Source organism: Anser anser, assembly GCF_964211835.1.
Source record: "Anser anser genome assembly, chromosome: 1".
In the NCBI taxonomy this organism is placed as follows: Eukaryota; Metazoa; Chordata; class Aves; order Anseriformes; family Anatidae; genus Anser; species Anser anser.
The window spans coordinates 118592855-118663705 of record NC_139720.1 but is presented as its reverse complement, the minus strand read 5'-3'; the positions used below and the strand labels follow the sequence as shown (position 1 = coordinate 118663705).

The 70851-nt window shown below is 42.9% G+C and overlaps 2 protein-coding genes and 1 long non-coding RNA gene across 17 annotated transcripts in view; 2 read left to right on the top strand and 1 right to left on the bottom strand.

Moving 5' to 3' along the window:
- The window catches only part of KDM6A (lysine demethylase 6A), a 155555-nt gene extending 128969 nt beyond the window's left edge, over positions 1 to 26586 (top strand). For 8 of the 15 annotated variants that reach the window (XM_083837717.1, XM_083837725.1, XM_083837726.1 and 5 more), the window contains 12 exons: positions 3080 to 3209; positions 4736 to 4841; positions 5695 to 5900; positions 8283 to 8347; positions 8466 to 8540; positions 10355 to 10503; positions 11721 to 11835; positions 13684 to 13871; positions 15127 to 15268; positions 20439 to 20565; positions 21473 to 21643; positions 21905 to 26586. In XM_083837717.1, the coding sequence (XP_083693843.1) occupies positions 3080 to 3209; positions 4736 to 4841; positions 5695 to 5900; positions 8283 to 8347; positions 8466 to 8540; positions 10355 to 10503; positions 11721 to 11835; positions 13684 to 13871; positions 15127 to 15268; positions 20439 to 20565; positions 21473 to 21643; positions 21905 to 21961 (1531 nt within the window). In that variant the 3' untranslated portion in view covers positions 21962 to 26586. The remainder of the gene's footprint in view (positions 1 to 3079; positions 3210 to 4735; positions 4842 to 5694; positions 5901 to 8282; positions 8348 to 8465; positions 8541 to 10354; positions 10504 to 11720; positions 11836 to 13683; positions 13872 to 15126; positions 15269 to 20438; positions 20566 to 21472; positions 21644 to 21904) is intronic. The other 7 variants (XM_083837718.1, XM_083837722.1, XM_083837720.1 and 4 more) reach the window with 2 other exon arrangements.
- Positions 26587 to 40718: 14132 nt separating this feature from the next.
- Positions 40719 to 56443, bottom strand: DIPK2B (divergent protein kinase domain 2B). The gene is made up of 5 exons (XM_083833102.1): positions 56065 to 56443; positions 52040 to 52304; positions 47714 to 47887; positions 45997 to 46285; positions 40719 to 44809 (listed from the first exon to the last, which is right to left on the bottom strand). The coding sequence occupies exons 1-5, from the start codon at positions 56289 to 56291 to the stop codon at positions 44469 to 44471; spliced, it is 1296 nt and encodes a 431-aa protein (XP_083689228.1). The 5' UTR covers positions 56292 to 56443; the 3' UTR covers positions 40719 to 44468.
- A 188-nt stretch (positions 56444 to 56631) lies between these two features.
- On the top strand, positions 56632 to 70213 carry LOC310898308. Its single transcript, XR_014583186.1, has 3 exons — positions 56632 to 58924; positions 59008 to 68136; positions 68983 to 70213. It is a non-coding gene; the product is annotated as an uncharacterized lncRNA (long non-coding RNA).
- Positions 70214 to 70851: the final 638 nt, after the last annotated feature.

Here is a 70851-nt window from a genome sequence, read left to right as displayed (position 1 = left end):
AACCTGGCAATTTGAGTTTGGTCCATGGGGTGAAGCAGTTACACGAGTTGTTGCTTTTTCCTGTCAAGCAAATGGGAGCGAGCTGGGAGCTGCAGCTTGGGCTCTGGGCAGTGCTGTGGTCAGTCACAGCCCTGCCTCTCCCCTTGTCTCGGCCAGGCCGACAGCTTCTCTGGGCTTCCGTGGGACTGAGGGGGATTCTGCAGCCCCTGCAGCCTGTGAAAAGCCAGTTTGAGTGAATGATGAATGAAACCTGTCCTTCTAGTCACTCCTCCATCATGGCATTGTAGGCGACTACCTGGACATATATTTTCTTAGGGCCTGAATCAGGCTTGGTTTTAATTTAGCATTGCATCTGCTGCCTCTTTCAGCCCGTATGAAATCCTGTCACAAAAATAAGCTCTTGTGACAGAGAGGTGTGAGATTTTCCTTACAGTTGCTGTGGTCAAAAGGACCTTTCACTGGACTGGCTGCAGTTCTGTGTTTTCGTTGCTGGAGATAGTCAGTGAATAGCCAGACTATTTCCTTTCAGGTGCCACTCTCAAGTCTTACTTAGTATTTCTGGGGAGGTTTGTTTGTTTGTTTTAATAATTTCCATCACTCTTTTTTGCACACTGTGGATAATGCTTTAATAGTTCTCTTGTATTGCTATTAATAGTAAGTTACTGTTATTGATGGTCAAAAAAAGAAGAGTGAAACTGGTCTGCTAAAGACAACTTTAAAGATTCTGCCCATCTGCTTCCTGTGTCCCTTGAATTACAGGTGTTTTCCTGTCTCGGCTTTTTTTCTTTGGCCCTTTTCCTCTTGAAATTTCCATACAGGGTTTCAGTAACTTAATAGGAAACTTCAGAGTCACTTGCTGTAGCATTAGCTTCAAGTGTTGATTTTGAGATACCTCTGTTCATCTGATTTTTTTCTCTGTACTACTGTCTGGTTTCTTCTGTATCTCGTTTGCCTTTCCAAATGTGTAATTTCCCTAAGCATACAGCAGTTTTTCCTATCTCCCCTGCCCCCTTCTTCCCTGAAGACCCCACGTACCCTGGCTTTATTGAGTTTTTGCTCTGGGCTGATTACCTTATTGTGCCTCCAGAAGCTTAAATCACACCAGTGATTTGAGCACTCTCATTTTTCTTCGGGTTTGGTCTTCCTCACATCAGAAAGTTCCCGAGAACTGTTGTTCAATTTAAACTGATTTTTTTTTCATAGTTCTGTTGGATTTTAATGCTATGGATTTGCTTTTCCTGGTTTTATTGTTTAGTTTGATAACACAAAGATTAAAGAACAGATTTAGAAGCAACTAGTTACTCTAGTTTAACCTTGTGCATATATTTTTGATTCTCAGACTCACACAGCCGTGGTCGATAAGTTTCTTTGGGTAGAGGTGATTTTATATCGCCATGTTTCTAAGTTGTTTTCTGGGTGATTATTTTTGGTGGGGAGGCAGGAGCATCTTTGCAAGAACTACCTCAGACATCAGGCATAGGTCAGTGAGTTTTTATCAAGCTGGATGATGCTTCATCAGAGCGTCCGCATTGCTCTTGCAGTTTCTTTGAGGTTGCAGTCTATTTTGGCACTGGACTCACCTAGCACAAGGAATAAGCTGTGTTTGGTACTTTGATAGGCATGTTTTGGAGACTGTTGTTAAGTCTGTGTCTATATTGCTCTGATCTTCTGTCAGAGGATAGAAGTGTATAGGATATAAATCTGGCAGAAGTTTTGAATTGTTGCTTGTCACGATGAGCACCAGTTTCTCGGGATGCTCATCTTTGCTGCAGCCTGAAGTGGGTGAGATGTTTGCTCTTTTTCTTTTCAGTGTTTGTTGTAACAGTCAGTCTGTTCTGGTCTTAAGCCCGAAGTCCAACAGCCATTGTTTTTGATAGCTTGATTTGAAATCATACATGCCAGCATTAACCTCTAGGATGTTTCTCAGTGCTATTATCATGGTTTCTATGTTTGTGACAAGCTTTATTGCGAGGAGTTTCATCTAATGCTGCGTCAGCTGTGTTTTCTGATGAAGAACCTTCATTACCAGAACAATGTTTTTGTAGCCAGTGAGTTTTATGAGGATAAATGACTAAATTATGCATTAGAAATACCCTATTTTGTGAGGCGTTGGGAGGTGGCAAGAACAGTAGCTAGCAAATCAAGTGAGGTTGGAAGAAGGATTTGAATATTAGCTAGTTGGAAGAATTTTAAAATAGTTCAGTCATTTTTAACAAAACAAAAAACAACAACAACAAAAAGGGATGACTTAGTTAATGAATTCCTGGTGATACTAACTGAAAGTTGTGTGTTCTGTTCTTAGTCTACATTCATTTGCAGCACCCGAAGTCATTCATTATAGAAGTTAATGTGCATAGAGGGGGCTATCCATGTCTAAAAACCCACAGAGAAAGGTTAGCAGTTATACCAAGTAAGGTCCTGATTCACATACAAGTACAGCTGTTGAAACGGCAACTTAACCAGGTTTTTTCCTGTGTCGCTCAAGCAATAAGATGAAGTAACAGTGGTTCCTTCTGGCTTCAAAATGTGTAAATCAGGGAGGGGTAGGTAGGTGGTTGTTTAATTTGGTGTTGTTAGTCTTCTGTATTTGTTGTTGGGTGTTTTGTTTTATTTTGGGGGGGGGCTCCAGTAGTGTTTTGTGACTCCAGCAGTGTAAGGCTGAGGCGTTATCATTTCACTGCTCTGTCACAGTGCTATGTACAGTATTAGCAGACTGCGTTATCTCAGTTGCTGTGAATTCTGCATCCTCTGGCGAGTGTCAGCCTTGTGTGAGGTTCTTCTGCTTCTAGTTGAAACCTGCTTTCTGTGTTAGGTTTAGTCAAGTGAGTTATGTTTTTATTTAAATTGGCTTTATTTTTAACTAATAGTGATGATGCTGCAGATCTGGATGCGAAATGGGAATGATATTGAATAACATCAATTTACACAGTGAGAATTCTTGATTAATATATATATGAGCTTTATTTGCATCTTGAATTAGTTTCTCCTTATATGTCAATATTTTGCAGAAGAGATGACACTAATGTGTTTTTATTGTATTTACCAAGTATTGACAGAGGCAGCTCTTCTTTCCTTTTAGGAATCTGGGTAAAAATGGCTTATCTAACAGTAGTATTCTATTGGATAAATGCCCACCTCCACGACCACCGCCTCCACCATACCCTCCCTTGCCAAAGGACAAGCTGAATCCACCTACACCTAGTATTTATGTAAGTAAACCTGATGGTAGAAGTACACTGCTGACTGTCTTTTTTAATTACTTAGATACACTGCTCTCCCAACTAGTATATAAGCAGTAAAAATGCTAAACTTAAAGAGAATTTTGAGACGAGGTTTGACTATTAAAATACTTGTAAATTAAGAATTTCAGCAGATCAGTGAAGAAGGGGAAAAACAATTTCAAAAATTTGGGGGTTATGTTTTAATACTTAAAATATTGGTGGAATAAGCAAAATGGTTCAGCAGATACAAAGCACAATATTTAAGATGAACTTTTTTTGCAAGTGACAGTTTAAGTGATGAATGATCAAATAATTAAACTGAACTTTCTGAACAGTCTACTTCAAAATATAGTAAGGAAAATTAACAAGTGTTAAGGTGGTGAGAACAAGAAAATGTCATAATTAGGAAAAGACAAATTTTTTAATAGAATAGTTCAGTTGGAAGGGGCCTACAAAAAACACCTTTTAGGTAGGTAGGGTTTTTTTTTATGCAACCATTTAAACTTCTGTTCTGGAAACAAAGTTCTGTAATAGCTTGATGAAGAATTGTAGCCAACTTCCTTGATAATGGAAGAGTAAATTATAGTATATCCATACAGCTAATATAAAAACCTCAGGCTGGCTTTACTCAGATGAACTTCAGGACCAGCAGCACTTGGCAGCTTAGTGTGATACTATACAAGCAGTCAGCCTACGCATTAGGTTAGGATGGAAGCAATAGTGCCGTGTTCAAAGTGTTGCACCTGAATTAATCTACCCAATTAAGAGTCCATCAGAGCTTCATCAGGTCTGTGCAAAGCTGGTAAATCCCCATGTTGCAGCATACTGGATAGATGTGCCAACATGGATCCCAGTATTTGGGAAATCTGTATTGTGGTTTTTTTTTATTGAAAGAGATGTCTTCAGCATCTATGCAGTCCCTGTTTACAGTGTCATCGGTATTTTGGTCACAGTCTGTAGGATTTTAAAAGGTTCATAGCAATTAAAAATAAAAGTCAGGGGAAGCTATAGCATAAAATTGAAGTCATAGGTGCACAAAAGCATAGGAAAATCAAATCTATTTTTCTAGTTAACATGAGATATACTCAGAGAGTGCTCTTTTTAATTATACTGTTTCTCATGTGTGTTATCTGTAGGATTAGCTTTTTTGACTTCTGAAAAGAATGTTAGTATATTATCTTGCTCTTCAGAGAATTCTGCAGGTTTAGAGAATTTACAGGGCTACTGTCAGGTAAAGAAATAAACTGCAGGAAACCTGAGTTGCAAAAGCTGAAGCAACCTGGGAATAATTCATGCCAAGAAATAAATTACAATAATGAATTAATTTCAGAAGGAGTGAACTCAGTTATAACATGGAAATGGTTGTATGGTGTTGCTGTTCAATCCCCCCAGTGCAGGGAAATGGTTAAAATTCCTGTCTTCTTTTTGTTGTTTCTCATTTTTTATTACTCTTTCTTATTTTACAAACAAGGAGTCTAAATTCATCTGACATATATTCCATTATAATTTTACAGTTGGAAAATAAACGAGATGCTTTCTTTCCACCTTTACATCAGTTTTGTACAAATCCAAACAACCCTGTTACTGTAATACGTGGCCTTGCTGGAGCGCTTAAATTAGGTAACTTTACTTTGGTTTCTTTTTCTTTGAAAAATGTATGTATTAAAAAAAAAAAAGTTTAAAGCTTCTCAGTTCTTTAAAGTGGATTTTTTTTATAATACTGTATTAGTTTTGTATTTCAATTAATGAAGGTAATATATTGTCACTTAGCTCACCACTGTTTCTAACCTAGATCATCTCTGAAAAAAATTCCAGCAGAGTTTGTTGATCATGGAGAGGAACTGAGCCGTGGGCATGGGGGCTTACAGATAGTCTTTTTTCTTATGGAAACTATGACCATGTGTCTTTGTGCTTAGATTTAGTGATCTCACTGTGTACAGATTTAGAGCTTAGTGATATGGTTTAGTGGAAGACTAGTTAGTGTTAGGTCAGAGGTTGGACTAGATGATCTTGGAGGTCTCTTCCAACCTAGATGATTCTGTGATTCTATGCCTCAGTAAATATTTTGAACTTCGTAGCTAGAAAAACTGTCATTGCTAGTAGGAAGTGTGTTACATAATGGAAGTACATTCATAGAGCTCTAGTTGTCTGAAAAATATTTCATTGGTAATAGATTTACCCATGTTTACAGATTTTTCTTGGAATATACATCTTACAGATGCTGGAATATAGCTCATACTATAGTAGCTGCCAAGTTTTTTCTAGGCTTTTACTGTTGTGCAGAAAAGCTTTTTGAGCATTATCAAAAGTGTTAATTTTTAAGATATAGGTGGGCTGTATTCTGAAGGCTGAGGGAAAAATATATACGTTTTAGATTAATCCTTTAGATAATGTTAAGTATTAATATCTTATATTCTTTGAACTTTTTGTAATATTTTATCTATCATTTGTGAATTCTATTCTTATTTATTAGATTTAGGACTCTTCTCTACTAAGACATTGGTAGAAGCAAATAATGAACACATAGTAGAAGTGAGGACACAACTACTGCAGCCAGCAGATGAAAACTGGGACCCCACTGGAACAAAGAAAATATGGCGTTGTGAAAGCAGTAGATCTCATACAACAATTGCTAAATATGCACAGTACCAGGCCTCTTCGTTCCAGGAGTCGTTAAGGGTGAGTCCATTGTTCAAGTTAGAACATACGAACTGTGTACTAACTCTGGAACCAAATTGTGTTAGTAATGGCTGTTGGGGAAAAAATGCAGTAGTTCCAAGGAAATAGAGGCATTCCCATCAGCATGAAGAGCACAAATAAATTTACAAAATCCATTCTGAATGAAGAGTCAAACAGTATTCAGGGTATTTGTTCCTCGCAGGTCCTTAATGTAGACTTAATTTTCTTAATGTAAAGCTCCTAGCTGTTATATATTTTAAAAGCTTGTTACCTTTAAGCTTTCATATAGTGATGTTAAAATTCATATTAAAACATGTAGAAGTTCAGATAGTTTTCTTATTTGTATTGCTTCTAATTTCATACATGCTTTGAAATGATATTTCTTCCTTCTTTGTAGCATGCTTAATTAATCTATGCTCATACTTTTCTTTCAGCGTAATGGTTTAAAATACTATATTAATGTTTCCCCCCCTCAAAGTGACTGCTTTCCATATTTGTTACAGCTGAGTTCCAAACATAACATTTTCTGTTTAGTTTAGAAGTTGACATACATTATACTTTATTGGTACTAACTTTCAATATTTTTGTTGAAGTAGTGAGCGCATCCTTGGAATTAGCTATGGGCATTCATCTAAGGCGTATGTTATTGAGTGTTGTGAAAAGATTAGGGTAAAGTGAAACAAAAAGAAAAGGTATTATTGACTGGTTGTTGATTAGATAATTGGGAAAACGTAGGGAATCAGTTGTTGGTTGCAGTTTTCACTGCTGTTATGCTAAAACAACAATGGTTTCATAAAGGGAAAAAGAGAAATTATCAATTTAAATTTCATGCATTAGAGGAAAGGATTAGAAGCAAAGAAAGGAATCTGTGGTTGGAGAAAAGAAAAAGCAAGGTAGTTTTGATTCTGAGTGAGACTGGTATAGAATGAGGAAAAGACACAGGAATAATACTGGGAGGTGGGGAGCACTGAAATCATTAAGAGTGTGTGGATAGGCCTAGCTTGGGACATGAATGGGATTTTTCTTGAAGATTTGCACCAGCGTTGTATTCTTGAGCATCAGTTCAGAGGGACTGGAGAACATGACATAAATATAATGTTACAGAAAAGCACATTTAATAAAGTACGTGATTGGTTATGTATGAGCTTGTCAACAGGAAAGTCTCAGCTTTGATTTTGCACCAAGAAGCAACTGCAGTATTTTCTGGTGTTATGGTGGTGGTTGTTTATTTTTTCTGTTACAAATTGGGGGTAAAAATGTAGCATGTAAAATAATTTTCATAATGACAATTTTTCATTTTTCCTTTGGAAATCAAAATGACATTGTTCTAAGTGCATGTGCTTCTTTTGCCTAACACCACTTTGTCCTGTCCTTAGGTGACTTTTGTAGTGTTCAAATGAAAGCCATGTTTCTTCTTTCTACTGACACAATCACGTTGGCTTGCCTTAAGTGACCTTCTTTTTTTTCCCTCTAACAACTATTACATTGCTTTTCTAACATGTCTTTCAGTATTTCATAAATCCATCATCACTAGGTTCCTTTTTGTTTCTCTTTGTCCTTCATTCAAAGGATGAATAAATAAGACTTTCTCAGGTACGTAGGGCACTTTGAGACTTAACAACAGTCCCATTCAGAGACAAAGATCTTTGGATAGCATCCAGGCAGTTCTTTCCTACTTTTCATCTTACTCTTTCACCTTCTTTGTCTGTCTAGTTGTGAAAAAAGAAGGTTTTAGAATAGGATTTTGAGCCCACTCTGCTAAAAAGATAAAATTACGTCATTTAATATTAGTTAGACTTTTTCCAGTAGTCATGGTCCTAGTACTGCAGTGCTAAAATAGCAGATGGCTATTAAAAATTCAAAAGACTTTGTATAATGGATATTATAAAATGAATTTTATAAATATTAGTCATCCTAGTTTCATGTCAGGAGACCTGCTTGATTTTGAAGGTAGATAAATGTTCTTGTCTAAAAAGTTAGCACTATTCATTTAGATTGGTTTCCTTTTCACCTGCATAATGAAGCAAACTAAAACATTAATTTGCCGCTCTAATATAGGCTAACAGAAATATTTACAGTGTAGAAACTTCTTGTCGTCCTGGCCTGAACTTGACTGAATTTTTAGTCAAGAAGAATTTTTTTCAATGTCTTTTGACTAACAACTGTTTTTTATATATTTTAACAGTAATGCTCATATAATATTCCAGATACAGATATTTTAAAGATTATACGACCATCTTGAAACAAACGTACTTAAGTCTGTTAGCAGGCTATCACTTCATACCTTTATATGCCTGTATTTTATATATACACTTATTTTATATTTAAATGTTATTATCATTTATTTAAATTATTAAACATTTTCACAATTGTATTTTATAGGAGGAAAACGAGAAAAAGAGTCACCACAAGGACCACTCAGATAATGAATCCACATCTTCAGATAAGTAAGTGTGGTATTAATATAATAATTCTATAGCTTGTTTTATTTTTTGTTTTGTTTTGTTTGTTTGTTTTTATCAATTCTCACTTTCACATTCACTGTTACTTTTTTTATATTTACAGCTCTGGGAGGAGGAGAAGAGGACCTTTTAAAACAATCAAGTTTGGGACCAACATTGACCTGTCAGATGACAAAAAGTAAGTCTGATTGCAGTTTCTTTTGCTCACAGTGGTATTCCACAGTGTGATACTCCTGGAAAACTAATGCATTCTTCTCAGAGGTCAGTTGGTTTGTTGATAAACCCAGTTCCAGTTGCAAGCCCCATTACCGCATTTAAATTGTTACCTTTAATATTTAAAAAGTTGTTATGAATCTGTCTCGCCTTAAAATCTTTTTTCAAATTTTTCTTTCCAGGATCTTTATTTTTTCAGTAAAGAACTTTAAGCGTCCATCAGTTGCTGTTCTTTCTAGTAATCCTTCTAATACATTCCTGTGTTCCATTCTGATGTTTTAAATTGTTTTCCTCCCTTCTCCTCCATCCCCATTTGTTCCTACGCTCATCCTTTTGGTTTCTATTTTTTGTTAGCTCTTGCTTCACTATCCAGGAACAGAGTTCAGTATGGGTAGCAAAAAACAGACTGAGGCATACATGTAGATAAGCCATGATACTCACCCAGAATTAAACACATACACACACATAAAGGGGAGGGGTGGAAACACAGAGTATTCTTTAGACTAGAGATATCTTTGTGAAGCCAAGAAGTGGAGGAAAGTAGCACAGAAAAACTTGAGAATGTATCAGAAATACCCTTTTCTGATAGAAAAAAAAGATAGATAAAAAAAGAAAGTACTTTTTTCTTCAATCTCAACTTGGAAATGTAAGGAAACATATACTGTTACATATAGGCTGTCAGTCCCACCAGCTGCAGTAGAAAAATTCTGATGTACTTCAGTTATTATAGCAGGAGAAAATGTTATAGTGTTGGAAACTGAGGAATAAGGCCTGCTTAAGATGCTGATAGGTTTTTTGTGGCATCTTCTCTGGAATATCAGTGTGTATACAGATGCGTGTTTAGAGATTGTTATGAAATTTTAAATATTGTTTTTTTTCCTAAAGTATTTTTTTCCTAAAGTATTGGTTTTTTTTCCCATCTATAGGTAAAAAATTGTTGCCAATAAACTAACCCTCAGAGCAATGCTTTGGGTGAGAGACTTTAATCTAAGCATGACTAACCTGAGGCTCATAGAAATTGGATTTTGATACTTTAAATAGTTCTTAAAGGATCACAGACAGATGCCAGATCATCTGACCTGCAGTCTCAGCTTTTGCTCCAAAAATTATCTTTCCCCCTCAACTAGCCAGTCATACGTGTGATTTTATTTGGAAATATTTTGGAATCAAAAGAGTAACACAGATGCCTGGGTGACATTACTGAGCTCCACACTTAAGTTTGGAGATTTTTGTGGTTGAAGATACGTTTTCACTAACACAAATACTCAGTTCCGTAGCACGTGCATACAGTTAACTTTATTCTTGGTCACAGCAATAGTGTTTGCAAGTTAAGGTGTGTTCAGACAGTCTTCCTAGCAAATGTCATGTCATCATTATCATTTGGATCTTGAAAGTATGGTTAACACAGTTCCTGACTGGGTTAGAGTACGGGGAGAGCAAACCTATGTGTTCTCTTGGAAAAGATATACACCAAGGTGTAAATTGCAAGGAGGGTTTTCCAGCAGTATAGCAACCGACTGGATAACTACAAGATTGAGTTAGGTCATCAGGTCTTCTAGTTCACAGTTAAATAAAAATTGCCATCTAAATTTCTGTAGCTATCGAGTAAGGTTATTGCATTCTGTAAACTTCCTTCTTTAAAGACGGTAAGTTACACAGCAGAAGGTTGTCTCCTCCTTCATCTCTTACACTAATAATTTTTAAAAAATATTTGTCTTTCCCAAACACTTAGAAGAGTTTTAGGGATTCACAGTTTGTCAATTTGCTATTTTGCTGCAGGTGGAAGTTGCAACTCCATGAACTGACAAAACTTCCTGCTTTTGTACGTGTGGTATCAGCAGGAAATCTTCTAAGCCATGTTGGTCATACCATCCTGGGCATGAACACAGTGCAGTTGTACATGAAGGTTCCAGGAAGCAGAACACCAGGTGAGTATAATCTTTGCATGGAAAAACAACAACAGAAACAAACAAACAAACAAAAAAAAACAGGTTCTACTCTTGTGGTGTTAACTGCACTGCAAATTTTTCTTACTTTATAGCAATTGTGAACAAGATAAAATAGCACACATTCAGAATTTTTTAGTTTCTCATTTAACTTAGTTCTGCATGTACAAAGCACTAAATTTCCATGTAGTGAAAGTTTATGGATTTCTGCAATGCTTGGTGATTGTACTTTTTAAATTCTCGACTGCCTTGAGAATAAGACTGTAGTGAATAGTGTTGTGGTGGGGCACTGTTGTGGGTTAACCCCCGGAGGCCTTTAAGCACCACGCATCCTGTTGCTCACTCCCCTCCCAGTTGGATGGGGAAGTGAATCACAAAGGTTAAAGTGCAAAAGCTCTTGGGTAGAGATAAAGACAGTTTAATAGGTCAAGCAAAAGCTGCGCACACAAGCAAAGCAAAATAAGGAATTCATTCACTACTTCCCATTGGCAGGCAGATGCTTAGCCAAAATTAACTCAGACCCAGCCAAAACCAGTACAGGCACTGGACTGAGACTTGTGGGATCTGGACTAAATTTCAGAATCTCTTTGCGCTGAAGTACTTCTTTAGATAATTCCATTACGGATTATGGTTCAGTTTTCCAGCTGTCAAAAGAAGATAAAATTCTGGCATTTCTACATTGATTTTGAAAGCTCTTTGGGAAAGATTTTCTTGCCACTTGTCTATGCAGTGCCTGAAGTCATGGAGTTTTGCTCCTGACTGGGACTGTTAAGAGCCGTCACAAAACACAAAATCCAAGTTTTAACATCTTGAAGCATTTATTTCTACTAAAGGGGAGCTGCTTATGTGTTGGCCAGATTCATAAGATTAGTAATTCCAGTTTTTCATTTTCCACAAACTAACAAAAGCAGAATTCTCTTGTCACTGGCAACTTAATTACGTTTCTTAATACTATGAAGCCCCTAAACAGTGCAACAGGTATCACATAAAAATATATAAAAACTTAAACTGTTTTTTTTTAAACTGTTTAAAATATATAAAAAAATATTAAAATACATAAAAATATATAAAAATCTTAAACTTTTTAAAACTTTTTTTTGTAGTTTTTTTTAGTAACTGTAACTAACTTTGCATTTTCACGGTGTTATTTTGATAGCTCAGCCTTACATAAAGTGTATTTATTTTTCTCTAAATTTCAGGTCATCAAGAAAATAACAACTTTTGTTCAGTAAATATAAATATCGGTCCAGGTGACTGTGAATGGTTTGTTGTCCCTGAAAGCTATTGGGGTGTCATGAATGACTTCTGTGAAAAGTAAGCTGGGCATGCTGTTCCTTATTTTTATCAAGTTCTCTGTACCTTTATCAGACCTAATGGGAAGGGGGAAAGTACTCACTGGGGGTGTTAAAAGTGGATATTTTATGGGTTTTCCATGTAGTCTGAAAAGTCTTTTAAAACAAGTCAAAATGCAAAATCTAGAATGTACTCAAAATAGAGCATTTTTGGAACGTACAGAAACTTAGATTACCGTAGGTGCCCTGTGATAGTTTTTGTCTCAAACATTAATGTTGCCACATCAGGTAATCTGTCTCAGTCCTTGCTGTTTGTCTAGCCACTTTATTACGCACGTTAAAGCTGACCCCTACTCTTACCAAATGGTGATGCTTTCATAATGACTTTTAGGGCTGCTGTAGTAGGGTAACGAAAAAGAATTGGGGTGTCAGGGAGCTGGGTTTTTGTTTTGGTGGTTTTTTGTTTGTTGTTTTGTTTGTTTGCTTGTTTTTAGGAGTGATGGAGTGAAGTATTTTCCTGGTGATGTATGCTGTTAGTCTTGATAATGATTAATGTACATGTTGTACTCTAGCAAGTACACGGCCATGCTATTTGGCACAGTTTCTTGCAGCTTCCAATGGCAGAGCTTAGTTTACCCAGATTCTAGGAGGCGTCATGGCATGCTTTGCATACACTTACAAGTTTGTAACTTGCTTTAAAAAGTTGAGGTATACTGACCGTTGGGTAATACTGGACCAGCTCCAGGATTAGAGCTTGTATGTCCTGCTTTGTGTAGAGTGCGTGCTTAAGGAGAAGGAGAAAAAAAAAAGAGGAGGAGCAGGTGCGTCCCCTCATCATGCCATGTTCGTTTGATCTTAAGGGAGATTTTTTTTCTCATCTTGCGAAGTTAGCTGACCTAAACGGTTGACATTTCTTCAGAACTTCTCCAAAGCTCTGCAAATTCTTCTCAGTGTCTGTGTGTTTTCTGCCTGTATACTGACAACTGTTCTTATGTCATCAGCCTTTACAAAGATTGCCCACCTCAGAACTGTAATTCCACTGATGCAATTGCAATGTCTCTGATGACGGTATGCTTGTTGCCCTTATGGCAGTGCCCTTCTAAGCGAGACAGAGAATCTAAGACCTTGGTAACCTCATAAGCAGTCCAGAGTGCCTGACAGAGGCACTGAATGGTCATTGAAAACTGAATTGCCAATGATCTCTCATGGTACAATAGAAAAATGGTCTAAAATTGAGATGAGAAAGGGAGAGAAGTATGTATTTTGCATAACCATATTAGAAGATAAGATTTCGTTGTTGGGAAATTCATATGAAGGCCTTTTTGTCATTCTTCTCAGGACTGGTATAGTATTCCCTGTCTGAATATAGCATAGATCTGTGCATAACAGTTGAGATAGTACCAACAGGTCATTCCTGTGTGCGTACTTGCACTGACAGCATGAGTACATGTTTAGCATTGCTTGAAACAGAAAGCATTCGTAAGATCTGTATATAAAATTAGTTGCTCTGGTTAAAAAAGAAAACAGCATGCTGCACCAGTGTCACACTAGATCTAACCAAGAATTTCTCTTCCTCAGCATTATTAACACTGGGAAATTTAAAGGAAAATAGAACTTAACTGGAAGCCATGAACTGACTTCACATGAGCAGAAGGTTAAACATTTCAATATATTGCAGGATGTAAGACGTGGAATTAGGATCAGGAATTTTATAGATGAAACTTTCTATTTGTCTAGTCCAACTGGGTCAGTGATTAGTTGCAGATAGCATTTATAATGGTGATCACTTTTTACAGGTAATTTCATTGTGGTATTGACTACTAATACATATGCTAATAAATGCTGAAAATTGTTTCTCCTCTTGTTTCAGGAACAATATGAATTTCCTAATGGGGTCTTGGTGGCCAAATTTGGAGGATTTGTATGAAGCCAATGTCCCAGTTTATAGGTTTATTCAAAGACCAGGGGATTTGGTGTGGATAAATGCTGGCACTGTTCACTGGGTTCAGGCTATCGGCTGGTGCAACAACATCGCTTGGAACGTTGGCCCTCTTACAGGTATGGTTGAATAGTGTGCGTGCTGAACTACAGAAGTAAGGTCCTACTATTCTACATAAGCTGTGGAACCTGCCATTTTTTAATAACTTAACACATTTGCTAGATAAAAAAAAAAATGAATATACAGGTTTTTTAAACATCTTGGTGTCTTGAAGCATTAAATAATTTCATTGGTAAGAGGAAGTGAAAGCAGCAAGAATGCAGTCGTTGCACTCCTCTAACTAATGGACTTCTAGAAATTCCAATTGCATAGCAAACACTAGCAGAACAAAGTGTTGAGATGAATTTATACACTCTGTTTTGTAGGCTATTTTCTTACCTTTCTCTCCCCAGACTTGTTCTACCCAAAAGACTGTGCTACAGCTTACTTATGAATTGAGAACTTGTCTAATCTTATTTTGTTCAGGACAAGAGATACCTAACAGCTCATTAGTGAAAGCATTAGGAAATGCAAACAGTTGATTAAAAAAAATCTAAATGAAGGAATGAAAGATTTTTCAGGCCCACTGCTCTGGAAGTCTTTATTTTTGAGCCATGGTTTAGGAAGATTTTTAGATGTGAAAATGGGAAAAAGTTCACAGCAAAAATAAGTAGATTCTGTTAGGAATTTGGACAGGATGTACAAAAAAAACCCCACTGTTTTCTTGAATAGTTGAAGTTGTATCTTTATTTCATTATGGTGCAATAAATAGGGTATCTCCAGGATTATATGATCAGTTGATACAGAGCTCACATGTTCAGTCACAGTAAGTTTTGCAAAACATTTTTTTTAAAAGTGTGGGGTGAGTAGGCTGCTTAATGAAAAAGTCTGACTCACTGCACAAACTTCTCAAGGTGCAGTCTTCCTTCTCAAATTATATGCTGTAGCACTGTAAAATGAAAAGGAATATGCAGACATTGCAAAAGTCTGCAAGATGCAGATATTTCAAATGTAGATTTTTATCTCAAATGTTTGAGAAATTATTTAAGTAACCCTTTTTGAATTGGTGTTCTTTGTTCAGCATAGAAATTGAACAGTTGTAAGTTCTTGTTTTCACAGAAGGTTGTTACTACTGTGATATCATGTTCTTTCAGCTTCTGAAATACAATAAATTCACGTTTTAGAGATTTTTTTTTAATTTAAATGTAGTAGCAGTGAATAGGCTGTTTAATCTCACCCTAAAAAAAATCTAGATTTTAAATATAATCAAATTATTTTGGATTCAGTTGGTACTTGTTTGTTAAGTTGACTAATTACTTCTGTGATTTTATATAGCCTGTCAATACAAATTGGCAGTGGAACGGTACGAGTGGAATAAACTGCAGAGCGTAAAGTCCATAGTACCCATGGTTCATCTTTCATGGAATATGGCTCGAAATATCAAGGTCTCAGATCCAAAGCTTTTTGAAATGATAAAGTAAGTTTTATTTTAACATTTCCTATATTCATTTCCTCTTCAACCATAAAACAAGAGTTAATCTGTAAATAGCCCTCTGTAAGACTTCTGTTCCTGAGAATCAAGCCAAAATGATTTGATAGTCTGTTTTTTAAAGAACCCATTTGTAGGTATCATTGATTGTAATATATTGTATTTGATGATACTATGACATAGCCTGAGAATGATCTAATTAACTTCCGTTGTTAAATATGCAATAGACTCCAATACAGCAGTTTACAGAAGTAGTTGACTTAGACAACACAACTCGTTCGGATTATATACCATAAGAAATAACAAATTTAGGTCATCAGTCGAAATGTTAGAATGATTAGTTATTTTTACGGCAAATGTAACCTTAATTTTACATTTCTAGAACCTCTGTTTAGTTAAGGCTCACGTGCTGTCATTTGGAGATCCAATATAAATTTTTAAATAAGGCTAAGTAGGAATTGAAAAGCCCCCTTCCCTTTGCTCGCTCTTCTGAACAATGAACTGATGTGTAAAATGATACTTGAGTATAGTCACATTTCTCATACACTTACTCCAAAATGCAGAAATATTCCTGACTCAGAGCATCTTTAGTAATGTTTTTAAAAGAGTGCTACTTCAAGCAAATATAAATCATTAAATCCAGGCTGAGGAATAAATGGACATTTCAGCATATATCATAGGCTTGTCCCAAAGAAAGTGGAGGAATAAATTCCAAAATAAATGATTCATCATGAGAATGCTATGGTTACAGCTCTCCGTGTTTCTTCAACCAACCAGAAGAGCTTTTAGCTTAGACACTTAGTCTTTTCAGCATACTGGATCCACAAGCATTGAATCCTATCATTTGACAAGTATAGATGGTAACTATAAGGCACAAGAGTGTTGCAGGTTGAAGACAGGTTTGTAGTAACTGCATAACTAGGTTTTGGAATGGCACTTAAATAGGAGTACTTTTTTTTACCAATATTTTTAACCAATATCTAGATTGAAGAAAATCTTTGTTGAATGTTTGACAGTCTTGCCCCTTAAATTAAGTTACGAGCAATCATAGTCAGGATGCTAGCTGTTAAAAAGGGAGAAGAGAAATTGAGTAGTCTACTGTTAGAATTAAGAAATGGGAAAGGAGTAAGTGTTGGGAAGGAGGAAACCAAGAAGTCCATTTTAAAAAACAAACAAAAACTTATTTCACAGGTTATCTTTATTTATCTTCCCAAGCCCAGCAGGTATTGTAAATCTCAGAAGAGCTCTGGAATGTTTTTGGCAAAATAAGATTTTATAATAATTTGGGAACTGTATTTTGCATTTGTACAAGGGTAGTGGGTTTTTTGTGGCCATGATCTAGGTTTAAAAGGAGAAAAGCATGACTAAGCTGTGCATCTTTCTCCAAGAGAATATTATCTTAAAATGTTGTGAAGAAATACAGGGAACAAAATGGATGTTTCCTATTGTCTCTGTTTGATAGCAGCTGAGATTTTTGTAGTGAGATACCTAAATTTTGGGTGTACTTTACAAATAAGGTTGCTGAGAGCTGATAGAAACTTTGGTCTTAAGTACACTTGCGTTTTCCATGCTACTGACATGACTTCTGGTTTACTTAGATTAAGCTCTCCGTCTAAGTTGTCAACCAAATCCCAAGTTTCATGCTTTGCATGCAAAGAAGGGGAAGAAGACCCAATGATGAGTTATATCTAGGAACAGTAACCTCAGATAACTCTTCACTGTGGTCGCTGCCCTAGTAATGATATAGCTGTAACTTGAAATGAGTGTCACCAGCATACACAGTCTAGTCTACTAGACTTTGGCCTTATATAGACAGTGGAAATGCAAGAACTGTCACAAATCCCCATACCATAGGAGAGCAATAGCATAATTTTCCCTGGAAATGTTTGTCTGGAGGATAATAGCACCAGCTGGCAAGTAGCTATCATGCTTTGCTGCCTACATTTTACTATATACAAAATACAGATTTTTGTGTGTTTATATTTGTGTGTATATATGCATATAAAAACATCTAAGGAATAGTGGTTCCTGGTACAGCTGATTCAATTTCAAGTTGAATTGCTAACTGTTCATTTGTCATCAGGAAAAAAAAAGTATCAGTGACATGGCTGTCATCTTTTTTTTTTACCAAAGTGGAGGTCCATATATCTCAAATTATGACATTGAAGATATCACAGGCGTTTAGATAGCTTGACTTCTGTCTCTGGGGCTTCTTAGATATCAGAATATCACAAAAGAACAGCTTTTGGAAAATGATAAAAAGTAGTTTGTAATTCCAATTTGAAAGATAAATACAAGTGTGTCTCACTAGGTTATCTGAGAAGAATACGTACAAGTATTCAGAAGTAGATTAATGATGAAAAGAAATAGAATAGGAGTAGGAAAAAAAAATACAAAAAAAGCTCTTTGCTTTTCGAAGGAATTTGTAGTCTCCTTGTGTTTTTAGGTAATGTACATCTTAGTGCTGTCTTGCTCTAGACAAAAGACACAGAGCAAAATCTGAAACTTTCTCATGAGATGTTTTCTAAAAATCTTATGTTAACAGTAAAATCCTGGGTGGGAATACAGACAGATAAAATGATTTAAACTTGACTGAGAGAGTACAACCCTCAAAAAAAAAGAAAAATTATCAGCAAAACTTAAATGGAAAGACAGAAGGACTTTCAAATGCATCTGAGGAAGAAAAAAACTTTAGAGAGAGTGGGAACATAACATAAAGGCCTAAAAAATAATTTCAAAGTAACTGAAATACTAAGTTCTTTTACAAAAATAGTTTTATAAATGTAAAAGACCGAGACATGGGAGAAATTATTTCACACAAAATCATAAAGCCAGATCACATTTCAGTATCGGTAGGGAAGCCAAATAGCTGGAAGATACAAAGAGGTCAGTTTTGCATTTCTGTTGGAATGGTCTCCACACTTCAGAAGCTTTACTGGTTATCTAAATATTAGAACAGGCTTCTCATCACACTTTAAAAATCTTCTCTTAAATATTTGAATTTGACTGGACATGATTTACTCACGCTCTTTATGCCATACCTATTAAGAGTTTGAGAGAAATGGTCCAGATTTTTTAACTGAATTCCCAGTGTGGAAGAATAAAGCAAGCCTGCAATACTGAAAGCCTATACCACTTGCACGCTGTGACTCCACTATACACCTTTTTTGCTTTCTTCAGGCTTCTCCTGCTTTAGGAAATTATGGTATGGATTTTCAAAGTGAAACTTCGTGTGCTTTCTCCCATTCTTTGATAATATGAAATAGTTAACATTTACATTTTCAAGTGCCATTACTCAGATCTGAATTTTAGCCAAGGAGGAGTAATTCACCTCCTAGCTATTGTTTTTGGCTTTGGTTGCAATTTTGGCAAACATTGCAGCAGTGTTATTTGTGGATTACATTTTGAGCAATTCTTTCTTCACAACCGTAACACTAGAAAGCTCTTTGAAAGTAACACTTTGAAAACTCTTTGGGAGTCAAGAATGGAGAACAACGGCTGCAAGTGGGTAGATGTGCTTCTAGTTGCTCTTTGACATACCCAAAGACGGTTCCAGATGACAGCACAAGAGTGCATAACAATGGTAGCTTTTGAGATTATTTCAAATTGAGCTGTATTGCATAAAAGAATGCTATACCAAAGATACTGAACTTGTCAGAAGCATTTCTACCTTAGTCTAACATTCAAGTGAGTTAATGCATGATCTATCACATATGGTTGACCTTACCATCGTGAGTGCCATTAACATCAAACTTGAAAAGTGCTGAAGGAGTTACAGCTAAGTGAACTGTTAATTTCCTTGAAAATCAGTATATGAAAATAAGTTTAATGTAAAAACAAGCTTTCAATTTTGCATTATTCTTACAGTGAGGGTATAAATGAAGCCGTAGACTTGTTTTTAGTGAAGAGGAACAGTCTGAGTGTAAAACATTGAGAGGAAAGTATCTGAAAGTAAGCCTAAAATTCTATTAACTACTTGGAAACACATGAAAGAAACATTTGAAAAAATACAGAACATAGATATTACATGTTTAAGGCTTTAAATGGGAGAAGGATCAAGTTGAAAACATTTTGATAGAACTCTTGAGCACTTTGTTTTCTGTCCAATGTTTATTCTTCCCCTTACATTTTTCAATCTTCCTTCTGCATCTAATGAGCATGTAATGTAACCACCCTGTGGAGGAGAAAATTAAAGGCTGCAAAGGCAGTGGCTCAAATAAATAAGATAGCTGAGAGCTAAAAATTACTGTAAATAACATTGTAATTTAGAAATCTGGTGACCTATTTTGCCAGTGTGTTTTTCAGTGAATGTATGCAGCTCATACAATGCTAGAAAACGAGTTACATTTTCCATACACAGTTCTCTCTGTACTTTCTCTCTCTCTCTCTATCTCTCTCTCTCTCTCTCTTTTAATCCTTAGCAGAAGTATGGCAGAGAATTATTGGTTTTAATTTGGCCAGTTCTTAATTCATAAGATGTCTTTAAAATTAATTTTTGTACATTTTACTTTTTTCTTTCTTTGAAAGGATTTCCTTTTCTAATACCAACCTATCCATTCCTGTTTCTTTTACATGGATGATGATGGTTGTTGGTAGATTTTTTTCATACTGTGTGTAGAGTGATTCATGTCAGAACCTAGATTTCCAGACTTTGAATAACTGAAAATTTGGTACTGTTCATGAAGTAATTGAGTTTTTAGGACATTAAGTTTTGCAAGCTGTTTGGATAGGCTTATAGTCATTTACACAAATATCAGGTTGGTAGTTCAAACTAACTTTTTGCTGATAAATTTATGATTCAAAATAAGTTGCATGCATTTTTAAAGACCACAGTATTTTATTATGTTTTAAAATGTCCATTCATTCCAGTCAAAAATGAAAGAAACATACTGTTGCAGGGAAAGAGCCATTACAGAAATGAAACAAATTTACAAAGAGGTCCATAATCATGTGGTCTGACTTCTACCTAAGTTATGTGTCCAGGGATTCTTATTAGCCAGGTGTTTTCTGAAATCCCAGAGGAAGAAGAAGCTCCAGGTATGGGGTCTTAGATGAAATTCAGGCTATTTGAATCGTGCTTATAAAATGGAATACTAAACTCAATATGCAACTGAATGCCAATGTAGTCCTCCCTCTGATCCCGATTTTTTGCTTGCAGGTATTGCCTGTTAAGAACTCTCAAACAGTGTCAGACACTGAGGGAAGCTCTGATTGCTGCAGGAAAGGAGATTGTCTGGCACGGGCGAGCAAAGGATGAGCCAGCTCATTACTGTAGCATTTGTGAGGTCAGTAAAAGCATGTTGGGCTTGTGTACTGTTGTAACATTTATTGAAATTTTGACCCATCTTTTGTTGTTGCTGTAAGTTGCAGCATCTACTGTATGGTCAAAGCACACGTGTGATGCAGTACTATCTTCAAAGGGTTTATTAAGCTATTTTGCTAGATACAGGTTGTATTTTACTTCAGTCCCCACAGTACATGGGGACTGTTAACCACTAGGTCAAATTTCAATTCTTAGTTCTAAAAAGTTGTTACCCCTTCTTGCCTATAATTTGATCTGCTGAGCTTCATTTTGAAGGTATATCTGTCTCCATGTCAGAAGTCAACAACAGCCCCAAAAAAGGGAGAATTTAAACTCATTTTCTTTACAGGACATAACTTTTTACTGAAGTTTTTGATTCTACTTTCCTGTTACTAGTTCCTTTAAAGTATTGGATAATAGTTCTCATGAAGCTTAAAATAGAAAAGTTTCCCACCCCATGAAATTCAGTTTCAAGTTATTTTCTGACCGAGTCTGTTGGGCAGGATGCCTGTGTGACTGAATAGTAAGGGAATAAATCATGACCTTTTTGCAGGTAAATTTAAAAAAGGAAAACTAGATACAATCGTTATAAATATCCACGATACTGAGTGACCAGTATTCAGAGTATGAATCCTGCTTTGTTAATATTGACCAAAAAGTTTTCTATAGAGCTGTTCATGCATGCATCCAAAGTGTAATGTTAGTAGTGGTTTTGGAATATTTCACCTCAGTGCACGAGCCTTAGGAAGATGGATTTTTCCTGAACAAATGTAATTTTTCTCACTGTATGCTCAGGGTAAGGGTGTATATCTTAAACCATGAAAGCTGTATTTGCTTTAACTTTTTAAAAATGAAATTGTAACAGTTGACTTTGTTTCCTGTCTTAATAGGTGGAAGTCTTTGATCTGCTTTTCGTCACTAGTGAGAGCAATTCTCGAAAGACCTATGTTGTACATTGCCAAGACTGTGCAAGAAAGATAAGCACGAACCTGGAAAATTTTGTGGTGCTAGAACAGTACAAAATGGAGGACTTGATGCAAGTCTATGATCAATTTACATTAGTAAGTCAAATTAATAAGCGGACGCATAAATACATTATTTGTAAAGCAGTTGTAGACTGTCTTGGTACTCCACTGTATGAGTACCGTGGACTTTCTGATTCAAATGGAGGTATGGGTTGTATGTGATATTTACAGAACAAAACGCTGCAGAGTCAGATTTAATGAAATAGTATAGTAACTTACTGCAGAACATAACCACTGAGTTTTCAGGAAAAGTATGATGTTACAATTCATAAAGTTGTGGCTTTAAAAATCCAATAGAGATCACCTGAAGACCATAACTGGATCAGATGGAGATGGGAAGAATCAGGACAGTGAAGCTTGGAGAAACTAGCACCAGGTTCAAGAGCATCTCTAATACATTGGTTGTGGTATGAAGTCAGTATAGCAGCAGAGCATCCTATGCACTCAGACCCCTTCCTCCCCCTCCCTCACCCATCCCCTCCCAAATCAGCACTGTCCTTCTGCTTAGCAAGTGGATGCTCTCAAACAGTTCTGTCTTTGGCTTGGGGCCTCCTTTGCATTTCAATTTAAAGCAAAAAGCCTCTTTGCCATTATAGCTTCGTGCTATACATGGCAGCCTCCTGCTTTGAACTGTGTCAGCACAACTGTCCTAACATTTCACCCAGGTTTCATTGTTTCAGGCAAAGATGGCTTGTTTGTAATCACAATGAAAGCGATGCTGGATTTATTTACGATAAGCCTTGCCTTCCTGTCAAAGGAGACAAACATTGGACAAAGCGTTATGAGAATTTCATGTTGAATTAAATACAGCAGCCCAGAAACGGCTGTGCCTTTTGATTCGTTTCCAGGTGCTGCAGAAAATATATGTTTAGACAATTATTTCATGTTACGCTAGCATGATTAAGTTGCAACCTTTGAGCTAATGCCTCAGGGTTCAGCAGTAGAGGCTGGTGAGAGCGCAGGACCATGTCCTCTGAATTTAATTCTCTTCATCGGTCCTGCAGAGCCTGAGGTGGTTGAACTTCAGTTTGTACTTTTAGAAACCCATTGTCATTATAGTTTGTGAAATACTGCAATTTTGAAGTGATGATCTGTTACAGAAAAGCATATAAATAAACACCTGTTCTCAAATACACCATCCAATTGAGTGGAATGGGAAAAGAAGGCTTCTGGTGGAAAAGGAGGGGGAAGGAGGGAGAGAGGGAAGGGTATTTTGTTGACTGTGTTGATAATATTATGTAGGCAATGGTGGTGATATAACTGTGCCTAGAACAAGGGTTCTCAACCTGTGAGCAGCTCCCTGACCTACCAAAGCCTATGCCTGCAGCCCTGAAGGGCATTCAGAAGTGTTCTGCAGTGAAATTGATGCACGCTATAATTTCTTTTAAAGGGGGTTACAGTTTTGATAGAGAAGAGTCATAGCCTTAAGGTAGCATCTCTCAGATCTAGGAGGAGAGAGAGGAGTAGAGATCTGTGGCAAGTCACAGGACAAAGATAATCTGAGATGGCACAAGCCTAACAGGCTCTGTGTTTGGGGTAAAGTATCAGGAGCGAATATGGGAATTAGCTAGTTCTAGTGTTTCGTAGGTGGATACTACGGTGTGATTTACAGTGTCTTGAAAGACTGAGCAGCTTCCTGAAGGGTTCCCATGTCATGACAGAACTGATGGGCAGGAAAAGAGGAGAAAAGCAGGTGCTATCAAAGGTTCGATATTTTTATGGTAATGTTACAAATTGCAATATTGGGAAATAGATATCTTCTAGACTTCGTCTCCTGAAAGCAGGCAGGAATGAGACACCTAGCTTCCTTCACTCTCAAAGGCACTCTGGTTTTGAGTTTCAGGATTAAAAAAAAAAGAAGCTTTGTCCCCATGTCAGAGAATCTTGAGACCCTTTCCACAGATATCCTAACCTCAGGATTATATGTTACTGTTTAGTTGGGGGGTAAAATGCAGCCTGCAGTGCATTTGGAGAGCCACAAATGGATGACCTGCCCATCCCACTGGTAAACAGGTTGAGAATCCCTGTTTTAGAGTACATAGCTAGATCTACAGAAGCCCGCGTGGAGCTCTTTGCTGCCACAACAGGACTTGTTCTGGCAGCTCACATAATATCAACTCAGACATCCTCCCAGTCTGCAGTATAGGCAAAATCCTAGTGTGAAGCAGTCATAAAGTATACGTTTTATTTGAGTTAGGTGGGAAAACGTGCCAGTACCCACTTAATAAGGTCCCGATGTATAAAAACAGTAGCGTTTGACTTCAAACTCTCATGGCTATCGTTTGGACAGATCTTGGTTAAACGACTGAGTTCTGCACCCTTGTAGAAAAGGTAATTTAATGTTTTCTTTTTCAGGCTCCTCCATTGCCATCCTCCTCATCTTGACATTTTTTCATGGACATTAAATGAAAACTTTTCTGATATTCAGGAAGTGACCCAGTTCTGCACCACTGATTTTTGTAGCTATCCCGTAAGGCTGCTGGCTGAAAGCTGTGTCTATGCAACCTTCCAAGTGCGGAGTGTCAACCAACTGGACAGGAGAGAGCACTGCCTCCTACTCCAGAACTCAAAACAAATAAAGCTCATCCAGCTGTACTTCAAAAAAATAATTCCATGTTTTGTATATATCTGACAAAACTGGCAACATTATACAGACTACTGACTTGAAGACCACCTCTTTTGTATTTCTCTGTTTCTGGGCTGATGAGTTGGTTTCAACCATTTTTTCCCCTTCAGAATTTCCCTTGGAAAAAGTACTAGCTTAGCTGGTCATTTCTTTGTAAGGTAGTTAGAAATTTTAAGTCTTTCTTTGGGCAACTTTTTTTTTTTTTTTTTTAATGTGAAGAGTTAGGTGATATAAATTTTTTACTGCTTTTATGTTTTTCTGTCTTGTTTTGAAACCATGACGGTTACACTTTTGGTTCCTAAATAAAATTTAAAACAATTAACAGCCAAGTCACAAAGATAAATGGGTTGCACATAGACTAAGGAATAAACTTCAGATTTGTGATTTTTGTTTCTAATCTTGATGTAAATTTACACTATTTATAAATACATATTTATTGCTTGAAAATATTTGTGAATGGAATGCTGTTATTTTTTCCAGATTACCTGCCATTGAAATTTTAAGGAGTTCTGTAATTTCAAACACTACTCCTATTACATTTTCTATATGTAAATAAAACTGCTTAGCATTGTACAGAAACTTTTATTAAAATTGTTTAATGTTTAAAGTTTTTCTATTGTTTGAGTTTTAAAAAGATTTTATGTACAGTGCCCAGTTTTTGTTCTTTTTTTGAATCTGATTATATATATTTTATATATACTCTTGTGCTTGTGTATATATATAATATATATAGAAATTCGAATATAAATATGTGTATAAAGATTTAGAGACTAAATTTTTCTCGGTTTAAGTTTTACATCTATGGTAGATTTGAGGTGTCTACTGTAAAGTATTGCTTACAAAAGTATGATTATTTTTAAAGAAATATATGGTATGTATCCTCAAGACATAAAATGACCTTCAGACTGGTTTATTGTTAAATTGCACTTTTTGCAATAACAGACCAATAAATAGTTGCTGCCAAAACATAGTAGTAGAAAATAAGTAATGGCTAAACTTTAAAGCTCTTCGAGAAAATGCCGGGTTTGACAGGAAGTTTGGCACTAGTTTTAGAGGAGAAATGAAAAAGGTGAATTTGAGTTCGGGTGGGGATGGTATCTAGAATTCAACCAAATTGCAACTTATATATTACAATATGTTCTATTAACAATTTAAAAAGTTAAGACTGAATCACCTTGGTGTCATTGCTGACCCAGAAAAAGGACATTGTTTTGTGGTATTCTATTGTATTTTCACATACTTTGTAATACAAATTCACTGGTAAATTTTTGAAGCACTAGGTTTATTTAGGACAAGTTTATAATATATCATTGTAACAGTTTGCAGTTTTAATTATGGTATTTATTTTAAGTTGCTCCTTTCTCATTAGCTTCTTGAAAATGCATTAAATCTAAATTTCAAAATTGATAGCTTTCTTATCGATCAGAGTTGACTGATGCGGAAGGTTCTGCATCAAATGATTTCTCATAATTTCTCATTAGTGGGGTATGTTAGTGATTGCATTGTTAAATTTTCTGTAATCAATGTGAAGTGTTAAAGGCACAGAGCATGCTAATAGTTTATTTTGAACAAAAAGGATCGCCTCTTACCTTTGTAGCTTCAAATGAAGGGTGTTTTAATGAAGAATCAGTACAGCTTGTCTAATGCTGTTACAACAGTTTAACTTTAGTTATAAATGACTTTTTTGCTAGTTCATACAACAGGTGGACAAAAGGGTATAGAGATTCGAGAAAAGTATAACAAACGCTCTTTCCAGCAAAATTATCAGCTAGCAGTTAGGAAGCCAGTATTTACAGTTCTGTAAAGATGTAAGTCTCAGCTCTTGATAACAAACTCTACAAATCATAATTTTTTACTTATGTATTTTATGCAGTCATAAATATTGTAATCTTGACAAACCATGCTGCAACTGAAAAGCTACTCCTTTACAGTAGTCTTAAACCCAAATAAAAGCAAGATAACTTACCTCAACTAATGGTAAACAAACAGTCCTCATTTCTCAGTGCTATAACAGAGTATTGCAAACTAGGGAAAGAGCTATTGCGTGCTAATCAAAAGGGCTTTATACCTTTCCTCCCCTTTGGAAAAGAGGATATACCATTACCAAGGGAAAAAAAAATCATATTTCACCAATGAACAGGTAGACCAAATCAGTAGAGCATCAGGCAGTATTGCTCACTCTGCATGAAGGTTTTGTCATGGATTTGAATTACTGCAGGGCTTTAATATTTTGCAGTTTTAATACTTCTTAATTACACTATGCTCCTAAACTATGGACAGTTTTGATCTATAAGCTGCTATGATTTAGAATGCTTTTGTTTCATTTTATTAAAAAAAGCACAAGTTAATATTTTATCAATTGTAGTTATTGTGAAGCAGTTTTGCTTCTTAAATTATGACGCGCATGATGCACGCGAAGCATTTGTAATCTCTGGATATTTCCAGCAGTTTGGGGGCGGGAGGGGAGGGGAAGGGTGGTGGGATTCCTAAGCGAAATGAAGGGGAATAACTCACCCTAACTCACCTCTTCAGTGAACCTTAGCCTCTTGTCCTTGGGCTCCACAGCTGAGCCATAACTGCAAGCGAACCTGATTTGCTTATAGCCACAAATTACTGTAGCAGGCAAATTAAAGATCAAAGTGTAAAAGGATGGACGTGGCCAAAGATGTGACACTTGTTGAATTTTGGAAGGTACAGGACTAACAAGAAGAGAGACATTATTAAGATGTGGATAAAACTGATGAGACAAAAATGGGTGTTTGGACGCACACAAACAAAAAAGTAATAAAAAGTTGAATTATGAGGGGAATTAGAAATAAATAGCAACATTTGCTACACAACTCCGGATCTGAGGAACGTTCTGGAGGAGCTTAACAGCAAAGAGATCACGTATATGGAGAGGAAGGGATGGACACATCTTTCTGAGCTTAATTTAAGTTCCTCCACAAATACATTCAACAGAGCATATGCTTTTTAAGTTTTCCTTCAGATACACAATTTCAGATTAGCATCTCAGTTTTTCTGGATAAACAAAGTCTACGGGTGTTTCCATTTCAGGAGGGATGTTGGTAGCTATGTAAGTGAGGTCAGAGATGACAGGGCTTCTGAAAAGCCCCTGAATTTATATGGCAGGTTACTTGGTGATCCTAAAGACAAGGTATTGTGAATCTGTACCTTACTACTTGGAGGAAGGATTTTGAAAGTAGTACTAAAATGGTGTTGCTTTGGTGAAATCAGTGCAGATTACCTCATTTTGGTATGGTATAGTATAGATTCTTGGAATAGATGTGGGTGAAGACTGGGGACTCCCCAGGTGGTGACATCCAGTCAGAGGAAGAGATACAGTAGCAGATTAAGGAGGTGGAAGATGCAAGGATTCAAACGGGATGGTTTGGAAGAGAGTGCTCAAGTACAAATTTTATTTGGCATAGGGGACTAGCGAGAGGGCTTTTCGGCCTGAGCTTACCTAGGTCAGTGACGTTTTGTCTGGATCCATAGCAAAGAGCCAAGGCCCATCAATCCAACGGCAGCGATGGTGCCAGCAAACAAGTCTACGAGGTGGGGAAGCCTCATCTCCTCCACAGCCATGTTACACAGGGTGGGAACGCGGCAGAGGAGGCGCTCGGCTGGGCGATCAGAGGGTGGATGTTCACCGCTGGGGGAGGTCGATGCCAGCCAGTGTCAGCTGCCTGGGTTGTGACCACGCTGACAGGAAGGAGAACAGCAGGTGATGATGCCCAGACAGGTTCAAGCTGAAGCTCAGGTTAAGCAAGCTCAGTGCAGGGCTTGCTACCTGCAGGGCCCCGCGGAGGAAGGCATGGGGTGCCAGGGAGGAGGCTGCTGGCAAGGCAGCAATGTGGGCACGAGGCCCACTGGGCCCCCCCGCCCGGCAGCCTCATTTCGGGGAAGCGTGACACTTTTACCTAGAACTTGGGGAACAAGTATGTCCTACACATTTGGTAACTAGGGAGAGGGGGTGTTCTGAGGGTGGCTTTTGGGGGGATCAGGTCTTCTTGTTGATGCCAGCAGCTACATGGAAAGCTGCAGAAAACAGCAGGTGGAGAGGGAAAGCAGCCTCCCCGCTGCACCGGGGGCCGAGCAGACGCTGCAGGCGGTTACACGGGGTGCAGCACCGCCGGGTGAGGCTCACCAGGCCTGAACAAGGACATGGGGACAACAAGTGATCCAGCAGGAGCTTTGGCCCTGCCTCTGGGGTGGTGTCACCAGGCTGGAAGAAGTGAAGCGGGTGTAGGCAGCCTTGCTGCGGAGCAGGCTGGGCTCTCCCACAGCTGCGGTGCTGGGGATGGGGCTGCGGGGGCTGTTACGAGGAGATCACCTTTAAAAGGTCCAAAAGAACAGGCACGGGTGAGGTGCACGCGTCTCTGTTTACTTTGGGAAGCCCTAAAGAAGGGAAAAGGCATCTCTTTGTGACAAGAGCAGGAAGGGCTTGGCTTCCAGCATCACGACGTGGCAGCAATGTCAGCGGTTTGCAGGTAGATGCCGGTCTGCCGATGCCGAGGGCTTCGTTAAGGCATTAAAACTGCTGCTGCTGCTGCCCCTCCTGGGGCATGACAGGGCATTGGGTATGTGTAGTGGATAGAGCAAGTATGGGGAGAGTGGAGGTGGGTTGGAAATGGGTCTGTTGTTAGAGCCTGCTGCCTCCCCCCGTGCTTCTCTGAGCCCCTGAAGGACAGCGGTTCCTCTCTGGCAGAGGGCAGCATGATCAGGTTTTTAACCTGAGGGAGCACCCCTCCCCAAAGTCACTCCTGTCCCACCATTTTTCTCATGCAGGGTGTTACCAGACCCAGGTTAAAGGAGTACTGCTGCCAGGTTATAGGAAACGGCGCACGGTTTGGGACTGAAGCTGGTGAAAAGAAAAACCATATTAGAGCAGGCAGAGGAGAGCAAAGCCGGGGCATCAGTTAATTGACAGGATAGTCAGAGGTTGAACAAAACAGTTGAAAGGGAATTTTATTCTGTTCAGTTTGAAGACACAGAAATTTTAGGTTTCTGAGGTTTATTTTCTCTAAAACATTATTGCCGGTGGGCCACCCCGCAGACTGCCTGACCTTCGCAGCAGTTCCCTGGAGGACTGACCCCACAGAAGGCTGAGGTGCGGGCGGTGGGTGGCTTCGGTCACCTCCTGTCTGCAGGCAACTTTCGGGTGGGTACAGAAGTGACCAGAACTAAACGGAACCAGGAATGGCATCACTTGGGATGTGGGAAAAAAAAAAACAAACTACTGCACTTCACTCAGAAGTCTAATGCCAACTTGAAGGGCCCACCGAGGTCCCCCACACAGCCACATCCCCTGGGACCAGATCAGCCTAGCCCGAGCCAGAGGCTGAGCTGGAGGGGGTTTAGGGTTGTTGCTGCTTCATACTCTGCCCAGTCGCTTATCTGATAATGCTTCCCAGGCTGGTGCAACGCTGAAAGTGTCATGAGAGCACACGGGAGGGTGGGTTTTTAGGTGGTAAACTGATCGGTTGTGCTTGAGGAGGCAGAGGTTCCTGGGCAGATCAGCCTGGGAATGTCGATACACAGCCACCAGAGAAGGGTACGGATACCTGATACCCAGCTGGCAGATTTAAAATACATAAAAATGGTTTCAGTGACAGGTTGACAGAGTATAACGTTACTGAGAAATGCCCACAGGGGTTCAGTGTGGTGGTGCCCTATGGGGGTGCCCTCCCAAGCACTCACATGGCATGATGCTATCATGCTTTGTAGTAAGATACTGTACTTTCCCCAGGAACCAGCCTACAACAGACTGTGGGCTGGAGGACGTCTTGGGAGAGAGAAAAAGACCTCAGCTCCACATGGGTTATCTATGTGGATAGTCATCATTATCCGTCACGGTGCTGAAGTGCAACGAGAGATTTTGGTATTCCCGAGCAAGGACGAGGGAAATTGCTTTGTCTGTGTGCACTGCATGATGCTAGTGCTGTGTGGTTATAAGCTAAGTTGCACTCTGACATCTAAATCCTACTGCAGCATCTTTCAGCTCTTACCTGTGTGCCCCAGGCAGGACTTCTGCAGGGCTGTGCCAGAGATAGGGCAGAAAACATCTCCCTTGAAAAAATAAAATGAAAAGAATGGGAAAAAATAATCACTGCTTTTATGAGATGTACTTAGAGGTAATAGTAGAAAAAAATTAAAAAGGTAGGAAACCAAGAAGGAAAGGAACAAAGTCCAGCAGGGAAAAAAGTCTGGGCAGGCAAAAAAAATTATTTGAATGGATGCTCAGTGAACCTGCCTCCATCCTGGTTAATGGATAAACAACGCGTGTGTTTGGTAGTTCACGGTAACTTTGAAAAACTGCTTTGGGAGCAGCTACAAAGTAAAAGGCAAAGGTGGGGTGAGCTTCCCAGCATAGAACAAAATGAGCTGGCAATTATCATAAGTGCAACTTCAGTTCCTAATTTTCAAAATCAGTGTAAAATGCTGTTTACAGAGATTGATGGAGTCTTCAGCAATTATTGCTGTGCTATGAAGAATACCACAGATAATGCTATCGATGGCTTATTTACACAATTACAAATTGGAGAACATAAGACAGCCCATGAATGAAGTGCTGCTGGGTTTGAATAGGTACTTGATTGCCCCGTGCTCACCAGGAGCTGGCGTCAGCCTGCCAGTCCTCTGGTCCCCGCCGGGAAGCTGCAGGTGAGAGCCCGAGGGCCTGCCAGCATCACCCCCGGCTTCCTTCCCCTCTGCCTGCAGCCTTGAGGTGTTTTGGGCATGATGCTGGATAATGCATGCTGCGTATCGGTGTGGAGACTGCATTAGGAGCAAAATAAAAATAAAATTTAAAAAAAACCAACAAACTGTGTTCTGCTGAGAAAGGATCTTGGGAAGGGATAAGAAGGTTTGTGCTAGCAGATTTTGGCACCTGGATGGAGGGGTGGAGAGTTTTGCTTTACTCTTTCCTTTCCTCCTTGCCAGTTATTGCCCGTGTTTGGCACCTCTGCCTTTGGAGCAAAGCCCTAGGGAACTCGTGAGCTGCATGGGTGGTGGATGCAGGGCAGTGGTGGATATATGAGTTCAGAAGGTGTGTTTTCTAGTTTTCTATGGCTGGGGAGGAGGGAAGTGCATTTCTTCCCATTTTCTGGAAGCTGGGTGGCGGGTCTGCTGTCAAAAACTTGAAAACACAGAAGAAAATCCTACATAAAGCAGAAGAGCTGCTCACAGCTCTCTTTTTTGCACCTCCTTCCTAATGCAGTTGCTTTTGTAAGCTATTGGCCTACCATAGAAGAAAGTCTACTTCCCTCTCTCTTCTGGCAAATCTTCCCAAATATCTTCTATGCCTTCTGTGCTTTTTAGTGGTTGTGCTCATGTCTCCTTTCCAATATACACATCACCTCTTAAATTTTACCTCCATGCTCTTACCTTTCTGTCACTGACAAGCATCCTTAACATAGGCTTTTAACATAGGCTTAACCTTCTCTTAGTGCATTTAATGCTCAAAAGGGAGCTACAATTTGGGTTTGAGGAGCAGGTTGGCATCAGGAGAAACCTCTAGGCCAGAGGATATGATGTAGAGGATAGCTCAGTACTGTCCATAGATCTGTGCCTGTCACTGACATTGGCATATCCACCTGGGTAGAAGACAAATAGTTTGAGGCATTTATTTGTCTGCTTGCAAGGTGACTCACTTAGCCAGGCTGCCTGACAAACCATTAGGTGCTGTGACGTTTTAAAGCTGTGAGGGCTTCAAGTCCCTCTAACTCTCCTCTACATTAGTTTAATAGAATCACAGAATCATAGAACAGCTCATGTTGGAAGGGATCTTAAAGATCACCACCCGGTTCCACCCCCGTGCCATGGGCAGGGACACCTCCCACCAGACCAGGCTGCCCAAAGCCCCATCCAGCCTGGCCTTGAGCACCTCCAGGGATGGGGCACCCACAGCTTCTCTGGGCAGCCTGTGCCAGGGCCTCACTGCCCTCACAGTGAAGAATTTCTTCCTAACATCTAATCTAAATCTACCCTCTTTTAGTTTAAGACCATTCCCCCTTGTTCTATCATTACATACCCAAGAGTCCTCCTCCATCCTTTTTTATAAGACTCCATAAGTATTGAAAAGCCACAATGAGGTCTCCCGGGAGCTTTCTCTTCTCCAGGCTGCACATCCCCAACTCTCTCAGCCTTTCTTCACGGGAGAGGTGCTCCAGCCCTCAGCATCTTTGTGGTTCCTTTATTGAGATTCTGTTTTAAATGTTGGCTTAACTTGAATTACTGTGCAGTTCTGTATTCATTTTTCTTGGTTTGGCTCTTGCTGTGCTGAAATGCTGTGAGTAGTGGAGTTCCCTCTTCACTGCCATGCTGGTCACATCTTTCTCTCCCCACCTCCATCCAGTTTCCCCCAATGTTATTGACCTGAAAATCTGTGCTCTTCAGCCTCCCTTCTTTATCTGGAGCTGTGTGCTCCTTCTGCACGTGTATGTGCAGTCTCCTGGTGCCCTCCCTGCAGGATGCGCTGTATCCTGCACATCTGCCCCCATGTGAGGCTGCCCCGTGCCCAGCTCTGCTTTGTGCCCTCTTGCACCACATTCCCCCTGCACTGGAGAGCATCTCATCCTGGGTGAGCCCATCTCTAGGTGCTCCTGATCTGCCCTCCTGTGTCCTGGCCTGGTTTCAGGTGATTTCACATGGCGAGTCGTTAGGCTGGGTAATGCCTGAATGCAAGTTTGCTGTCTGCGGCATCAGCTTAATGATGCATAGCTGGTATTTGGTGATGGACTCTGAGCTCCGCAGACTGGGAAAAGGCCTTTTCACCTTAGGTCTGCAGTGGTTATCAGGTCAGCAGAGGAAGGAAATTGTGATCCAACTAAGAGCAAACGGGCAAGAAAGAGTTATACAACATTTCCATTTTTGCAAGAAAACCACCTTCACCATTCCTGCCTCCTGTCCTTTATTTGCTGCCTCTGTTTTGGTGGCCGGTTCTCCCAGGCAGAGTTTATCCCATCTGGCAGGGGACAGCCCCGTGAAGCACAGCACCACGGGGCCGTTTGGGGCAGGGGCATGTCAGCGTCCTAAAACCACCGCTGAGCAGAAGGTACCCGAGAAACGTGGTCAGAAAGGACAGATGTGCGGTGACAGGTTAAAAGAGTGAGGGAAGAAAATGCCAGGGAAGGCGGGGAGGTTTCTGAGCCACCAGGTTTCACGTGGGAGGAAAGGACGTGCTCTGAGCCTGCGGATGAACTCCAAAAAGCAAACAAACAACCGATGGAGACCCTTGGACCACTTTGAGTCTATCAGAGGAGAGAAACTTGTTTTAATCCAAGTGAAGCCACCTAAAGCTGTTTCAGATGTTGAAATAAAAGGTCTCTTGAGAGTCCCTGCCCTCAAAAACTGTACCAGATTCGTTTTCGTGTGACTACTTGCTTTTGATTGTGGCAAAGGTTTGTTCTGAATGAAAATTTCCAGACATGCAAAGTGGCTGTGCTGGCAAACTAACATTTTAATAGATTTGAGATCTCAAAGCTCCCATGCGCTATTACCCAGCCCTCTCTGCCTCCCACTCACAACACTGATATTAAGATGATGTCTCTGGATCAGGATGAGCTTATTTCCCTCAAGTTTGGTGGTTTTATTTTCTTTTTTTTTTTTTTTTCTCCAAAAGGAGGTATCAGTGGAAAATTAGGGTGTTTCCATGAGAAGACAGTGAGTCATTAGTAGCTGTGTTGCAATAGCTTTATTCATAAATACTGTTAAATTATTCACATCTTTAATTTTATGGACATCACGAAACAAAGGACACTTTTTTCCACCCAGGAGGATGTTTCTCTGGTCATCGGAAGCGTGTAACCAGCCCCGAGTGGGGTTGTCACCTCAGGAGCCCCCGCTCCAGCCCTCCCTCCCAGCCATTCCTGTGACCTTTAAAACTCTTTTGGGCTGACACATCGGGCCAGATCTGTGTTTGGGGAGGTATATAAGAACGAAGATGAAGAGAGATCCTTCTGCTGTTATATCCTCCCACCTCCATACAATCCCTGGTGCTGGGATTTCCTCACGGGGAAGTGTTTAAGCCAGTTTCAGCCTCCTGCTCCCTCCCTGCACAGGTGCCCCTCTTCAGGCTCACAAAGCCTAGGGGTTTCCCCCAGGGAAATCCCATGCCTGTGCCCACCTGGTTATCCTGTTTTCCCTTCTACTACGATGAAAACCCAGGCTGCTGCTCTGCTCCTGGTTTTCTCCACGTGATGAGCATCCCCCTTAGCGGTGTCATACCCACCCCATGCGTCCCTGCTTTGGCACAGAGCCTGAGCACAGTTCCTCCCTTGCACCCTGTTCCCACCAGACCCGTTATTTGTTAACTTTCCTGCAGAGCAGCATCAAAGTCTTGGTAGATGTGAAGGTCAGTGACACCTGCCAGCCCCACATCCTCCCCCACATATAGGCTTTTTACCCTAAAAACTAAGGAGGCAGCAGTGGGTTTTACCTGATTTCGCTTTAAACAGATGAGCTGAAGCTACTATTCCTACCTCCTCTTTGAGGCACAGCCTGTGAATGTTTTTGCAAAAAAGTTGATCTCACTTTCTTCCACAGCCTTCTCTTCCTTGAACCTCCCTGTGCTGGGATTGCTGGCTGGCCACAGCAAGTCTTTTGGCAGACTTTCTGCTTCTAATGTGTTTGAGAAAGGGTTTATTATCAGCCCCCATGCTGCTAGCAAGTAGCTCCTTGGATATTTTTTTTTATATTTAATTTATTTTCCTGTGGCTGCCTTATTGTAGTCTTGCATCTAATTTGCCTAATTTCTGCATTTGATTTCTACTGTTTGAAGGGTGTCTGTTTGCTTTGAGTTGCTCTGTTGTGCTGATGTTTAGCCACCTGGGGTACGTGGATATTTATTTTTTTATTTATTGCCAGTACACATCTACTCTGAGCTTCTAATGTGGCGTCTTTAAACAGATCCCACTGTTGCAGGGCTCTTCTAGGAAAACCTGGGCAGACATCACAGCAGACGAGGCTTTCCTGCTGCGCTCCATACACAGCTCAGAAAGTTAAGTCATGGAGCAGCTTACAGATTTCCTTGCAACCTGTGCACCCATCCTCAGGCTCAGCTCACTGGCCTGCTGCCTGGTGTCCCTCCATCCCTGCCCAGCACAGGATGTGGGTTAGGGGGCTGCATCTAGGGCACGTGCCCCGGAAGAAGCTGGCTGGTGTCTCAGAGCAGGAGTGGGATTGCTCACAGATTATGGGCAGATAATTATGCTCACAGATATGGGCAAAAGAAGGACTTTGTAGCCTCAGTTTTTCCAGTAATTCTTGGTTTTTGCCTTTGTAATAACTGGTGGGCAGTGACAGAGGACTTGAGGATTTCTGTCAAATCTGTGAACAATCTTTCTCATAAAATCCCATGAACACACATGTCCCTGGGTATGACAGTCTTTTGAAGAAGGCTCTGTTCCACTTAGAAAAGCTCTGATTGTTTCTATTACATTTGGCCTTTTTTATTTCTTCCTTGAATTGCCAGTTAGAATATTTTTAAGGTAAATATATATATATATATATATTTTGGTGGAAGCTCAAGGTCAGATTTCTGTTTGTGGGCTCCATTCAGAAGCTACTCTCCTCAGCCTCCCTTCCCCTGTAACTTTATATTGTGGTAAATACAATCCTTTAGTCATGCAAAAGCTGTATTTTTAGCACGCTCTGCTTGGCTCCTTTCTCGGGAAGCACAACCATGAAGTTCTGTCCAGCTTCACAGGCCCTGCCCTGCCCTCCCTCCAGTAGCATGGTCACTCCCATTAGGTGACACACTCAGAAACTCCAAAGCTACTGCTGGAAAAACAAAACAAAACAAAACAAAACAAAAAAAAAAGAGCTTTAACTTCTGAGAGCCCGTCTCAATGCACTTCAACAAAGCAAGCTGTGAGATTTCCTCATCGTTTTGCTCACAGGATTCAGAAGTGCTCCTCATGTGGTTGTTTCCTTTCAGCCACCCTTGCAGACACAGAGAGAAACCCCTGCAAACCTTTGTCCCCAGAAAATGCAGCCATTAAATGGAAAGCCCCTGAGCAGTGGGCAACACCAAATGAACTCCTTGTTCATTTGGGAGGTTTAATCCTGTGCAGCCTTCACAATGGCAAAGGTGCCACATTAGGTGGAAGAGGACAGGCAACGCAAGAAATACCACAAGTGAAAAAGGGAAATGATATGTAATTGTTTTCCCAAAATCTGGACAACTCTTCCCATCCTTTGCCCACCTGCTGAAGGGATTTCCGCTTTGAAAGACCAGTGGTGATACAGAGGCTCCCTTCTAAAGTGCCTTCTGAAGTGGTTATGAGTGCTCTGGCTGGGCAAACATGTTTAATCCCAGCTCTTTCACCCAGTGGCATCATTCTTCTGGTGTCTTTTTCCTCCTGTCCTTCAGCAATACCTGAATTGTACACAAATCCCTTCTTTGTTTTGCTGGAAGAAATAGTGCAAACATTTAAGGACACTTTCTTTTCTCCGTCTCCAGCTTGAGGAGGTGGGAAAAGATGAGTCAATGTTTACCGCTGCGCTAGCCAGAGCAGAGTGAAAAACCAAAGGTAAAGCTCTCATGCTCCTCATATGCCAAGAACATGAAGAGAGGAAGGGTATCTCATCACCGTGGAAAGTCTCTGATTATTCGTAGTGGCTTGATTATTTTATTTTTTCAGAACAAGAAAAAAAACACTATTCTAAGACATCACGAGAGGAATGAATTTGACAAGCCTTTATCCAAGTGAATGTTTGAATTTTGAAAGGAAAAAGAAATGCGGCATGACTGACAAGGTCCTTTTAAAACACATAATACATTGAACTTTACATGACACTTCTGTGGGTGTTAGTCTAAAAAGATATCTTTACATGTAACTTAGCAAATGAACTGTGTAAGGCAAGGGCTGTAGCTATATGCGTTGTCGCTGAGTAGTACTATAGGACTGTGAAACCTGACACACTTGTTCTCTTACATCCCCATGTTCCTGGGGAAGAGGCTGGTGTATTCTTGTTGTTTAAAACGCCTAAAAAGTTTGCTTTAGACTAGCTGTTGCCATTTATGTTTAGTGTGTTGGAAAGAATAGGGCTTGGTATTAATACCACTAATCTGAGCCAGTTGATTCCTATAGAAGTGAGGGGCTCAGACCTGGAGAGGTGCACAAGGAGCTGGTGGAGGTAAAAGAGGTAAAGGAGGTGCAGGTCTGGCTCTCACCACAACTCACTGCCTGTTTTCCTGGTTAGGAAATATTTGCCTGCTGGTTGTCCCTAAGATTAGGAGAGGGCTGGGGAGTCACATAACCAGGCCCTGTCTCAGCCTGCTGTTAGGAAGAATCGAGAAACTCAGTGGTGGGAATTCAATGGCCCTGAGGGCAGGAGCGAGGAGTGCCAGCAGCACTGGGGGCTACTTTATAGGGCAAGCAGCGTTCTTCAGCTCTAATTAGATATCTGTGGAGAAAGGATAACTTCTTCTCATTGCTCCAAAGAGCAAGGATGTAAAATGCTGCAAGTAGATCTATCCCAGAAACATGGGGTTTCTATCTGTAATGAGAAAACTGGCTTATTCCTGTTGCCCTTTCCATTCTGGTGGTCTATGCACAGATGGGTAACCCCATTATTTTCTTCACTGGATTCAGACACCAAACAGCTACCTCCAGCCTCTCCTTTTTTAGGAGGTCTTGTCTCCATGTGAGAAGTGTGGACCAAAGCCTTAAGGGCTGACACCTTGTTACACTTGCTACAGATAATATAATCTTCACTTTTTCTGGACCTCTGGGTCAACCTCACCCTTCCTAGGGGGTCTCTTTGCAAGTTTTTCAACTCTTCCTTGAGAAGTGGTGCTAAAAACTGGCCAAACACTCTCTTGCACAGACAATCCCCATGCAGAGGAGAGCAGATGATTTGGCCATTTTCTCCAATTGGTAACGAAAAAACTGGGTACATCCATCTCCCTGCAATGGACTTGCCATGTGTAGCTGGTTCCACTTCATTTTTCTTTCATGTCTGTTTGCTTGCTCTGAATTTCAGGATGACTACCACGCTCCTTTTAGCATTGAATTAAAGAAACATAGGATACAGTAGCAGCTAGACTCACCTATTAATCAAATTAATGTGTCTTGGTAAACCAATTCAGAATACCTTGGTGCTTCCTGATGTGATTTTGTAATGTCTCATGACATTCAATATTTTTGTTAAGGCCCTTCTTTCCAGATTCATGTTATAATGGGGGAAGCTAAGGTTTCACTTAGGAAGAATTAGCAATAAAGTATCTAGAGCACCTGGCTGTAGAGAGTAATTGGCAAATAGGACCCAAGTGCATCCTAAAGTCTCAGAAAACCAGGAGGCAAATAAAAAGCACATGCAAATAACTGTTGTTGGCTAAGCTCGCTGGAAAGGCCCTCACACAAAATGTGCTTGTCTGAATGCTCCTGCAAATAGGAGTTGTTGAGCACCAATACCAAGTTATCCAAGATGCTCTGATGCTTTCTGGATGGCACCTTGTGGGAAGCCAAGAGGGACAGAGGGTGTAAACTGGGCTAGGAAACTGTCGCCCACAAAAGCTATGGATTAGGAAACCATCCCTCTCTTTTACAGGATATTTTCTTTCTGGTGGGGCATGGCCCTGGGTCTCCAAATGCCAGGACCAGTTGTAATGAAAGTGCCCCTGCTAGAAGGTTTTGGGGTGCTCTGTGGGACACCAGGTACCTTGACCTCAAGTACCTGCTTGGGTTTCCCTAGTCATACTCCTCATGTCCCTTGCCCTCTGGATGTGCAGTGTCCTGGCCAAGGCAGCAGGCCGGGGAGGTACCAAGAGGTGTCTGAAGGGCCAAAGCTCAGCAGGCACAGATGTGATATTTGGGGGCACAAGGCCACCTCAGAGGCTCTGGACAGCCTATGATGAGGTGCACGACCCAGGGGCCTCTTTCAGCACGTGCTACCAGGTGCTCTCTCTTCAGCAGAAGCGCATGAAGGAGATAATTTAATGCCATAGATGGCTGCCATTCCTTCAAAAACGGATTTTTTTTGGGGGGTGGGTGTGTGGGGTGGGGTGACAGCACTGATGAAATGTGTGAAGGCAATGACTGAACACGATACTTAGAGCAGTGGTGAACTGCGGTGGGAAGATTGCTTTCTATGGGCTGCCACGCTGAGAAATTAGAGTATTAAAGTATGCCACTACATGAAACACGGCAGAATATACAGTTTTATGAACCAGGACTCTCTTGACATAAAAGCTGAAGAATATGCATGATATTGGACAGCAAGAGAGGCACCTAATAAACATGTGGACATAAAGGCAGCTGCCGACTACCCACAGATAAAGGAAGTGTTCGGGCTGCTTGTGGGACTGGTAGAGGACCAAGGATGGCTGCGTTTCTTCCCCTGCTGGGGAAACCAGCAGGCCTGACGCGCTCTACGTCGTTACCAGGAACAGCGTGCAAAGACTTGCACAAAGCCTCTGTCAGAAATAACTCAAATGCAGAGAGGAAAAAATTACTTGAGAGTTCTTTTGGGGAGGATTAGGTTTAAAATAATTGCCATTTATAAATTAATTTCACATCCTTTTGGAGCGTGGCCTACTAGCTTTTCAAGGCCTGACTGAAGCTGGCAGACGGAGTGGGCACCGCTTCCAGGGCCTAACTGCCAAGAGAAAAGAAAATATTAAAGGGAAGAATTGGCAAATAAATAAATAAAAGGCCAGGGAAATATGGGGAAATAAGTTTTAGTTCAGGAAAATGATTGCTTTCTGAGCCATGGACTGATTTTATGGCTGGTGTATTAGTCACGGTCTTATGTGAGCCTGGCCTTTGTAATCTACGTCTGAAGAGAAACGGGTGGTAAGCACAGCTTCCAATGCTGTGATGTTTTTAAATCCATGATTCTCTTATTTTTAATCACAATTCAAAAAAAAATCATATCAAAGCCTATTGAAGGCAATGGGGAGACTCCTCTCAGCTTGAACAGCTTTGAATCAAGCCGTGTGAGAAATAGATGCCTCTTGCCTCAAAACTCCTGCTGCCATTTTGCCACCTGAATCCAGCAACAGAGTAAGACAACGGTTGCTCAGTTTCTCACACCCAGCATTTTAGGATCACAGGAAATTATTGCAAATTATTTCTCCTGGGGCGTGGGTGGAGCAGACAAATTCTTCCCCTTAGAGATTTTTTTTGGCATTTTTGGTTACCATGAACCATACTGCCCTCCAGCACTGAGTGGAAGATAACAATGAACCACCCAGGGGGAAGCAATGTGTTATTAATTATTGAGAGTGGTGGTAAAGCAGGAGTTTTACCTGGCCTGGCGAGGGGTGGCCGACCGGGAGGACTCACTGGAAGGGAAGGGGCCCGGTGCCAAGGCACAGCTTTAGGTAAAACCACAGACTGAAAGATAGAAGATGCAGACAGATTCCAGAAAAACTGTTGAAAACAGATTGTTAGTCAGCCTTATGGATCCAGCGAAGGATATGTTTTTTGTACTGGAAGAGAGCCATGATGTAGAAATAGACTGAAACCATGAAAGAGGGCTCAGGATGTATATTTAAACATTTTTGCTGTCGGACCATCTGGGCCTGAAGCTAAATTTACTTACAAATTATTTCCAATGTTTCTGCTTCTTGAGAGGTGAAAGGTGTATTTGATATTTTATGCCAGGAGGAAAAGCAAAATAAATGTCCTGGGGCAGATTTTGCCAGCGGCAGAGCCGCATGTGTTTTTGGATGCCTGATGTGCTGCAATACCTTGCTTTAACCCCAGGCCTGGTTCTCTGCACACACTGAGCCCCCCCACAGCCAACACTAGATCTTGCCTTGCTTTCCTGCTCCCGGTAACTCTGCACAATGATTAGCAATGCAAATGCACTCACATCTTTTTCTGGTTTTAGGCCTGTTACTGATTTCTTTTTTGAACCATGGATATGTGAAGACTGTTTCTGTGATGAAAATACTTACACGGGGATCCAGAAAGTCTAGTTTCTGACTCAGCTGAGTCAAGTTTTTGGTGACTCCTGCACACTTGAATCGCAGGAGACAAGCCCCAAATCCCGGTGAGATCTCACAGCCTCCTGGACAACAAGGAAGTATCTCTGACACCCCACAGGGACCACATGGGATGGGGACCAACAAATGCTGAGTGGTTATCAATGCAAGGGCAAGAGGCAATGGACACAGACTGGAACACAAGAGGCTCTGTCTATGCATTAGGAAGCACTTCTGTACTCTGTGAGTGATGGAGCACTGCCAGCCGCCTAGACGTGGTCCTGGGCAACCTGCTCTAGATGGCCCTCCTTGGGTTGGACCAGATGACCTCCAGAACTCCCTTCTCACCACAACCATCCTGTGATTGTGTGATTCTGTGAAAACTGTGTTTTGCAACTCAGCAACTTTTTCAAGCTCTCCACACAAAAAGAGGCACTCTGTTGGCCACCTCTGTGAAACTAGTCTTCCAACCCAAATTCTAGGTGCCAGAGTCACTCCTTTAGGGACTGATTTCCGATTTCTATTTTAAAAAGGCAAATGGATGAGGAAGCAGGGATGGTTATGCTTCTGGCTGGTCAGAACTCAGACCTTCTTGCCTCTTTGGGGGTGCTTCAGGACCTGCACTGGAGCATCTAGTATACAGAGAAGGCAGAGTTATTGTATGCCTTCTTTGCTTCAGTCTTCACTGTTAAGACCAGCCCTCAGGAATCTCAGAACCTAGAGACAAAAGAGGAAGTCTGGAGAAAGGAGAACTTTCCCTTGGTCAAGGAGGGTCAGGTTAGAGATCATTTAGGCAAATGTGACACCCACAAATCCATGGGCCCTGATGGGATGCACCCATGGGTGCTAAGGGAGCTGGTGGATGTTATTGCTAGCCCACCCTCCATCATCTTTGAAAAGTCATGGAGAACAGGAGAGATACCTGAGGACTGGAAGAAAGCCAATGTCAATCCAGTCTTCAAAAAGGGCAAGAAGGAGGACCCTGGAAACTACAGGCCAGTCAGCCTCACCTCCGTTCCTGAAAAGGTGATGGAACAGCTCATCCTGGAGGTCATCTCGAGGCATGTGGAGGAGAAGGTAACCAGGAATAGTCAGCATGGATTCACCAAGGGGAAATCATGCTTAACCAATCTGATAGCCTTCTATGTTGGGATGACTAGCTGGATAGATGAGGGAGAGCAGTAGATGTCATCTACTTTGACTTCATCAAGGCTTTTGACACTGTCTCCCATAACATCCTCATAGACAAGCTCAGGAAGTGCAGAATAGACTGAGTGGATGGTGAGGTGGATTGAGAACTGGCTGGATGGCAGAGCTCAGAGAGCTGTGCCTAGTGATGCAGAGTCTAGCTGGAGGCCTGTAGTTAGTGGTGTCCCCCAGGGGTCAGTACTGTGTCCAGTGTTGTTCAATTCATGTTCATCAGTACATCAACGACCTGGACGATATAACGGAGTGCACCCTCAGCAAGTTTGCTGGGGACATGAAGCTCGGAGGAGTGGCTGATACCCCAGAGGGCTGTGCTGCCATTCAGAGGGACCTCAACAGGCTGGAGGGATGGGCTGAGAGGAATCTCATGAAGTTCAACAAAGGCAAATGCAGGATCCTTCACCTAGGGAGGAATAACCTCATGCACCAGTACAGGCTGGGGACCGACCTGCTGAAAAGCAGCTCTGCAGAGAAAGACATGGGAGTCCTGGTGGACAGCAGGCTGACCATGAGTCAGCGATGTGCCCTTGTAGCCGAGAAGGCCAATGGTACCCTGGGGTGCATCCAGAAGAGTGTTGCCAGTGGGTCAAGGGGGGCGACCCTCACCCTCTACTCAGCCCTGATGAGGTCTCACCTAGAGTATTGCATCCAGTTATGGGCTTCCCAGTACAAGAGGGACTTACAACTACTGGAGCAAGTTCAGAGGAGGGCTGCGAAGATGGTTAGGGGACTAGAGCATCTCTTATATAAGGAGGGGCTGAAAGAGCTGGGCCTGTTTAGCTTGGAGGAGAGGAGACTGACAGGGGATCTTATCAATGTGTATAAATATCTGAGGGGAGGGTGTCAAGAAGGTGGGACCAGACTCTTTTCAGTGGTGCCCAGCTACAGTACGAGAGGCAATGGGCACAAACTGAAGCACAGGAGGTTCCAGCTCAATATGTGAGGGCACTTCTTTACTGTGAGGATGACAGAGCACTGGGACAGGTTGACCAGAGAGGTCATGGAGTCTCCTTCTCTGGAGATATTCAAAACCTGCCTGGATGCCATCCTGTGCAATGTGCTCTAGGTGATCCTGCTTGGCAGGGGGGTTGGACCAAATGATTTCCAGAGGTCCCTTCCCACCTCAACAATTCTGTGATTTTGGGTGATCCTCTTGTGGTCTTGTGGTTAGGGTAAACAAGTATCCCATCTTCTGGCCATGTTTTTTCTCCTCTTAAGGCAGTTTTCTAATTTAATGGTTTTGTTCAAATGGTTCCCTCCAGTTTTCTTTAGAGAGGAAAGTGTGAAAATACCTGTTGGACAATCATATCTAAGAGTTGTTAGTTGTTTTTGTTCTTTTTTTTTTCATTGTTGTTGTTGTTGTTGTTGCTATTGTTTTTAATCCTAAAACAAGAACCTTTATTAAACTCCAATTATTGCCCATCAACTTGGGAAAGACTAAAAGTAACTGGGGATTAGAGAAATTAAGTCTCAAGAGATGCTGGGTCTTTCAGCTTTTTAATGCTGCTGATTGTGCCTTTCTGTTCTGTGTTCCATAAAAGTAATAAAATTTAAATATTCTGTAGAAGTGATCTGTGATGGATGGTGGTAAGGAACAGATCAGGTGGCTCAGTTTGTCTATGACTTTTAAGCATTAAAAATCCCCATAAGGAAAGTCTTAAATACTTCCATCCATCTCACATTATGTATATATCATCTCGATCAGAAAGATGTTCTTGGTAATAAAGTTCCCCTATCTAGCTAGTTTTGAGTATGCTGCCTTCCAAGGGTTTCTTTTTAATGGATGGCATGGAAAACTCTTCCAAGGCCAAAATACGTGAAGGAGATTTATTAATCCTGTAGCCCCTGTCACTCATGATAATGTTTATAATCCATAAGCCTTACATCACATCTAACATCCCAAGTAACAAATGCATCTCTGGAAGATGAACAATAAATCCTGTGTGCACTCGGATCCCTCCTCCACCATCCCAATGAGGGTATCCTGGAGTCGGTGCGGCTCCATCCAGCTACCTTGGCTCCTCCTTGCTTCCTGCACTGGAGCCAGGAAACTTGTCCCATCCTTCTTGGGCAGCCTTCCTCCAAAGCCATCAGTATTTGTCGCTGTATTTGCAGTCCGGGTAGCGGTAGGCAAAGCGTGAATCACAAGACCGCAGAGGCTTCAGGAGCTCTGCCAGCTTTGCCAGTGCCTCATTGACACCCTGGTCATCAGCAAAGCCATCCGCGCAGTGCTGCAGGAAGCTGTCTATTTTCTCCTGCACAGGTTGCAGGAATTTCCCCTTCAGGAGCTTAGGCAGAAGCTCTTGACACACCATGACAAGGCTCTGCTTCTCTCTGATGGAGTTACAGGACACAAATGCAGACTGGCAGTCCACAGTCAAGCAGCTAAATATATCTTTGTACTCCTGTTGGCCGTCGATCAGTTGGCTCCCTGTTAAAGACCATGAAAATGGTTGTTAGAAAGACGGGAATGAAATCTCGGATAATCACATATGTCTGTACCCCTGTATTAATATAGTTTTGGTTTTTTTTGCTATGTAAAGGACACTACTATCTTTCACCACAATGTATGCTGTGCTGTATCTGTGTAAGGGCTACTTTTCTCCTGAAATACATGTATTTTTCTGAACGACAGAGCTCTGCTGAATTGCCTTACAGAGGAAGCAGAGAGGAGTCTGTTGGGTCAAACTGGTGCAGAGAAAATCAGAAGAATCAGAGCAACAACCTAGAACATGGAGTTCCTACAGAAACTACCACAAACAGTCAAACCTGTAATTTTTTCATGTTACCCAAAATCATTAAATTGCAAAAACAGCTCATCTAGCTGGAGCCAATACAACCATAATAGCTGGTGGGACAAGAAAAAGAAGCCTAGTGGAAAATCCTCTGACAACTACTTCTGAATATTTGAGATGTGCTTAGCTGAATATTTGAGCTGAGCAAAGGTCTTCTGAAAAGTCGGACATTCAAAATGAAAGTGTGAAATTATTGGAGGAATGTTTTTTGCTAGCTCTACTTCCAGTGACAGAACAATCTAAACTGTGGAAAGTGAATAGTAATCCTTGATTTTATGCAAAATTTACATGATTGATTTTGTTATTATTATTATTACTATTATAAGATATTGTGATAAATGCACCTAAAAAGAGTTTGATTTGACCCAATACTTTGAACAAGCGAGCCTATGAAGTTTTTATTTGCAAATACCGACATCTGTATGACAAAAGTTTTACAGAAAAGAGGTGATGTAGGGAGCATGTAAGGGAGAATACTCAGCACTGTGCATGCTGAAGGCTGCTGCCCATCACAGAGGGGGCTGTGTGGCATGCAGGTGCCCACGTGGCACCCGGAGCATCCTTCGGTCACTGCTCCACTGATGGCACAAGAAAAATGCCTGCTGCCTTCTCCACTCGGAGCCAGGATGGCAGGCACTGCTGATGCTTTCGTTGTTAGTAAATGTCTCCTTGAACTTTGTAGTATTTAAACTTAGCAAGCAATGTTTGGTTGATTTTTAATAAATAAATAAATAAACAAAACACAGCAGGTGACAGATTTCCTTTGCCCTGTCACACCAAGCCCTCCTATGACAGACGCGCAGCCCCAGAGCCTGCTGAGTACCTTCCTCCTTGTCGATGATGCCCAGCGTGCTGGCATCCCGGATGAACAGATGCCCGTTGCTGAACACGCCGAAGGTGCCAGCGTCCACGTGGGTGAAGTAGAAGAAATAGTTGAGGTCGTTGGTGCCCATGGAGCGGAGGACGGCGAGGAGCTGGAGGGCCAGGTCGGCCGCCACCTCGGGGGCCGCCCCGAAGAAGTCTCGCAGGGGCTGGGTGCTGGCGCTGACCACCAGCCGCCCACAGGAGCCCAGGTACCGTGGGAAGGGCCACCCCTCCACGTCGGGGAAGATCTGCCAGGAGAGGGGACGATGGCATCAACACCTGGCCCTGGTCACCACGCTCTTCGCCATGAGCCCACCTCCCTCCCAGATGGCTTTGAGCGCACCCTTTGGATTTTCCAAGAAGCCGTGCTGGCGTTGTGCTTTGCTTTCTGGAGCCAGCCCACCACTGACCCTCACCAAAGCAAGTCCCAGCAGCCAATGGAGGCACTACTCTGCCCTACATTTCTCCCTTTTTCTTTTCTTTTGGTAATTAAGGAAGAAGAATCTGATATTTCAAGATCTGTTCCATGAGGGAGACTAACTGGAAAGTCCAAGACAATAATAGATTTTAAATTCATGAAATTTTTAGGCAGAGAAGAGCTAATTTTAGGTTTCTTTATGGGGCCTTGGATGGCTCCTTTATGAGCACTGCATCGCTGAAGCCACGGCCTGAAGGTGAGGTGGGGCTAGAGCAGTTTTTGCTGATTTGTAAGACCATGCCCGGCCATTTTGTGAGTCAGATGTGCTGGATGTTTGCTGCACAGGGAACATGTGGACAGGGTTTGCCACATTTTTCTCACCTCTGCAGCACTGAGAGCTGCACCCTTGTGCACCAGTGGGCTCTGGGCAAGGTGGCCAAGGCACCCCCCAGGAGACTCCCCAGAGCATGAGCACCATTCCCCCTAACTGGGCAGGGGAGCACAGCGTGGGCCCTCGGTGGCCTCAGGAAGGAGGAAGATGTTGCCTTCTTCTCTCTGCTTCATCATATCTCAAAGGGTTGCAAGCAACAGCAATGAGGACTGGATGTGAGGTGGCAGTGAGGATGCTCCCATGGAGGTACTCACACGGTGAGAGCGGAGACCACATGCCAGGAGGGGACCAGAGGAGCTCACTGCCTTCAAACTCAGAGCTCAGTTGTAGTTGGGATTCTACCAAACACCTCTGCAGAGCTGCACTCTGCCATAGAGCCAGCTACCAGAGGCATGCAAACATTAATAACAGCTGTGACACGCTGAGACTGAGAAATCCATGCTCCCCAAATCCATGTTCAATCCCAACGCTGTGTCTCGGTCCTCGTGTGTTAATGTGTGCTCTCTTGTGCTTTGGATTTTATAAAAAGGCTGTGATTTTAAGTAATACATTAGCAATGCAAACATGACACTGCAACATCAGGGATGTGTAAAAACCTGGCTTTCACAGCGTGCTGCTGTAATAACCCATCTGGGCCCTGATTTATTTCAGGGGTTGGGCATCCGTATCTCTCAGCAACTTCACAGGCTGGCGCAAGGAGTACTGCAGGAGTCTGCCTGGCTTCAGCCACCCATCTCCGCGGAAGAAACATGCTTCATGAAGGCTGGGGAGCTTGCAAAGGGCAGTCCTTGCAGCAGGGACTGGGGCACGTCTCATGCTTGCAAGGGGCTGCAGGGCGGTGTTTCTGCTGGGGCAGGCAGTACCTACCTGTAACAGGATGGGGTGTGAATTCACCGACAGCGTGTACAGGAGGCGCAGCTTGTCCCGGTCGGTGAGGTGGTCCATGTAGATGCTGCCGGCGTCCGGCACCTCGGCGTAGCGCCGCACTATCCGGTCCAGGAGGCGCTGGGATGGGCAGCGCAGCATTGGGCTAGACAGGCCCTGGAGAGGGGGCAAAGCACAACAGGGTGTTTATTTTCCAGCCTGAGATATCAAAAGGCGTTCTGCTACGGGGGCAGCTCTGTGCTCTGCAGCACCACTAATGGGCATGGGCGCACGGGGGACTCCGCAGCAACCCCCTCCCAGGAAGAAATGGGGCAGCTTCACCTTCTGCATCAGCCAAAAACACCCATTCGTGACAAATTCTGGAAATGGCACGCAGTCTTTGCAGCGTGGCCATGGCCACCACCAGCCCCTTTTCCCTGCCTCGCCGGGCAGCACAAGCCCTGGCAGCCCTGCCGGCCCGTGGCGGCCTCTCCCTTTGCTCCGCCAGTGAGTCACTTTTTTCTTCAAATAATGTCTTCAGACTGCTTCCCTGTTTGCTTAGCCTATAAGCAGCTTTCTTGGAAATGTTCCTTGTTAAGGTCAGTAAACACGCCTTAAAACTGTAAATAAACATTGTACACGGGCACAAGCACAGGATACATTATCTCTCTGATAAACTTGCACATTAGTTCTCAAAGCTGACTTTGAATATCCTGAGTATATTTTATTGCAAATGCCAGCAACAAGTAAAGAATTGTTGGGCTAATGGCTTCAGCCATCACTGTATTTCACCTTTTAAATTTGTGGCCTTGATTTGTAAAATTTTAACAAGCAGTCTACATCTGGGAGAAATGGCATATATACTTGCACTTTTGCTGTAGAAAAATACTTTTGTTTTAAAGTTTTAAAAACCACGGAGAGGTGACATGGGGAGGAGAGTTCCCGATAGCAATGCAGAAATGCTGCCCTGCCTTTCCTCTGCTGGGGAAGGGAGTTGGACTTCTGCAAAACCTCTTTCTGCCAAATGATTCAAGTAGCCAAACTTATTCTATTGGATTTACTTTCTCATCTGATGGCTTTCAGAGATTCTTCAGAGGACAGGGCACTCGAGCTCACGTTTGCTGCCTGCCGTTTTTCACGCTGGGAGCAAAGATTTGACTCAGGATCTCCCCAGGTCATTTGGTAGCTCTGAGGTAGGTCTTGCGCAGCCCTTCCTGCACGAGCTGTTCATTTGGCATAAAGCATCGATTAACCAGCCATGCCAAAAAAAAAAAAAAAAAAAGAAACGAGAGAAGGAGGAGAGTGCCACTCTCCCAGGCAGATGCAGAAGGGGGGACAGGACCTCTTGTGTTCCCTCTTCTGCCTCCCTGCTGGCTTCAGGGGGGGGTCCAACCTCTCCCTCCTTGGCCATCAGTTGCATGGAGCAAGCCCTGAATGCCAATACATGGTCAAAGCTACATGAAAACCCCAATCCCACCTAGAGCATTGATTTGCCAAGACCAAAGAACACTTTTTTCCCCCCCATTTGTCAAAAATCATGCTCCTCAGTTCTAGCTACAAGCCTTCATACAGTTCTGGCCCCTGGTGTGGCCTTATCAAGGAAATATATTTTCCACTAATTATCAGAAACCATAGGGGGAGGGAAGGGATGGTTATGGATTTCTGTCTCACTGCACTTGCAGACACATTATGGGTGACTCTGTCACTTTCCCTTTGGAGGAGAAGTGAGAAAAAATGAGCAGAACAGAATTGTGTTAAGTAAGAGTAATGGTGGAGAAAGTCTCTAGCAGCTCAGCGTGTATGCAAATATTTGCAGCCAAAGTTAGAAAGCCTCGCTAACTCCAGGAGTTTGTCATGCAAAAGCTGAGACCCTTAACAAGTGTACAGTAGGAACGAAAATCACGAGAATGCATAGAAGCTATAATAAGGACTTTTTCCAAGGTCAGAGCTTATCCTATGAACACAGATGTAGACATGTGCTGCACACAGCTATCGTGACTGCTCCTTTCCCGTGGAAATATTTTAGGGTTTTCACGGCTAAAGCAGTGACCGACACCTGGCTGGGGCTGAATGACGGCAGCATCCATACAGCAGAAAAGCAGCCACAGTTGTAAAACTGTCAGACAAAAACTGCCAATGGAAGAAAAATTTGAAGGTTGTATACTTGAAACACTGAAGATACTGATTTATCTCAGAATATCTCAAGTCCTTTCCAGCATCTTATCACCCTGGAGAATAAGACTTGACAGGTAGCCTGACATCTTGTTTGTGATTGATATGGAAAGCTTCTCATTTACTTTGATTAAATTCCTGCATTCTTGTATCTGATAATGAGTAGTTCCTACAATGCCTACCTATCCTCAGCTGTGATTTTTTTTTCCCTACTGCATAATATGTGATGTGCATTAACCTCCTGTGCATGCGTACATACAGAGATCTCAGGCAGGCATGCACAGAATCCACTGGGACATAAAGATGAGATGACTCCTGGAAGACAAATTTTCTCCACTTTGCTCTCTATTCAGCCAGCCTGAGGACGGGCAGCACACAGCCCAGGAGCACTGCTGCCTGCTGCCCCTTGTGCCTGGGTGGAATCAAATGAAAAAGTTTGGGGTTGGACCCAGGAGGAGACAGCCGGATGTGTGTGTTGAAACGCTCACAGCTCCTGGCTGTTTGAAGGCAGGCTTTTCGTTCACCCCCAAAAAGAGAAGCTGAGGATGTCCAGTGAAGCCACGGGGCTCATCCCCGCTGCAGACACCCCTGCTGTTGTCCTCGCGCATTTTCCAGGCTGCGCTTTGTAACCAGGGTTATAACTTTGCTCTGCAGGTGATCTGGGCTGAAGCTAGCCCACATTTTGTTGCTGTTCACCTCAAAGAGAGCAAACAAGCCCTGTATGGTTCACAGCGACAAAATGTGGGCCCAAGATGTAGGCAAAGCAGTGTGAGCTGGTGCTGCCGTGTGGGTTACAACATCCAGCACGGGCAGCAGCGCACAGCCCGAGCTGAGCCCGGCTCCTCTCCCAGACCAGTGAGATTTTAGCAGTGAAGGTTTTGCTGCGTCCGACAAGGATTTTCGATGTGGCAGGTGAAATAATCAGTGTGGCAGCTCGGCTGGCAGCTGGGGCAGGCAGGGCAGGCAGCACAAAGTGTAAAAGCAGCGCTTCATGGGCTGTCATCCCGATTCAAGGATGTGGAGGGCTGTTGTAATTCCCTGTTACAAAAGACAAAATTACTCGAGTCATTAGTTTTCCTCAGTGCCAAAACTGCAGGCAGGGGAGCACAGACGCCCCTGGGTGACCACAGCATCATGAAACAGGGTCAGAGTCACGCTGGGCATCAGCAGCATGCTGTTAAACACCTCCAACAATACCAGAAGAGCAGCGGCTGCCAGTAAGCATTTGCAGTGACTTCTTGTATCTGCAGGAAGCCCCCTCCGATGGCTCATGCTGGGTTGCCAGCTTGTGTTTGCTGGGTGCAGGCTGAGGTGCTCCCGTGGCTCTCAGCTGCAAGGAGGTGGTGCCGGGTGGGCAGGGAGGCGCGGGGGGCCTCGGGCTTGGAGCATCGCCGTGGGTTTGTTCAGGAGCTTGCACTCGTGCTGTGCTGTGGAAATGTCACTGCCGCTGGCTGCTTCTTGTTTCAGGCCACTGTGAGCCCAGCAGCCACGTTACAGAGCACGCACTGCTTCATTGACAGAGCCAAAGAGCCATGAAAACAGGAGCGGTGTAGTCCTGGGGTTGGCGTGCACTGATCTCGGCCCTGCTGCAGCTGGCTGTGCCCTTTCTTCGCTTAAAAATCTCTGAGATGTCCCAGAGAGTTTGTCCCTGGGTGCGTCCCCTAGGCTGGTCCTCGGGGCTCACCCAGCCACTATTTTAAACCTCCCTTTCCCCAGCCACGTAATTATGTGAGAACCTTCACCCTAAAATACCTGTGCTGTTAGTTATAAAGAAGATGTACATAGAGTACAGACAGCATTGAGATATTAGGGTGGAAAAATTGAGGGTGAGGCAGAAACATCCCCACCTGAGCTACTGGTGTTTTCACATGTATTGGTTCATTTATTTTATTTATTTATTTTTCCTGCCTGAGAAGCCAGCAGGCGTTAGGGCATTCACCCTCAGCCTCCAGGAGCCCCACTCTTGCCCTTCTTGGGGACAACCCCAAACCCTTGCCCGTACCATTGCTGTCCCACCTGCAGCACAGGACGCTTTGGGTGCCCCCTGTGGACCCACGGCCATGCAGGAGCAGAGCCAGCTGGCTGCCAGTGCAGACTCCCTGTGCATCCCCGCGGGCTGCCCTTGTCTGGTTTTGGGGCCGGTGGTGGGGCACTGACCTGGACCAGGTCGGGGGTGAGGCGCTTGGCCCGCAGCCACTTCTGGAAGCGGTGCGTGCGGCGCAGGGCACGCTCCAGGCTGCAGGTCTTGGTCTTCAGCAGGGAGGTGCAGATGCGCTTGTCCGCCTGGTCGTGCTGGTACTTGGTGGTCAGGCGGGTGATGTCGACCAGCCGCCAGCTCTGGGCATCGTCGGTGTAGTTGCCCGAGTAGCTGAGCAGGTAGCTGGGGGGCAGCTTTAAACGAGAAGAAAGCCAGGTGTCAAACCTGCCAAACCAAAACGAGAGCCCCACGGAGAGCGGGTTAACAAGCCTCGCCGACACCCACCGCGCAAGCACCACACAGCGTCATGAAAACCTCAGCAAGAGATGTCCCAAGCGATTTTGGGGGGTCCCTTTGGCATCGCTGGGGAGCCTTTTCCCACCCCAAGGACCACACATGCCCCAGGTAAGAAGAGTAGGTTGAGTAGAGTAGGTGGTTCTCCAAACGTGCTTTGGAGAAAATGCCCACATTTTTTTCCCCACTTAATCATGTCCCCTGCTACGCCCAAACATCACTATTTGGGCCATGTAAACAGCAAAAGTGAAGGGAGAAGGCTCGGGGCTTCAGTTCCCTGGGAACTCCTGACATTTTGAGATTTCCTGAAGCCTGTGCTGCAATGAGAGAAGGGTCCAAAAAATGGAATAATAACACTTTGAAGTACCCTGCAGAACAAAAACTCCAGAAAATAAATATGTTTGGAAATACCAGAATGACCTTTCACTTTGAGGTGGTGGCTTTACTCAATGTTGATGCAGGGGAGGCAGGTGTATTTTTTTTCATTAATCAAAATACTAATGCTGAAACAAAGCTCATGAAGGATGTTTTGTTTGAAGTTTTTGATGGTGAGTTCCAAGAAAAATTTAGTGTCGTGACCTAGCGCTTTCCTCAGCTGCAAAATCTTTTCTGGTGAAAACACCTCAGCCAGCCTTCCTGGCCAGACTGGTACAGGCAGAGACCTGGCTGCCTGCTCCTCACCCCGCGTCCAGGTAGGAGGAACCGCTGGAGCAAGGAGAGCAGCAGCACCACACCAAATGCACGCTGTGACCTCCACCTGCATGGGCACAGGGTCTCCACGGGTCTCCACGGGGCACCCCCAGGGCATAGCTGTGGGGGGTGTGGGGTATGGAATGGAAACCTGTGTGATGGAAACGGGCGTCTGACTGCTTTGTAGGTTCCTCTGCGAGATGTGAGAGAGCAGCTGAGTCCCGGCCCTCAGCCAGGCCAGCGGCTGCACGGGCTGCCTCCAGGCTCTCCTCATTATACACTTGCCCAAGTGTGTAAGAAAGCATTTCTTAATTTAATCTCGCCATAAATTAAAGCCAATGATAGCTCAAAACTGAAAGAGGAGAGGCAAGGGGTGCCCTTCAGGAGCAGCTAGCTGCCAGTAAATGAGAAGGCATTAACGAAGCTGAGGGTTGAAGCTGATTTTTTTTTTTGACCTCCAGTTGGGAACTCCACGCAGAGAAACTTTGAGGGGGTTAATTATATTTACTTCCCTCTAAATCTCCCCTTCAAATATCAGCGTGTGCAACCTTGTCCCAGTGCCTTTCCCGGCCCCTTTTTAGGGAAGCATCTTGCAGATGCTGGGCAGCCCAGCTGTCCCCAAGGGGGAAAACCCCTCTCCCCGAAATGTTCCCAGCAAACTTAGTGCAAACGCTGCAGGCAAATGGGAGACATTTAGTGCCCAGACAGTTACTCGTTATCCCAGGCTGTTGCACCGACCTCATCCAATGCGACCGCTGGTGCTAGCCTTGCTGTGGCTCTTGCTGAGGGCATTTCGCCCAATATGAAATCAGAGCTTCCTTATGATCAGAGCATCTGATATGAAAACAAACCCCCTCTCTTTCTCTCTCTCTATTTTTTTTTTCCTGGTTTTGAGATAGGACTACAGAGTAACTGCTGTGCCTTACTTTGGTTTGCTTTGCACCGTGTCCCCTCCCAACACCTAATCTGTAAAGCAGGCACACAGCGCCAGGCACGTACGGGAAAGGGACGGATACGGGCTGGGGCTTTCTTTCTTTCCCCTCTTTTTTTAAGTTAAGCATAAGTGTGCCTTGTGACTTGGCTCACACGGCCACGCTCAGGGGAGCTGACGCCAGGCAGGCACCAGCACAGAGCCACCTCCCGCAGCCAGCGGTGCCGCGATGCACGAAATGCCGCACCGAGCGCTGCTCCGGGCACGAGGGTAGCCCCGAGGGGGCCACAGCCTCTCTGTGCCTGGCACCATTTCCAGGCAGCCCAGCACTGGCCTGGCACACGTGCTGGATGCTTTCGGGATTCGTCACCGAGCCGTGCCGCGGCAGTAATCCAGCCTCGTGTAGAGCCGCACAGCTAAGGTCCAGGTTGGGCTTTAATGAAGGTGCTCCATGAGATCTGCGTGGAGGACCAATCTGCCAGATACAGGTTATAGATTGGCCCAGATCTGAATGCTGGAGAAAATTAAACTTGCTTTTCTCTTTCCTGGATGATACCAAGTGTTTTGTTTCAGCCAAAAATAACCTTGTTTGTATTTGGAGAGTTTAACATTTTTTAAAACATTAACATTAAATAAATTAAGTCTTAAAAAAAAGAAGGAAAGAAAGAAAGAAAGGTCATATTAACAAATTGAAGCATTCCACTTTTTTCAAACTTCCTTCCCAATACTCTCGGCCAAGGCTAGCCGCCAACATTGGCACAAGACCTCAAATAGTTTTGGTCGGCTCGTTTTCACAGCATTTTGAAAATCTGATATTTCAGTGACAACTTCTGCCACGCTCTGCTTTTGGGCCAGCTGGTGGGCAGGCTCTGGGAACGAACCCCACATCCTGGTGCTTGCTACTCAAGGACATGCCACAGCTCCTGGAAGTGGTGGGGGGTTAATGGAGCGTGTCCTGCTGAGGATCAAGAGAGGGAAGTGCGAAGCGCCATCCACCTTTGTGAACATGGAAAAGGTGCACGGGGGTGGATCTACGAGTGCCAATGAAATTTTTCATTTTTAACCTGCCACTTGCCAAAAATCCCGGCTGCTTCAGAAGTCGGGGGGGGACACATTTCACCTCCTCCCAGCTTCGCCTGGCCCACTCAAGATAAAAAGGGTGTTTTGCCCAATATAGTACCGCTTACATCACAGCATTAACAATACAATTTTGCTATAATCATTTCTTCTCTCCCAGGATTTTAAATCTATAAAAAAAAGTGCATCTGGCTCTATAAATCTCATCGGACCTGTAAACCCTTCCTCTGCCAAGCACTGCCTTTAACTTTCTCCTTAAACACACCAGCTCCTGCCAGCAGATGCACTCTGCTTTTGAGTCTAAAACTGCTTGGATCAGCCCAACGGCCGCTTGTGCAGCCCGTGTCCCATCGGCTTTGAGGCAGTTGCAACTTCTGCTGCTGCCTTCAACTTCCCATAGAAAACTCCCCAAAGCATAAGAACATTTCAGCCCGGTCTCTGCTCTAGCACACAGGATCCCGATGTGCAGAAGCCCCCATGCCTCAGGCAGGTGCACATCGCTTTTGGTCTTGGTTAATATGCACGTGAAATTCTGCACATTGGTACTGTTGCGCCTGGTACGAGACTATACATGCCCGTATGTTTGTAGCTAACACAGCCCATTGGAACGTGCAAAGTTAAATCCCCCTCACCTTTACTCAGTTGCTCACAATCAAATACTTCCAGTGACATCGAAACAAACTAATTTCTTCCTCCCCTCTTGCCCTCCCCAGTCACTGCCTTGAACTCCTTCAGAGACGCTCTGTGTGCAGAAGGTTGTGCCTTTTACTCCTGCCTTCAAGTTACAGTTCTGGTCATGTCTGTGTGGCTTTAAAAGCAAACAGTCAGAGCAGCAGCGCATAGACATTAATTAAAATACCCGGCACTGTAATGGCAGCCCAATGATAAGTTACTCTTTGCATCGTCTTTCATTAAAGTACTGGGAAACGCTAATAGGCAACTTTCAAAGTACCATGCAGAATGCTCTAAAAATTACTGTGCCGAGTTTCTGACCTTATTTCTTCTTTAAAGAATTTCTTGCAAATGGACGTCCCAATGCAGGCGTTGCACTTATCGAGTCCCAGGAAAGTCCGGCCAAAACTGTAGCTGGGCTTGACGTGGGGCGCAGACGGAGAAGCCGTCGCTGCTGCAGCAGGGCTACAGCTCAGGGCCAAAACCAGCAGCAGTGGCAGCCACGAATCTGCAACTCTGGAGCAAAGGCGACATATCCAGCGCCCCATCTACAGTCGCGGAGAGCTCTGCCTGTTGCAAGCCACCCCTCTCTATGCTCCTGGCCCCGCCGCGGTGAGCCCCGAAACGCAGCCAGATGCGCTGGGTGCTGGAGCCCCGGCCGCAGCCCCCATCCTGCCAGCTGGTCACTGGCTCTATTGGCTTGAGGTTTGGGTGGGAAAGATACGATGTAGGGTGGGGAGAAGGAAACGCATGGAGGATGCAGATAACTTGGGTTGCCATGGCTACCTTTCCTTTACTCGCCGCAGCTGCTTCGGCCCCTGCTGACCCTCCCGTCAGCCGGCTGGGAAAACAACGCCAAGAGGTGCTCATCTGCGCTTTGTGCAGACAAATGAAGGATATCCTGCCGCTGGAGCAGAGGGCATGTGCGGGACACTTGGTAAAAGCTCATTTGGGAGGAATAGCAGTGTGGCAGGAATGCACACTCAGCCAGAAGCCCAGCCCCTCACGGTGCGTTATTCCCAGAGCCACATCCCTGGGCTCCTCGGTTGCTTGCTAGGCTCAGTTTCCCCTCAGAGAAGCATCAAAAGTGCTGCCTGGAGGAGTCACCTCTTGACAGAGGTGCTGCTTAAAACCGATTGCATGGTCTGTCTCCTGCTGTGGACAGTAGGGTAGCCTGGTGCTGTCTGCAACACCCAGCTCACCCCTGTGGCCATGTCACTCCCACTTTTTGGAGGGGCTGTGAAGGAGGATGACCCTGCCAGCACGAGGCAGGAAGGGAGGGCAGCTCTTTGAAGCACAGACAGTCATTAATTGAGGCATCTGGGAGATCTGGGATCTCCCTTTGGCTCTGCAGCCTGTGGGAAGTTGCTTCATCTCCCCGTGCATCCCTTTGAGCAAAAGGGAGATGGTGACATTCAGGGTTTGTCTGCAGGGCACAGAACAGCCAGGCAGGGCTGACGAGCCCTGCTGAGAGGGCAGGTGATGCAGGGCACCCTGCCAGCACTGCAGACGAAAGGGGCCATGCTGTTCTGGGACACGAGCGAGTGCATCCAGCACGCAGCTCTGCATTGCGCCACATCCACGTCTGGCCTTGTATTCTGGTGCAAAGCTCTTTGAAATCCGCTGGTGAGAGCAGCCACACCAGAGCCAAACACCCACATCCAGCAGTTTATCCTCTTCCCTGGCCTTTCCTGTTGCTGGGTCGTTGCTCCTGATCCCACTGCAGGAATCGTCCCTTTCCACTGCTCCCTGCCAGCAGCTCTGCATCACCGGCCAGCTTAGCACTGCTCTTACCCCGCTATTCCCTGGATGTTACCAAAATTAAACACCAGCGATCTGTCTTCATCTTCACTACGTAATATATAAAAAACATACCCTTCAGTTTCTTAATATTCTAATTGCCTGCCTTCGGTCTTCAATTTTCCACTGAGTTTTACGAGCAGCAAACCGACTCTTGGCTGCTGGCTCAGCGCAGGAGCCCCGGCCTGCCCTGCCCCACAGTGACCCACAGAAAAGGGGAGGACTTCAGCACATGGCCTTTCCCACAGCAAGCACCAGGCATGCCAGTACTCTGGCCCAAAAAAAACATTAGATGGACAGCAGAGTTTCTTTTCTATTCACAGTGTCTTGAAGGCCGTGGTGTTCTTGCACTGTTGCTTGATTTAGGACTCCATAATGCACAATTATACTTTCCTCTGGTGCATCACACCTGCATCACCTTGTAGTGTTATAAAAAATAACTCTTTACTCAAGGAGTGGGAACTGGCTCACCATAGTCACATCAGGAGATTGTCACTGGCATTTGCACTTGCCCCCAAGACAAGTTGCTCCTTGTTTCCTCAAGAAGATTTGCTCAACCTGGGCTGTCCCTGAGTACAGATGATGTGCATAGGAAACAGCCTTGAAAACAAAGCTTAAAAATTAGTGCACATACCTTGGAGCTAGCCTAAAATGGCAGCCAGGAAACTGCAGCTTGCTGTATGTTGAGACAAGAGCTGCATCTTTGAAAGAAACCTCTCCTTGAAAGAGCTTTTTTCCTGCCCTCCTGATAACATGGCATGTAGGTGTTGAGGTTGCACGGCTGTCTTGTAGATCCTCTGCCTGTGCCAGGTAAAAGTAGCAGGCTGGATTTTCCTTGCAGGGCCCCTGAAAAGCCCAGTCACTGCAGACCCCGATGCTGGTGTGTTTGGAGAGGTAGGGATGAGTTTCAGAGAGCCCAGATCATGGCCCGGATCATGGCAGCCTGTGGCAAAGCATGGGCCAAAATGCACAGAGCCAGGAGCAATGCTGGGCTGTTGCACCTCCTGCAGACCCTACGAAGCAGTTTGAGATAGGGTCTCCTATACAGTGACATATATTTGCTGGTGTGCCTAAAACTGGTGTTTTCCCCAAGTACTGATGGGGTGAAATGCACACAGCCAGTCTCCACCCAATCCACCAACGCAACCCACCTGTTCACCGCCGCCTCTTTCCACCCCCATCCCTTGCCCAGCTTCACCCGAGTGAAACCGGAGATGGCTTTGCAGACCAGGAAACCTTGTGACCTAATTAATTGGCTGACCAATAAGTTTTGGGTCATGGCTGCTTACTCCTTCAGAACGGGATGGGCGCAGAGGAGCAGGAGATGCGGCCCCATCGTTGTTCCCTGGCTGATGTCCCCATCAGGGTCCTCCATGTGCTGGTAAGGACCTGGCTGCTGGGACCACCCGGGAAGTGGGTTTTGGGTGCCACCTCACCTCGTTTTCCTCACCATTCCCTCACCAGGTTTGCCGCCGCAAAAGAGCCCTCTCAGCAAGCACGGGGTTGCTCAGCAACAGAGCATTGCCTGGTGGGATGCAGGACGGCTGCATCGCTCTGCCACATGGGAAAGAGAAAAACGTAGGAAAAAAAAATCAAACTTCTGCTGGAAGGGGAGAGGCTCCTGCTCTTCCTGAGGTCCTCAGTAGGTTGTGCCGCTCTCAGGGCCTCGGCAAGACCTTGGCGGTTGCACCGAGCGGCGGCGCAGGACGGGGTGGAGGTCAGCGCAGGGTGTGGTGCAGCAGGGCTGTTCTTAATAGAGGTTTTCATTAATCACATCCAGGATAATCGTTAAGCTATTGCCGAGCAACCAGTACGGACTTGATATCGAGCCGCTTATCGTTTCCATCCCAGTTCAGGCTGGATGTGTGGATTAATAGCTAGGACGGCTTGACACATTTTCAATTCTTTCAAAATGAAAAAATACATCTTTTTTGAATGCTACAAAGCTCATAATATTTGGAAGGATGTGATCATTTCCTTTTTCTGCATTTTCGTGATTATGAAAGAAACATCTGTTTTGAAGTGATCTGCAGCACAAAATTTTTGTTCCAGTTGGACTGGAAATGGACAACTTCTGTTCTACGCTCTTGCTCTTCCAGCCCTGTTTCTTTCCCTTTTTCTTCTGAAAGATAAAAGAGAGGGGGAGAGGAGGAGAAGAAAGCAAGCAAACCAAAGCCACTGCCCACACTGTAAATGAAGGCAGAAAAAGTGGCCACTGAGGTGTGGGTGGCGTCGAACACCAGGGCTGAGTGGGTAGAGTGCGTTTTCACTTCCATTCACCACGAGAAGATTTGACGTCATGAGCGTATGGATTTTTCTACATTTTGTATCAATGAAGATAATAAAACACAAACAAAAATGTGACCCTTTCTTTGCCGCACCAGGAAATAGTGCCTATTGTTTGATAAGCCTAGATATAATTCATCAGAATCATCAATAATCTATTTTATGAATAATATAAGAAAACAGCTGCTGCTCTGTATCTACAGTATTGGTTTGATTCTCCCCGGCTCCGTTCTGCTGCTGCAGAAGAGGAAGCCTGCTGTTCGGAAATCTCTGCCTCTGCACACTGGTAGGCAGCTGGAAGAAAAAGTCAGCTACAAGAAAAGCCTCGGGCTCTGTAGCCAGCAGATAAGGGCAGTTCTTGTTTGTGAGAGGCTGAAATGTCAGCACGAAAGGCCACCAAATGCTATCAGCTACTGTGCTGTCTGGGGCATTTAGGGGAGATCAGGCCGAGCAGCAAAAAGTGTGGAAAAGGATCCCGGATTTTGGCGCATTGGTGTCCGCAGGCAGAAAAAGAGATTCAGGGAGCTTGAGCCTAAGGGAAAATGACGGTGGAAAAAAAAAATTGGCTGCAGACCAGACCCCTTGGCCGGGGTTGGGTGGTGCTGGTCACTCCCTGAACTACCCATGCAGGGAAGAGGCGAGGAGGAGCTGCCTGGAAAGGGAACAAAGCTCCTTGTCAAGGAGCACTTGTCCTCCGCTGGTGGTGGCCTTGCACACCCCAGCCCAGGGGCTGGAGCACGTTCAACCATGTGGTGCCTTACACGGAGCCCGAGCACACGTGCCTGCAGCTGAAGTGGTGGCACACGTGAGGCGTGATTTCCTTTGGCAGTGCTGCAGCAGCGAAACAAAAGATCCCTCCCAGGCGAAATACATAAATTAAAAGGATCCTCTTCCAAGAGAAAATGAGAAACATTTTCATGTCATGCAGTTTTCCAGAAGAGAAAGACCTACCCGCAATATTTTTCTTGGAGAGATGCTATTGAGTCTGTGTCCCAGAAGCTAAAAGGATTAAAAATAATGCAGACTTTTTGGTATCATAACCTCAGATTTTCTATCAAATTCATCTGTGAGGCAGATGCAGGACAAAACAGAGTCATCTGAAATAAAAGTGGCATGGCAAGCAGACACTCCTGGAATGGGCTGGCTAATGAACCGTGGCTTCATAACAGCTTCATTTCCAAGACCAAAGTGAAAGACATTTAAAATATGGGTATGAAAGGATTCCTTCTGAACTAGTTCACTGGGAAAAGAAAAAACTACAACAGTAACCAGTGAAAGAATAAAACATGGCAGATGCCTGATCCAGTGGCAGGGTGCTAACCTTGTCAAACCACATTATTTCCTTGTTGATACTGATTGCTTGGCCCCACTTGGTTTCTGTTTGGCAGATTGGAGTCTCTGATTTTTTTTTTAAATTTTTTTTTGAGTGGGAATACATTTATCTGTATTTTTCATCAGCTGTATTACTCCAGCTGTCTGAATGCAAGGAGATGTGAATGAGAAATACATGAAGACTGCTTTGACTAGCCTTGGGAGTGGTCTTGACCAATACCCAGTGTTACGAAGAGGAAAACAAATTATGAATTGAACTCAACTTATGAATATCAATGTATATAGTACAAACACTACATATGCACTTTAGGCAGTAAACTTTATTGCTTCTATGTACCAAAGGATACAATCCACTAGTCTTGGATGTTTTTGTCACCATGCAATTGCCATTTGCAGGCCATGAAAGTAAAGACACTTTTCCTGTATGCATTAACCCTTTTTGATATTCAGTTCCTGGTTTGGCAGGATCTGAGCTGGTACAGATCAGGTGCTGACGTGCACTGGTGCAAAAATTAACAGGTTCATAAAATCTGGCTAATCTGGAGGTGTAACTGGAAGGAGAAACAAATCAAGACATGAAAAAGTATCGATTTTCCTTGTGTTTTTCACCTCTCTCTTAAAAGCCTGGCTTCTATTCTCTTCTGTCAACAAATTGGGTGTGTTGATGTTTTGGTAGCTGGAGGTGTGACCTAGGCCACCTCCCTTCTCTTTAGCCATTTTGTCCCACCAGCTTCCTCCTTGTATTTCATAAGAGCAATTGAATGACAGAGACTCCCCCAAAGCCCAAGCAGACTGTTACAAGTTGGAAAGACTTTTTGTCATGTAAGCGTTGGTATCTGTGGCTCTTGAGAGTGTGGAGCAATTGAGCATACACATACATTATATTTGTTTGGGCTTATGGAGACTCAAGTATGTGATTCAGTGCTTTACTACATTGGGGTTTATGTGTCAGGATTCAGATTTTCTGGGATCGGTACCAAAACCTCTGTTAATGAAGCAGGGTAAGTGAATCAATTCCCTAACCGTGACTTAATCTCGGATCAGGTTCAGTCATTAGCTCAAAGCATATCTGAATAGCTCATGCTCCATGAGCCATGCTCAACCCCAGCCTGTACAAACTTTGTAACTTAGTCCCTAACGCTTTGGCTGCACGTTAAATTGCCTATGTTATCAGGCACCCTTAAAGGCTTCTGACATGTCCTCCTATACCCTGGCAGACTAGGAGGAGAAAAAGAGAAAAAGGTATATTCAAATCTGAATTTCAATAGGTTTCTAGCCAAGACTGGGACCATATATGGCATCGGAGGAGAAATAGTCTAGAAAACTCCTAGAAAGCAATTAGGAAGGAAGTGCCATTTCTTCTCATTGAGTTACTTTGCTCCATGGCCTCTTTTTTACTTCTTCTTTTACCATCCACAGGGAGCAAACCTGCATTTTAACCCTCCAATGTCATGCACTCCTTCCTTCTGCTGCTGCTTTTGCTGCTCCCGTCTCTGTTTTCCCACTTGCCATTTTCCCTGTGAAACGCCCACGTGACACCGCAGCCTTCACGCTAGGTGGGGTGCCCAGGGCACCAGCAGAGGTGGCAGAGCTGATCCTCGTGGAGCCCCTTGCAGGCAAGATGCCTCTGTGAGAGGCATGGCCAGGCTGCTCCAGGACTCAGTGCTCGCCTCCATCCTGGACACCCAATGCAGGAAACAACAAAGAAGGGTGTCCTGTCAACAAAGGGACATGATCAGCTGCTCTTCTCCCCTCTCTGTTAACTCTCCTGTATGTTATCTATTTTATTGTGACTTTCAGCATCCTTGAAGTAAATCAGTGAGTAATTTGATGATCCCTGTCAGAAAATGGAGTGCATGCACATGCACACGCGTTGCTTGCACACACCTGCATGTATGCACAGATTCACCAGGGTAGGTGGGCTGCTCTTGCTTGCATTCCCAGTGACTTTCTATCTGCAGTTCTGGCACCAAAGGCATCTGGAAAGAGAAAACCAAGGAAGAGTTAATCTAAAAAAAAAAGAAAGAAGCAAACTTTGCCTTGTTTGCAGTGATCTTACATCAGTTTCCATGGAAATGGAAGTAGAACAAGCCAAGAGCAGTGGTGTAGCCAACTTCAGCTGCTGGCTTCTAGTTCTTGCTTCTGTTTCCATGGAAATAGATGCCAAATCAGCAAAAAATAAGGTAACTAGTTTTAAAATACTAGAGTTTTAAAGGCTTGTCCTTATTTAACCTCAGTCAGGAAGATAGCTGGTGAGGGGAGGCAGCCAGCAACTGAGTGAAAACTTTCAGAGGCTGTTTCAGCTGCCGACTACTTGTTCAATTCTGTAGAGTGAATTCACAGAACAGCTACTGATCTTTAGGAACATCTTGCAATTTTTAGCTGTGCTGTAAAAAAACAGTTTCCTGTTGGCTTGGATAGTTCCAGTTCCTAGGAGGTCAAACTGACCATCAACTCCTTGCTGTGCAACCATGCAGCTGCCTCCTTAGACCGTCTTTGCCTCCAGCGGTTCAGACAGAGCCATGCTTTCCTCAGAGCTGCAACACTCAAACTACCACCACTCCAAAAGCAATACTGTGTGCCTCAAAGATCCAAGACAGAAGCAAAAGAGGATTGGCTTGGGGAATTCCTGACAGTGTTTTACAACAAACATCCAACTTTTTTTTTTCTTCTAATCCGGGAAGACAAAATTTTACCGAGATAAAAGAAGTTGACCATAACTTATTGCTTATAGCAAAATGTGGATAGAAAAGCATGGAAATATGAACAGAATCCAACCAAAAAAATCTCCTGTAATTTTACGAACTGAAATTTTATCCAGAGCTCATTTTGTTAAAACCAACTTTAATAGAAATCTGTTTCAAGGGTGGAGGGTGGTCTTTGATCCTGAGCTGTTGCTTGTGGTGGAACCATCTGCAAGGAAGAGCATTTCTTAGTGGGAAGTTGTCGAGGACAGGGATGAGAATCGTGTCCTCAGCCCCATTGTTCTTTGAGCTGCTCATAAATTGGGATTGTTCCCAGATATCCTCCACCTCCTTCTCCCCCCCCCCCCACATCTCCTTTGTTTGTATATTCCTCAGATATCTCTATAACAAGCTGCAAATGCACCCTAAAACAATGGATTATCTCACAGGTTACTTGTGGGCTCTTTGTTGGTAGCAGCATATATTTAGAAGCCAAAAATATAGGTATATATTAAAAAAAAAAAAAAAAAAAAACACTTTTAGCTGGCATTCGTGGAGAGATAAATGCAATTCTAATGAGTTGTTTCTTCATTTGCAGTATTACATTTTTCCTTTTAATGACACAAAATCTTCTCTTGCAAGGGCACGTGCTTCACTTCACACACTAAGTATATCCCCTTGGGCTGCTGAGGAAGTAAATAAATGAAGAGTGCAGGCCAACCTAATTTTAAAGAAGTGGATCAGGCCTGGACTGGGGCCTCACTGTTGTTCATTTTAGGCATTATAAGGAATGCATTCATTGGTTTCTGTTGATCTTCTTTGAAGAAATCCCAAGAGACATCAAGACCCTCAAGAAATTACCAAAAAAAAGAGAAGTTTTTATTATTTTTTTCTTCTTTTTCATAGGAAGCCTTACCTGATGTTGCAAGAGGAAAAATTATCAAGGAATCAATGGAAAGCCAATTTGTCCATTTTAAGGGAGGGCTGAGAAAGCCACTGCATGCTCAAGTGTATTTAGTTCAACATCCAGTGTACCTTTTTGACTCTCTTTACATTACAGTTCATCACCCTCCAGGCTTGTGCCAGTGTTTCAGGGCCTCCCAGTTACTAACCCACGTGAATGTCATGCCCCTCAATGACTCGTAACGGTTAAATCACACAGGGAGTGCAAGCGGGAGCTATTTGCCAACTCCTCTGCAAACAGCTCATAGCACCATAGCATGACTCAAGGGATCATGAGAACAAACTACAAGAACAGCATGCTTTGGAGCCAAAACTGAACTGGAAAAAAAAAAAAAAAAAAGAAAAAAAAAAAAGAGCAAGGTCTGACATGCGGTCCTTGCGGCAAAAACCACATGCCCGCACTTTTCTGTGAGTTTCATAATGTTGGCAGAGTGGCCCTGCTCCGGCTGGCCTCTCCCACGAGGCACCGGATGGCTGGACGGTGACTGAATTACGTGTAAATGCAGGATCACACTCTGGGCAGGAGTTGGGGATGCTCTGTCGATGAGGTGGGTGCAAGAGCTGAGCTGCATTAATCCCCGGCTCCCCGTCGGGGCTGGCACCCAAGGGTGCCTCCGGCTGACCCTGCAGTCCTGATGGTTCTGGTCCGAGGTTGTTGCCCGTCTCCTGTCAAGCCCTCTCACAGATGGACCCTGTGTGCTGCTTGCAAATTTTCTCAGTATCTGCAAAATTTAAAGTTGTCAGCTGTGATCATATCAGAATAAAAGTCACGTCACCTCTGGTCTTTGCTCCTTCACCCGTGACTGGATAAAGCTGCCTTGCATATGGCCCACATCAGGTACCTGTGCAGCTTTTTAATCTTTTTATTATTTCTGCTAATGGTTTTAATTCTGGAGGTTTTTGCATTTTAAATGGGAAACCCGTAGCTTTCACAGCACAGATGGGAGATTAAAGCACCATAATCACAAAGCAGGGTCAATGAGACTTTTTCCAGGAAGATGCTAAAGGCATTATTTGGCATTAACAAAGAAAGGGATAATTAGAAAATATGCAAAGAAGGCTTTATTCCTGTAATTAATTTCAAAGTTGGAAGTTCCCTAGTGCTCTCCTGTTAGAAAGTGACAGTACATGAACCACTGCTGAGGAGAAATATCTTAATCATAAATCAAAACCAGGGAAAATTGAAACTTGTGTTTCCAGTGACTGTAAAAAAAAAAAAGCTGCAGACAGGAGTTAATGTGTATTCCGACCCCACATGAAGAAAGTACAATTATAAATACGTATTGACACAATATATGAAAGGCAAGAGGAGGATGTATCCAAACTTGGTTTCCTGGGAGACTGGGCATTCCTCTCCAGAGAAAAATAACGCTCAGAATTAACTCTGATAGCTTGAGGCTGTGCTCATGTTTGCAGCTGCTTTTTGGAACTAATTTCCTACAATTACTATCAGCCCCACTGATGGCAACAATGATGGGAGAGGAGTTTAGTGAACTTTTTCTCTCTCTCATCATTTTAACACTGTCAGAAGCATTTCTGAACAAGTCTAAATAGCTCTTCTTGAGCAATACCATCAGCCACAGACATCGTGTTTATAGCATTGCTCCCATCTGGATCTTCAACTTTGTAACAGGTAACAATTTGCTGTGCTTTGAGATCAAGAATAAGCACAGGAAAATGGTTTGCACAGCTCTCTATATAGTTTTCCCCTTCTGCCCCAAAGTCCAGGGCAAATCAACCCTGTTAGCAGCTGCAATATTTTTTGATGCAAAGCGCCCCGCTTGTGAAGGCATCAGCCTTGCTGCGAGAGATGTGGTTAGATAGTTTTAGCACTATTGTTTTTACACAGAAATCCTGGATCCCCTCAAGGCAGATGATTTTGCACACAGAACCAGGCATTCCATATTCAATTGTTTGGGTTTTTTTGTTTACATTGGCAGCTTTACAATTAGGCCTTTTAGTTTAATCTGGGTTGAACTGATATTGCTGACTTGATTTTGTGGGTAGTGCTGGCTTGGTGGATGACTGGTGCAGGTGAACACAACTCTCATCCTGTCTTCTCATACCGTGAAGAATTCATGTCCCGCACAAACTTGCAAGTTCACATTTGTGTACATACTTTGGGGACTGACTGTAGAACAACCAACGTGCCAGCTGCGTGCAGCGTACGTATATATTTATATATAACACCATTCACTCAGCAAAATTTTGCACACATGCACACACGTGATCTTTTTGTAATGACTTGTACACTCGTTTGCTCATGAGGTTGGCTAGGACTCCTCTCATTCAGCTCTAGCTTTCTCTAGCTCTAGACCTTCCTCTTGTTGGCAGGTGACCTTGGCATCTTGCTTTGCAGTTGGAACAAAATGTGCATAAAAGTAAGAAGATTACACACAGGTTCCACATGGCTTAATTTTTTTCACAGTCTATTCAAAAACAATTATTCTTTTATATTTAGTGGCTTGTTTTAGGTGCTACTCTAACGTTTCCTTGCTTAATGCAAAAAACCTGTATGCATGACTTCTCACAGAGTTACACACAGAAATTCAGAATATGCAGTTAGTGCTCACCCATGGCATTAGTACATTGAGTGTGTACTTCTCAACGCACAGATAGCTTGTTTTTGAACAGCAGCTTCCTTTCCTGTTACTTGCGAACTTCTGAATTCTGTTTTCAGTGCATGAGCTCCAACACTTAGCTCTTAAGCAAGTGTTGCTATATAAATTCTCCTAGAATTATTTCTTAGGAGTTACAAAATTATTTGTGTGTCCCTTGAAGAAATATCCCATGGAAATGCCAATGCTTTTCTTACCTCAGAACTGGATCCAGGGAACATCCCATCACTACAGTGATGGCTTAACTGAAGATGCATGAGCTCATTTCCTCCTTCCAGTCAAATGATTTTCTCCAGACATATTTGGTTCGGTCTCATTTTTGAATGCAAGCTGTGAAAACCACTCTGCTCACTGCCTTAAGTTAGTCCTTGGCCAGTGGCTGGTCCATGCGTTTGCTGCTTTGGGTCTCAGCAGATGCCACCAAGGACCCAGGTGCTGAGATGCTGCCTCCACCCCACAGCTGAGGAGAGCGCCCACCCCAGCTGGGGACCACCAAGCCGGGGAAGACCCTTCTGTGAGGAAGGGGACATCCTGCAAGGCCCATGGGCTCATCAGCAGAAGGACTCGTCCCTGTGGTGTCACAGGGCTGCTGTCCCCCACAGATGCCTTAAAACCCTAATTTTTTCAACTTTGGATCAGCAGCTTTGCCACATGGTTTTGGATTTCTCTTGAATACGCAGCTCTCAAAGGTCACTGCTGAATTCCTCCCGGTACCTTTTATTTTTATTTATTTATTTATTTATTTATCTTGTCCTCACCGGTTATTTTGTATTTTGTGAAAGACCTTATTCCTCAGTTTTTGTTGTTTTGGAGAGAGTTGTAATATAAATATATTTTTTTCAGTGTTATTCATTTGTATCTTCACTAAATATATTTTGTTAACATTGGCAGAAAAAAAAGGTCTTAAAATATAAATGTAGGATCTATTTCATAAGGTAGCACCAATTATCTTTCAGTTATAATAATAAATCAAGTTTGCAAAAAGGCATAAGTATAAATGTCAAGTACTGGAGATATCTTATAAAAGCACAAAAGAAGACAAAAGGAACAAGAGAGCCGGTAGGAGAAACATCTATAGCAATTTTAAGGCTAAAAATATATAGTTTTCCAAAATATTTAGATTTTACGCTAACACAGGAAAATATCTTTGTTTAGAATACAATGTAAAGACACAATAGGATACAATGTCATTCTTTCACCATCCATGGAAGGCATGTTACCGTACACCACTGTTGTTCTAATGCAAAAAGCTTCAAATACAACTTAGTAATACAAGGCTTAGCATTCAAAAAGATATTAACACATGTCAAAGCATAGAAGGTAATTTTTTCTTCGGTGACTGTAAATGTAACAGTTGGCTAAATCTCCTTTGAAACCTCCACATTTGGAACCTTTCAGCAGTTGGTCAGACTGCGGGGTGATTTTTTTGCATACATCTTCTCCAATCTTTTGATTGCCTTCCCAGTCATCAGTGGGAATTGATAACAAAAACTGAAGTAGCAAGCTTGAAATTATATGGGGGGGAAAATAAGTTTTCATTTATTTTTTCCTTTCAGTTGTTGTGCTGCTCCTGCTCTTTGCCCTTCCAGAGGACAGGGCAAGGTTTTGGCTGCCTGAGACAAGTGGATGGCTTGACTCCATGCCACTCCTGCCTGTGGAGGGACCCAAAATAGACACCTGGCTCGCACCCAGGCAATAGTTTCCAGGTGAACCAGCTCACAGCTCAGCCTCAGCAACCGCTTACACAGGAAAAAAAAAAAAAACCACCCTGCTACCTTGTTTATGCGTGGTAGCACCTTACTTCTCAAGAAATAACACAGGCTGCTTCCAGAATAAAAAGTGTTATTCTCTGTGAATAGGCTTAGCATGCTGCAGATCTTTGAGAGGGCCTTTCCTTGAGGAGAAAGTCCTCATTTACTCCAAGCCCCCTGACCGTGTGATATCCTTCTCTGGGGCTGAGCCACCCTGGTGCTGCCATGGTCTGCAGGCAGGATGAAGGTCTGTGCATGAAGCCCAGTCCATAGGCTGTGGTGGGCTGCTTCCACCCCCTTCAGAAGATCTGCCATACAGACACAATTTATTGGCAAGGTGTTATTTTGGACCTCAGAGACAAAAAAAAAAAAAAAAAAAGAGAGAGAGAGAGAAATCAAATTCATGGTTGTGAAACTTTGCTGTGAAAGGGAAATTTGTTTCCTACCCACTCCTCCTTCCAGACTGGGATATGGCTAAGCACGTTATACTTTAAAGACAGTAAGGGTTCATATTGTTTTTCTGGGGGGAGCTCTGTCATTGCTGTACTAATATGCTTAGGATAAAAATACCTTCTGCTGCAGTCTGCCTCTGCACTGGGAAACAAACTGAGCTTCTTCCTTTAGATCGTGTTATGTATTTGGAAGTAGACTGTTCTTCATTTAAACTTCATTCAAATCTATAATTTTAGGGCTTTCTATCTAATAGAAGTCAAAATAGTCATAAAAAAATGAAACATACTTGTGCAGTTTGGGAAGTGAAGATAACTGGGGGTTAGATATCATTAGGCAATGGTTTGAGAAAGTTTTTCTTTTTTTTTTTTTTTTTGGTCTGGGCTTTAAAGTGACAACTATCGCAAGGAAACACAGGTTAATTGTGGTGCTAACAATGCATATTTTTGAGGGTCTCTGGTTTCCTGCGGCGCCTCATCCTTTAATGCACCTTATTGTGAACATGTTGGCACACATCCTTTTCCCAAACCAAAAGCCACCTGGCAGTTGCAGCAGGAAGAATGAAAAGCAACACCCCCCATTCAGTGTAACTTCAAAACCTAAGCGTGATTTGTCTAAATGGTCTACTCATTTACTTTCCTGCAGTGATAAATAACTTGTGCCTGGACAATGCTGTAGAAGGAAGATGATTTTACAACACCTCCTAAACTTGCACTCCAAAATATTAAAGTGTCTTCATTATTTTAAAACATGAGAGTGTCTAAAATAAAAATTAAGTATTTTTGAAAACCAGAGTTTTATTCTGTCTTCAACTTTACTTTTAAGTCAAATTAAGAATTCAAGTAAGCCTTCTTACAGTCAAGAAAAAAAAATCAAAAATAGTCATTTTGGATGCCTGGCTTAAAATATTTTGAAAGTTAGTTCATATCTAATATTCGGATGGCTGGAATTGGATAGAGTTTGAACACCAGGTATCTCCATTTTGAGTAGGGTATCCCAAAACAGAGCACTCACTATTTTTACTTGCTTCTGAAAATCTTGACTGGGATTTCTGTAAGCTAGATCCCTTAACTCCAGGCAGTACAGACCAGATATGAGCTGCATCTCTGTACGTCTGTTCATGTCTCTTAAAAACTATACATTAAATATTAGGTGTTTGAGCTCACTAATAATTCCCCAAATACTAGAAGTTCAATCAACATGCTAGTCCTTAAATATAGTAAA

Excerpts from the sequence above, each read along its gene's own strand:
- DIPK2B (XM_083833102.1), bottom strand. The coding sequence starts at position 56,291 with ATGGGGCGCTGGATATGTCGCCTTTGCTCCAGAGTTGCAGATTCGTGG. Across the intron at positions 52,305-56,064 it reads TTCTTTAAAGAAGAAATAAG|GTTTGACACCTGGCTTTCTT; the intron begins GTCAGAAACTCG and ends TTGGTTTGGCAG. Across the intron at positions 46,286-47,713 it reads CACACCCCATCCTGTTACAG|ATCTTCCCCGACGTGGAGGG; the intron begins GTAGGTACTGCC and ends CTCTCCTGGCAG.